The 71,545-nt window shown below is 46.2% G+C and overlaps 2 protein-coding genes across 5 annotated transcripts; both read right to left on the bottom strand.

Annotated features, from left to right (window-relative positions):
• Positions 1-186: 186 nt before the first annotated feature.
• LOC141095427 (protein QNR-71-like) lies at positions 187-12,612 on the bottom strand. Of its 2 annotated transcripts, none has more exons than XM_073581416.1 (11): positions 12,461-12,612; positions 11,279-11,431; positions 11,059-11,202; positions 10,824-10,988; positions 2,850-3,008; positions 1,780-2,145; positions 1,509-1,667; positions 1,325-1,427; positions 1,047-1,249; positions 732-819; positions 187-428 (listed from the first exon to the last, which is right to left on the bottom strand). In XM_073581416.1, exons 1-11 carry the CDS (start codon positions 12,525-12,527, stop codon positions 278-280), a joined length of 1,758 nt encoding a protein of 585 aa, XP_073437517.1. In that variant the 5' UTR covers positions 12,528-12,612; the 3' UTR covers positions 187-277. The 2 variants fall into 2 exon arrangements, with proteins under 2 accessions (XP_073437517.1, XP_073437518.1); XM_073581417.1 differs by having other exon boundaries at positions 1,801-2,145.
• Positions 12,613-35,597: 22,985 nt separating this feature from the next.
• LOC141095426 (protein QNR-71-like) lies at positions 35,598-69,743 on the bottom strand. Of its 3 annotated transcripts, none has more exons than XM_073581415.1 (11): positions 69,587-69,704; positions 39,895-40,047; positions 39,675-39,818; positions 39,434-39,598; positions 38,217-38,375; positions 37,186-37,530; positions 36,915-37,073; positions 36,731-36,833; positions 36,453-36,655; positions 36,138-36,225; positions 35,598-35,839 (listed from the first exon to the last, which is right to left on the bottom strand). In XM_073581415.1, the coding sequence occupies exons 1-11, from the start codon at positions 69,651-69,653 to the stop codon at positions 35,689-35,691; spliced, it is 1,737 nt and encodes a 578-aa protein (XP_073437516.1). In that variant the 5' UTR covers positions 69,654-69,704; the 3' UTR covers positions 35,598-35,688. The 3 variants fall into 3 exon arrangements, with proteins under 3 accessions (XP_073437516.1, XP_073437515.1, XP_073437514.1); XM_073581414.1 differs by lacking the exon at positions 69,587-69,704 and adding an exon at positions 41,119-41,265; XM_073581413.1 differs by lacking the exons at positions 35,598-35,839; positions 36,138-36,225; positions 36,453-36,655; ... (5 more) ...; positions 39,675-39,818; positions 39,895-40,047 and adding exons at positions 59,058-59,295; positions 59,601-59,688; positions 59,917-60,119; ... (5 more) ...; positions 63,066-63,209; positions 63,286-63,438 and having other exon boundaries at positions 69,587-69,743.
• Between the last annotated feature and the right edge of the window lie 1,802 nt (positions 69,744-71,545).

The raw sequence follows: 71,545 nt of genomic DNA, 5'->3' as shown, positions 1-71,545 counted from the left end.
TGTATGGATTTCTTGCCTGGACGGTGTTCGGCGTGCAATCCTATACATACTAAATATTAGCATGCCAGATCCAAGAACCTGACTGCAGCAGTTACTGGGCTGTAGCCATTCTGTGTCAATGCCTTATTGAGCGGACTGTAAATGAATGGTTGCCTTGTGGAATTAGAAAATTCGTTTTAGACCGGATACACTTTAAATAAAGAACGTTTTATTGACAGCAGCTTTATCACCTTAGAGGGATCAGAATACCAATACATAGCAGACATTTACAGCAGGGTTATATTATTGTAGCCTTGCTTTTCAGAAGAGGATCATGCTCATGGTTTCTTTTGAAGAGAAGATCTTTGACCTGAGTGAAATACACAGCAAATCCTTGACCACCTCGTCCATCGGATGCACTGGCGATGGGTTTGTATTCCTTGTATCTCCTAGAAAAGCACAATGTACCGTATGTCATTTATCACAGCATGCATTAGGCTGGTCCAATTTAGGAACTAGATGTGTGCATGTCAGGCAGCTCCTGCACATCATGCTGACATCTACAATTTCCAGTGCCTTGTTTTAGTACAGTCATCTGAACTACAGGTTAGTTAGTTTTTACAGCAAATTGGACAATTTGTTAAACTCGTTTTAACACATGTAGATAATCCTCCTCAGAGAAAACATCCCCAGAAGATTAAATTGCAAGTGATTCCCAAAAGTCACAATAAAGTGATGGACCACCAACTCACCTGTACAAGGCAACACCAATCACCAGAGCGACAAGGGCTACAAGAGCTAAAGGAATAAGTACTGCAGAAGCCGTCTGTGGTGAAGACCCTACAGAGGGGATGAGAATATGAAAGGCTGCCTTACACTTCAATTTACATAACATTTAGTTTCATGCAAGCTCAGATTTGAGGGCCAATAATATTTGCATTCATTGACTGGAGTAACTGCTAATCAAGTCTACTTTTGGCCATAACATAAGGCGAGAGGTAGGACAGCTAGGTCTATACACCAGAAGCTACTATAGGCTAGATTTTCCCTAGTACAGAGTCACTCACCACCATCTACAGACACCAGTGTACTAGCGAGGGCCAAACTTGCACCATCGCTCAGTGTAATATTGACACAGTAGGATCCTGGCTCAAATGCCCTTCGTAGGGTCAGCAAGCATTGATCAGAAGCTGGGACGTCATCACAGACCATGTCTTGAGGAATCATGCAGCTGGCATCTGAGACAATTGTGCAGGCATCTGTAGGCAGGCTGAGAGAACAGTGGTCATCTCACACAGGGAACAGCATTACAAGTTTTGCAGAAATGGGTTTTGCAGAGACATACCTTCCTTCACAAGTTACCACAAAGTCAATTAGAGAGTTTCCGGTTGTAGATGTGGCTACCTGAACACTGGTCATCTCAATAATGTTCACCTCAAGAATGCCATCTAAAAGTTAGTGAAGGGAAGAATTAAGGTTCATGGGCCTGTATATTGAAAGAATCAGTATAGACATGTCAGTGAACTCACCTACAACTGTGAGGTTGTTGTGGTAATAGCCGTATCTATATATGAAGCAGTCTGGGGCAGGAGTTAGATATGGAGTGGTGGTATGCAAGATGGTAACATTTGGCATCTCAGTGGGCAGAGGAGTTTCAGTCCCAAAGGTTGATAATTCTGTAGAGTTATCTGCAAAGTAAGGTTGCCATTATGTGGTGCAATCTTACATTGAGATATAGGTCACTACAGAGCACACTACCCCTGTTCATATTACATGAAGACTAACACCATTCCTACTTACCAGTAGAGTTGGGAGTGGTGCCAGTAGAGTTGGGAGTGGTGAAAGTACTGGTGGTAGTTGGTAGAAGTGTTCTATGGATTGGAGTGGGTGTAGCTGGTTTACATGGACCAGGAATGGCAGCTTTGATGGTCAAGTTAACACTGAAGTTGCCAAGCTGGGTGTAGTTATGACTAGAGACTAGGCTATTGGAAAGGGAATCATTCCCATCACCATAATCCCAGGCGAAGGTCAGTTCAGCTTTATCCAGATAGTGACTTGGGTCATGGATTTGGACATCAAACTTGATTGGCGAATCCTTAATAAAGATGTTGTCTGAGGAATTCTTGTCATTCTTCTGAGAAAGCTTCACATAAAGTGGAACTTGATCTTCATTGGGGAGAGAAGAAAAACAAAAAAAAAAAAAAAAAAAAAACCTCATTGGGATTTTGGCATGTGATAAGAAAGCTGCTATTTAGTGGTGCATTTACATAGGACTAGGAGGCATGAGACACCAAGTGATTATCTCCTGCTAATAAAACAATGATTTTATTGCAACATCACAGCCCAGTAAGTATCACTTATCAAGTTTCTGATTCCAGATTACCAATATCATTTGAGTGCTGACCATGCATGTATTGTAACAAAACCCTAGCACAATTAAGCAACCCCCACACCATTTAATTCACATAGGAAGTGTGGGCTCTACAGAGTATCCATGTGTGACCCTCTAACATTGAGGATCTGTAAGTGTGTGTGCACACGTTGCGGATCCACAGCAGTTTCTGCTGCGGTGTACAGTACCATTAAAATCAATGAAAGATGAAAACCGCTGTGCAGACAATGCGGATTTGCTGCAGTTTCAAAGCCGCAGCATGTCAATTCTTTGTGCAGATTCTGCTGTGGTTTGGCACCTGCTCCATGGCAGGTGTCAAACCGCAGGTCTATTGACCTGCGGTTTGACAAAGCCGCACGGATAAATTCACAGCGTGTGCACACAGCCTAACACTTCCCCTTTCAAAATCCTTGTATGCTGCCACCATGGGTGTCAGTCTGTGCTAGAATTTAAGGGCCCAGTCTATGCCACCACTTACCAGTTACTAGATATATGCCGCTCGCTTTTGCCACTGGGTAATGTTTCCGGTAACCTCTCCTGAAGACAGTGACTTCGATCATTTGTGTGCCGGCTGTGATGTTGGTAGTATTTATGGACAGAACGGCAGAAGATCTCCCCATCTGTTGGTAATACTGGCCTGATCAGAAGAAAGATAATCCTTAGTCTGAGATATGCACACCAAAGAGTCAACTACAAGTCATTGGACACTCTAGGAGCAGGATTATCCCAACACACCAGCTTGAATAAGTGGTTCCGTGAGAAATTGGTGCAACAGATGCCACCTTTGCATACAGTATATTCCACTGACCTGATACAATTCCAGCAATTAAACTTGGAGGTCAGATAATTTCTCACCTACCGCTACCACCTACAAGGGAAATGGCCCTACTGCTGCGTCTAGCAAGGATATGTTCACACCTTGCTTTTTTTGTGTGCAGATTCAGCTGGGTTTTATAGTACCACCAAAGTCTGAAGTTTCAGAACTCATGCAGGGCTTTTTTTTTTTAATAGCTTCATTTTTTCAAAATACAGCACATCACTTTCAACATTTCTCACCCATTGAAAGCATTGGTTGGGAAAAAAAAAAAAAAAAACCCACAGGTGTCATGCATTGGCAGCCCAACATCAGACCTAATGCTTCATTAAGCAAAAAGACATGCCTAGAGTTGAGCGACTTTTGGTTTTTTAGGGTCGAGTTTCGTTTCGTGAAACCCGACTTTTCCAAAAGTCGGGTTGAGCAAGATCGGCCGATTATAGGGAAAAGTCGGGGGTCGTCCCGAAACACGAAACCCAATGTAAGTCAATGGGGGAATAAAAGTCGGCAGTGAGAGGAGGACAGGAAACACCTACAGTGCCCATTTGAATGCCAAAAGCATCAATTCTTCTTACTTAAGCTTGTCAACCTTAATTAACTTCATAATACAAGTTACGCACTGAAAAATGGGGGTTATTTGGCTCCAGGTTTTCATGTGCCCTGGGAAAAAAAAAAAAAAAAAAAAAAAAAAAAAAAAAGCGCCCCTTTAACACATACCACAACTCAATGCTCTGATACGGCAGAGAAATAGCGGTATAGTACAATGAAAAATACTTCACTTTTTACATCTCATGACGAGGCCCATCTATTTCTCCATACAGAATCATTGGTCCCATATAATGTTTGAAACAGTATATGATGAGCTCCACATAATGATACAGTATATGTTGGTCCCCATGGATGAAGCTCCACTGTCTTATGGGCCCAAATAATGCTCCAAACATAATGGGCCCCATTTCTAATGCTCTAGTGTATAATGGGCCCTGTAAATGCTGCTCCAGTGTCTGATGTCCACCTTTGGAATGTTCCAGTGTATGGTGGGCCCCATCTATCATTCTCCAGAGTATAGTGCTCCCCAAAAATTGCTGTCCCAACATTTAAAACAATCAAATAAGTCTCCTCGCTAGGGAATCCCTGTACTAGTCTGGACTCCTCGTCGTCCCCATCTTCCATCTCACTGCACAGTATTTCAACCTTGCAAGTGCTGTGATCCTGAGCAAGCAGGGGGGGCCCCCCCACTCGTTGGCGACGGCACAGGGCCCCTGATAGTACGGTGGTGTGTCTGATGGCGGGTGGGCCGAACCTGCACTTTCATCTGCAGCTTCCTCTTTGTCACCGTGTAAGATGGAACTGTATATGGGAAGGGTAACCCGAGTTTAATCAGGGTCAGATTCAGGCCGTGTAGCGTGCGAGGGGAATGTAGTGGTCTGGGTCAATGTACCAGCAGATTCATAGAGCAGTGGCTGGGCATCAGTGCACGTGTCGCCCCCAGGAGTACGGTCGCCACAGTGGCATTACCTTCCTCCTAGGGAGTGTGATGTCATGCTTGGGAGCAACGAAGGATCTCTCTAGCAAGTTAACTGATTGGGCGGCGTTATTCCCACGAGTCATGACCCTCCAAACAGCGTTCATGAAGGAAAAGTGTTTGTTTTACGTGGGCAGTATGGTTGCAAAGCTGAACCTTAAAGGAATGTCCAGAAGGGCACCACCAGGAGTGGAGCCTACGGTTAAATTCGACTCCACCTGGGAAACCTCAACCATGCCAGCTACAGAACAGATGCACACATTGCAAGCTTAATTCTGTTAACGAACGAGACTCCGTCATGCCCCGCAGTCCGACTTACTAGAGGGACACGTGAGGCTCTGGCACATGAGATTGGCCAATAACTGGTGTGTCATGCCCTTACATGTCCGTGGCTACATGTGCGCTACACTGAAAAGGCCAGCGTTTGTCGCTTACAGGTGCAGATAACCCGCTGAACAACGTTAGTGATGGGGATCACCGATTACAATTATTACCCGCGAACGATGATTTCCCAGTAAGTGCAGGTCAACCGCAGTTCCGGAATTAGGCCTAACCGTCATTCCTGAAAAAAAATGAAGAACTTACGTATGAAACCACAGGTGCTGTAGCTTGCTTAACAGCTCGCCAGCCGTTCTCACGCCCAGTATGGATTACACAAAGGTGAGAAAGGGTACCGTATCCCCGGATAACATGGATAGCGTACACATTCAAAAGATGTGTCTATACATCAGGAGGCAGGCTCAGACGGTTTCAGGCACAGTATGGATTTGACGGCCCAGACTACACAGCGGAGGAGCAGGGAGAGGTAAAGATTGCAAATGCTGGGGCCCTGCCCAAGCAAGGGGGGGCCCCCACTCGTGGGCGTCGGTACTGGCACTGGGCCCCTCATAGTATGGCGGTGTGTCTGACGGCGGGTGTGCACCACCAGAGACACTTGATTGCACCATGAGGGACCCTGTGCCCGCGCCCAAGAGTCGGCCTACCCACCTGTCCAGGGCAACGGCACTCGCACGGTGTCGTGCGCTAGGTGATGACCCCGGATATGGGGGGGCAGCACAGTTAGGGAGTTTTAGAAAGTGGCATATGTTGATATGTTGGACATTCAGCTGATGCAAAAGGCGAAATAGGTCAAGTCCCAGGAAGAGGTGGACCAAAGCAAGCCATTTTTCTGTCACCCTATGTGTCATCAGGGGAAGGTGGGACAAAATCCTTGGAAACCCATGCATGGTTCATTTTAATGAAGGTTAGAGCATCCACATTTTGGGTTGACAGACGGGTCCTTTTTTCTGTCAGGATTGATCCAGCTGCACTGAAGACTCTTTCCGATAGCACACTTGCAGCTGGGCAAGTGAGCTCCTGTAAGGCATATTGTGCCAATTCAGGCCAGGTGTCCAGTTTAGCGGCCCAATAGTCAAAGGGGAATGACCTGTGTGGGAGAACATTGATATGGGAGGAAAAGTAGTTTGTAACCATAGTTGACAACTGCTGTCTCCTGTCACTTTCCATCGATGCTGTATTACCAGTTGTGTGAGCGGTACTTGAAAAAAATCAGTCCACAACATTGTCATGAAACCCCTGACTCCAACGCCACTTATGCTGTGTGCACCATGAACACCTGCCAAGCTGCCCCCGGCCCGTACGAGAACCATCACCGCTGCTGTGTGCTGGGAATGCCTCAAGCAACCGATTTACCAGAGTTGCTTGTTTATTAGCCAATATTAGGTCAAGGTTCTCCTGTGGCATGATGTTTTGTAATTTGCCTTTATAGCGTGGATCCAGGATGCTGGCCAACCAGTAGTCGTCATCGTTCATCATTTTGGCAATGCGGGGGTCCCTTTTTAGGATCTGCAAGGCATAATCTGACATGTGGGCCAATGTTCCCGGTGTCAATGATGCACTGCGAGTGCTGGGTGGAGGAGCACTTTCTGGCAAATCCACATCCCTCCAGTCACGCACAAACCCTGTACCAGACCTTGCCACGCCAACATTTTCACTTGCCCCACGAGATGCATCCTCCTCCCCTAAGTAATCATCCCCATCATCATCCTCCTCCACCAGGAGAGGTCCCTGAGCAGACAATGGCTGAATGTCATCAAGGATTCCCTCCTCTTCATCAACATTGGCTGCAGACGCCTGCTCCTTAAGGTGCGTCAAAGTTTGCATGAGCAGACGCATAAGTGGGATGCTCATGCTTAGGATGGTGTTGTCTGCGCTTACCAGCCGTGTGCATTCCTCAAAACACTGAAGGACTTTACAGAGGTCTTTCAGCTTCGACCACTGCACACCTGTCAACTCCATGTCTGCTCTCAAAGTGCCTGGCTGTGTATCCTCCCACAAATGCATTATGGCCTGCCTCTGCTCGCACAGCTGCTCCATGTGCAGGGTGGAGTTCCACCTTGTTTCAGTGTCGATAATGAGGCGGTGGAGCAATCGCTGCAGCTTCTGCATATGAACGGAGTGTACAGGCGACCGGCGGATGTGCGCGCACAGTCTTCGCACCTTCTGGAGCAGGGCTGTTAACTCCGGGTAATTTTTGAGGAAGCACTGCACCACCAGGTTCAAGGTGTGAGCCAAGCAAGGTATGTGGCTGAGTTTTGAAAGGGCTATGGCTGCCACAAAATTATGGCCGTTATCACTAACTACCTTGCCTGCCTCAAGATGTACACTGCCCAGCCATGACTCAGTTTGTCGCTTCAAGTACTCGGCCAGCACCTCGGCGGTGTGTCTGTCGCCCAAACACATCATCTGCAACACAGCCTGCTGACGCTTTCCACTAGCTGCTCGATAGGGGGGACACCTCGTGTGCAACAGTGGCAGCTGCAGATGGAGTGCTCGTACGACTGCGCTCTGTGGACGAGCTTTCGCTTCTGGAGGAGGAGGGTGGAACGCCTACAGCCAACTGTTTCCTATACCGTGGGCTAGGCAGCACTGTCCCACCACCGCTGTCCCCTGTGGACCCTGCATCCACCACATTAACCCAGTGATGGACACGTAACGGCCCTGGCCATGCCGACTGGACCATGCATCAGTTGTGAGGTGCACCTTTCCACTCACTGACTGCTTGATTGCATGGACAATGCAGTCTTTTACATGATGGTGGAGGGCTGGGAGGGCTTTGCGAGAGGAGTGGCGACTGGGTAGGTCATAGCGTGGTACTGCATAGGCCATGAGTTCGCGGAAAGCTGCGCTTTCCACCAACCGATAGGGCATCATCTCAAACGAGATTAGTTTGGCAATGTGGGCGTTCAAACCCAGTGTACGCGGATGAGAGACTGAGTACTTTCTTGACCTACTCAGTGTCTGGGAGGGTGAGCTGGACTTGAGAGCTGCATATGGTGGAAATAGCGGTGGACAGGGTGGACTGAGAGAGGCTTGATGATGGTGATGGAGTTGGTGTTCTGATGGCCTAGATTCAGTATTTCGTTGATATAACAGTGGGATTCCCTGACTGCTGTGGCCTTGCAACGACACCTCAACATTTGCTGCTGTGCTAACCGGTGGGCTTACAGTGGGGGAAACAATGTAGCGTTGTTGACTACCTTCTTTGTGATCAGTTGCACATGTGGCACTTGAGGTTTGGTGTTGTGTCCACGCTTGCAAGTGCAAGCTGGTTAAATGTCTAAGCATGCAACTGGTATTCAATTTTTTCAGATTTTTCCCTCAGCTAAAGGTCTTTGCGCACTTCTTACAGATAACCTTGGCCTGATCATGAGGATTTTGTTCAAAAAAGTGCCACACTGAACTCTTCCTACTTTGGCAGACATTTTGCGGCCTAGCACGCTGTGATCTTTTGACCCTCTGGACAAGCTGTCCAGCAACTCTTTTGATGTTTGGAACGCTCCGGGCCTGCCAGATAACAGCTGTTGCGATGTCGATGTCTGCTGTGGATGCTCCTCCTCATCTGAGCTATTGGAAGCAGCACCCTCTTCCCCCAATGGATGCCAATCTGGGTCAACAACTGGGTCATCCATCACCTCCTCTTCAATGTCATGTGCACCTTCCTGTGTCACCGTGTATGGTGGTATAGTGTGCGGGAAGGGGCACCTGAGTCTCATCAGGGTCAGAATCTGGCTCTGTACACTGCGAGGACAATGTAGTGCTCTGAGTGAATGTACTAGCAGAATCATCCATCAGCGGCTGTGCATCAGTGCACTCCATGTCAGATTCATCTTGGCCTGGGTAATTCACCTTTTCACTTGATAATCCAGGCATGGTATGTGAAAACAGCTCCATGGAGTAATCAGTAGTATGGCCTGCGTCATCCTTCAATCTTGGTTGGGGTGAAGGACACAAGGAAAGGTGTGGTTCATGAACATGAGCCTCCAATGACGACTCAGTGCTTTTATTTTTTACAACTTCAGAAGAGGAGGCGATAGAGCTGGAGGCCGAGTCAGCAATGTAAGACAAAACTTTTTCCTGAAGCTCTGGCTTTAAAAGCGGTTTGCCAACTCCTAGAAAACTAAGCCTTCGAGGCCTTGTGGAGCCAGACGATGACGCAGGCTCAACACCTCCTGCATTCGGTCCTATTTTGCTTTTGCCACTACCATCAGATCCACCACCAACACCATCATTACCAGCTGCCAACCCCCGCCCAATTCCACGGCCTCTTCCACCAGCCTTCCTCGTTTTTGGTAGAAATGTAGACAAAAATCCAACAAACTATATAGTAATGTAAAACAAGGTACAAGGTGTCTATAGGACAGGGGAGATTTTGAATTTCTGCAGACACTGGCCACTTTTGGATTGTGTGAGGCCCACTGAATATCAGAGCGCTATGTCACAGGCAGAAATTGGCTAGTGTATCACAAACTACAAGGTGTATGTAGAATCGGGCAGAATAGGAATCTCCCTAGAGTGTAGGTCTGTAAGAACGGAACAAGTCCTCCACTTATCCTTCCACAGTGACACACAGATAGCTTCACTGTGGCCGTGATAACAGCCATTACACGGTACTGTGTGAGGAGCGTACACCGCTGTATGGTGTGGAGAAAAAAAAAAAAAAAAAAAAAAATAATATATGCACGCTCAGTACCTCAGCAGGACGAAACAAAAAAATTGGGATTGCTTTTAAAAAAGCAGTTTGCAGAGCAGTGGGTAAACAGCAATGCAGCTGTCAGGAAGCCTTAGAAGGCAGCCTAACAACCAACACAATATAGCCTCCCCTTGCACTGCACACACAGTGACTGGTGTGTTGTACAGGCAAAAATCGCTAGCAGCAGAAGCAGTTTTTTTCTTCCCTGCCTAACGCTCTCCCTACAGAATCAGCAACCTCTCCCTATGCTAAGATCGGCAGAAGTAAGATGGCGGTCGGCGTGCACGCCCTTTTATAACCCCTGTGACGCCCACCAAAGCAAGCCAATCACTTGCATGCCCTTCTGAAAGATGGTGGTGACCCCTGCCTATGTCATCACGTTGCCCACAGTGTCCGTGGATCCTGATTGCTTTGCGCTCTTTTCCAGCCAAACTTTTGAAACGCGACTTTGGCGCGTAAGTCGCCGACCTCGTGGCCGACCTCATCCTAGGGTCGGGTTTCGTTTCATGAAACCCGACTTTGCCAGAAGTCGGCGACTTTTGAAATTTTTCGACCCGTTTCGCTCAACTCTAGACATGCCCCATTCTGCTGGTTAGTTGCAGCGCTGAGACACCCACTATTTAGCATGTTCTCTCCTGTAGAGAAGAAATTTTCACTGGACAACTCCTTTAAAAAAGGCACTGTTGTATAATACCACAACCCCCACAGACTACTTGACTGACTCATCAAGACTGGCATGGATGATGGGGTGTGCTGGAGTTAGACATTTCTGCCACCTCTCCATGACTCTGGAGCATGTATTGAGTGGTGTGCACCATGCCAGAGCTCTCACTACAGCCCAAGAACGTTAGAGCTGATCATGACTTAGATAAACTGTTGTCTCACCATCTTCTCAGCTCTACCAGTTTTGACTGAGCTGGGAGAACTCGTGTGAAGACTAGTCAAGATGTAGGTTCAATGCCAAGTTGCACTTAAATTGACTTTTCAGAGCCTCTACTCCAGATTCCTGGTATGAAAGCTTTGACATATAGCCACCTGTCTTCCTCAGACCCAGCTTAAAATGAAGACCCACAAGCCTTACCTTGGGTGGAGAAGATGTAAATGAAGTTGTGGCGCCTCCAGTGCAGGGGATGTGGGAATGGTTTTCCATCTGGAAAGCTACTGGAAAAGCTGCAGTTTCCTTCATCACAGAAGTCCATCCACTTGGTCCAGTTGTACACATACTGGTCAGAGAAGCTGGAGGAAGCTAGAGACAATACTTCAGTGGCCTCATACCAGGATACAGCATCCAATCTATAGCTGCTCACTATATTTACCATTTCCACATCCTCTTTCATATTCAATGTCTCCATCTTCATTCTCTTGCTGACAGCGGGGAAACTGCAGGGTCACAGCAAAAGTGATGTTTGACCCTATCAGCGCAGGGCTGTCACTGGTCAGCAATGCCACCACTTTGCCACCTAGACAGAAAGGAGAGTCAGCAGCATTGCAAGTCATGGTCAGGGACATGGAGCCATGAATACATTTGAGGAATACCTCTCCAGCAGTTCTCCCATCTAGAATCGTCAGCCTTCCAGGCAGGGTAGAGGGTCTCATCCCAGAAGTTGGTATCAGGAGCCCAGCCAGCAATATTGTTATTGTGACCTTTAGAGCCAGCTTTCCTTCCAGACTCCATTACATCATGAAACCCTGTGAAGTTACACAATGTAGAGACACTAAAAATCAAGTCTAGAAGTCATCCACACGGACTAAACTGCTCCCTACATTCCTTGCCAACATAACATTATGCTTAACCTCTTTACCCCCAAGGGTGGTTGGCATTTTAGTGGCCGGGCCAATTTTTACAATTCTGGCCACTTTCCCTTTATGAGGTAATAACCCTGGAACGCTTCCATGGATCCTGGTGATTCTGACAGTTTTCTTGTGATATGTTGTACTTCATGATAGTGGTAAAGTTTTTTATAGGACTTCAGTTTGTGGGGAAAAGAAAAAAAAGTTCACAAAAGTGGATTTTTCACCCCCCCCCACCACCACCATTTTTTTTTATTTTATGCCCCCAGTGCAACAGAAGAAATTGTACCCCAAAAGTTAGTGCAAGTTGTCCCAAGTACAGTTACCCCATATGTTGGGGTAAACCACTGTTTGGGCACATGGCAGAGCTCAGAAGGGAAGCAGCAGCAGATTTTACAGTTATGATTCACAGGTGCCAGAACCCACAAGTGACCCCATTTTACAGACTACATCTCAGGGAGTTCATAATTTTACACCATTGGGCAGTGAGGACAAGACAACATTTTTTACCACCAAAGTTGTTTGTTTCAAAGATTTTACATTTTCACACTAGTAAGCAAAAATGGCAACAAAATTTGTCCCACAATTTCTACAGAACCTGGCAATACACCATAGGTGGCTGTACAGTACTACTTAACCATGCAGAGAGAGAAACTCAGGAGGAATTGTTGTTGTTTACTCAAGTGAATGGGCCTGTTCACATGTCAGGGTGTTTCCGTATGTGTCTGTGGGCAAGACACACTGACATGTCCATTTTTTAATGGCAGCACAGGCCATAAGACATCCTGTACACATGCATACACATAACCATCACAAAACCTAAGTGTTGTTCTTCCCAACTCCAATCTAGGTCTATAACATACATTGTGGCTCTTGTAATACCAAAGTTTCTAACTACCAACCAAACTGGTTAACCCCCTCACTTACTTTTTCCTGCCTGGATGCCAGAGCCTAGGCAGAGCAGCACCAGCCCTCCCACTACTACCACCAGCATCCTGAGAAGTGAATGAGCTGCTCAGGAATCTGCACAGGAGCCTTTAAATTGTGCTCAACAAGTCACAGCTGCAAACGGTAGTAGTAAATCCCCATGATCCCTCCTCCTGTTTAGGCCTCCGTCACACATCTGTATAAGGGTGTGTGCACACGCTGTGGATTCTGCTGCGGTTCCGCAGCGGATTTGGCAGTACAGTACCATTATTCCCTATGGGAATAAAAAACTGCAGTGCAGACGGTGCAGATTTTTCCACGCGGTTTTCCTGTGGTTTTGAAACCGCAGAAAGAATTGACATGTCAATTCTTTCTGCGGATTCTGCTGCGGTTTGCCATCTCCACCATTGTAGAGATAAAAAAACGCAGGGCAAAACCGCAGAGCAATCCGCAGGTAAAACCGCAGGTCTTTTGACCTGCAGATTTACCTGTTGATTTTACAAAATCCGCGAGGCCAAATCCGCACCCCATTCCACAGTGTGTGCACGTAGCCTAAGGCTACTTTCACATTAGCGTTTTTTACCGCAGCGCTTCGTGCGCAATAGAAACGCATGCAAAAAAAAACACATCATGCCTTTTGCATGCGTTTGCGTTTTTTAGGCGCATGTATTTTAACCGGTTTCTAGCCATGTTAAATCTTAAAACGCTTGTGCTTTGTAACACAGGTGTGCGCATGTCCATGCGCACGCCTGCGTTCCCATAGACTGTAATGCATTATTTTGTTGCATTCCGTGCGCATGCGGGGTTTTTTACGCCGTTGAACGGACCCAAAAATGCAACAGGTTGCGTCTGGCGTGTCTAGGCGCACACCTTTAAAAAAACCATGCGCACGAAAACGCATATGAACGCGTGCAAACGCTAGACCATGCGCACGCCATATTAAACATAGGTGCGCATGCCGCATGTGCATGGACGCGCACGATGCGCTGCGCAAAAAAATGCTAATGTGAAACCAGCCTTAAACACGTCTGTATAAAATTGGTACCGGTGTCATCAGTGTGTCATCCCTGTGTCCGTTTTTATCATCCGTGTGGTCATCAGTGTTTTTCTAGCTTGAATAAAGAAAGAAATTAACTCCACAACTTCTCCTACACTTTGCAGTGTTATACACGGACAGGACACAGACTGCACGCTGCTGCCATCCCTGTGCTATGCGGGTTTATCATGGACCCATAGACTTGTATTGGCTTTTATCATCTGTGCTGCCCGAAAAGCACTGACATGTGCGCAGCCCCATAGGTTTTAATGGGGATGTGTAGGATCTGTGAAGAAAACGGATACCATTCGTGCTGGAAACACAGACCTGTGCAGGAGGACTAAGCTTCTTAATGTTACATTTACATGACATTTTTTGCATCTTGAATTTACCACAAATTGTCAGATTTTACCAGTGCAATTTATAGAGGTGAAACAAAGATCAAGTGAAGCGGCGGGGATTTTAGAGATGAAACAAATTTCACATAAATCTTCCTTTATGGCCGGGGTCACACTTGCGAGTGTGATGCGAGAAACTCGTGCCAGTCTCTTGCATCAATACCCGGCACTGCCGCCGGCACTCGGGACTGTAGTGTGCGGGCTACATGTATTTCTATGCAGCTGCACACACCGATCCCGAGTGCCAGTGGCAGCGCCGGATATTGATGCAAGAGACTCGCACGAGTTTCTCGCATCACACTCGTAAGTCTGACCCCAGCCTATGACACATTCCACACTCGTCTTTTTTGTGCAGCTTTTAAAGCCAATGCTAAGAGGAAATGAAAAAAGAAAAAAGACGTCTCAGAGGGGAATGTATTCTGGCATTTAGTATGGTAACTTTTATGAAAGAAGAAAAAAAACAATGCTAAAGTAAGATGTGTCTGCAGTTTATCATTTTCACAATTTTTTTCCTGAATTGTCTTTTTAACTTTTTTTTTATTTTTTTTTTACAATATTTCCTGAAGTCGTTTTTTTTAAGCTTATTTTGTTGGTGTTTTCTTTTAGTTTTGGGGGCGTTCTTTTGTACTTTTTCTGTAGTGCTTTTTGAAATCTATTAGGGTATGTGCACACGTTGCGGATTTTTCAAATGACCTGCGCTTTACCTGCGGATTTAGTGCAGATATTGTGCGGCTTTCCCCTGCGTTTTGACACCTGCGGATTCCTATAAAGGAGCAGGTCTCAAAACGCTGCAGATCTGCACAAAGAATTGACATGTTGCGGATTTAAATCCGCAGAAAATCCGCACGGAAAATTCTGCAGCATGTGCACAGCGTTTTTGGTTTTAGATAGACTTTAATGGTACTGTACAATGCAGCAGAATCCGCAAAGTGTGCACATACCCTTAAGGCTAGGTTCCCATTGCGTTAGGTGGCATCTGTTTAACGCATCCGTTGCTAAGCGGCACTAACGCTATGTAACGGATGCGTTAACGCACCCATTGCCAGCCATTATAGTAACGCATCCTAACGCATGTCAAATTCGGCATGCGTTAGCGATGATGCGTTACTTTGTGACGCACCCTCGAACGTGGTATACCGCATTTTCGTGTGTGTTGTGTCTAACGCACAGCGAACGGACGCGTTCGCTGTGCATAAACTTCCATTGCTAATGCATGCCGACGCAAAGATGCCTTGCGTTAGCGCATGCGTTAGCGTGATTGACAAAAAAAAGTCAATTTTACCCATCAGCATTAAGGCATCCATTAAACGGACGCCACTAATGCAATGGGAACCTAGCCTAAGCAATCAGTAAATCCTGAGCTTTTTTTTTTAGGTAGAAACGCTCCTAAACCTCTCCCAAAAAAAAGCAGGCGTCTTGTGGCGTTTTTTTTTCCCCATCCCATCGACTTTTGTTGTAAAGAATGGAGTGTCTTCCAAGCGAAGAACACCTGAAGAATTGTCCACACACTTATTTTAACTGCTTGAGGCTTTTGGAAAGGTATGAAAAGTTATTGTTTTTATAGAGAGATGAATATGGAGATTATTTGGAAGGTTTCTGATCGCTTTGTTGCCAAGCTTGTTTCCTGTTTTCATAAAGATTGCAGCATGTCGCCCCCATTTTCTGGAACATCACCCATCCGTTCAGCACATAACCTCCCCATTTCCGCTCTTTGCCCCTCATCTGATCCCCACTTCACCATCATCTATCAAAATTGCAGCATCTCACTAAGCAGCATTGATAGGTCTAATTTTCTGGAATAAATTAAATCAGAAATTGGATTTTATTTTGTGTTCATAGATGTCATTTAGAAAATGCCTGGGAAGAAGTGGGGTGATGACAGAGGCTTATAGTGAACAGTGGGGGGGTGGTGATAAGAGCCTTATAGTGAACAGTGGGGGGAATGGTCACAAGAGGCTTATAGTGAACAGTGGGGAGATGGTGACAAGAGGCTTATAGTGAACAGTGGGGGGAGATGGTGACAAGAGGCTTATAGTGAACAGTGGGGGGGAGATGGTGACAAGAGGCTTATAGTGAACAGTGGGGGGATGGTGACAAGAGGCTTATAGTGAAAAGTGGGGGAATGGTGACAAGAGGCTTATAGTGAAAAGTGGGGTGGAGATGGTGACAAGAGGCTTATAGTGAACAGTGGGGGGGAGATGGTGACAAGAGGCTTATAGTGAACAGTGGGGGAATGGTGACAAGAGGCTTATAGTGAAAAGTGGGGAGATGGTGACAAGAGGCTTATAGTGAAAAGTGGGGTGGAGATGGTGACAAGAGGCTTATAGTGAACAGTGAGGGAATGGTGACAAGAGGCTTATAGTGAAAAGTGGGGTGGAGATGGTGACAAGAGGCTTATAGTGAACAGTGGGGGAATGGTGACAAGAGGCGTATAGTGAAAAGTGGGGTGGAGATGGTGACAAGAGGCTTATAGTGAACAGTGGGGGGGAGATGGTGACAAGAGGCTTATAGTGAACAGTGGGGGAATGGCGACAAGAGGCTTATAGTGAACAGTGGGGGAATGGCGACAAGAGGCTTATAGTGAAAATTGGGGTGGAGATGGTGACAAGAGGCTTATAGTGAACAGTGGGGGGATGGCGACAAGAGGCTTATAGTGAACAGTGGGGTGGAGATGGTGACAAGAGGCTTATAGTGAACAGTGGGGGAATGGTGACAAGAGGCTTATAGTGAACAGTGGGGGAATGGCGACAAGAGGCTTATAGTGAAAATTGGGGTGGAGATGGTGACAAGAGGCTTATAGTGAACAGTGGGGGGATGGCGACAAGAGGCTTATAGTGAACAGTGGGGTGGAGATGGTGACAAGAGGCTTATAGTGAACAGTGGGGGGGAGATGGTGACAAGATGCTTATAGTGAACAGTGGGGTGCAGATGGTGACAAGAGGCTTATAGTGGACAATGTGGGGGGAGATGGTGACAATAGGCTTATAGTGAACAGTGGGGGGATGGCGACAAGAGGCTTATAGTGAACAGTGGGGTGGAGATGGTGACAAGAGGCTTATAGTGAACAGTGGGGGGGAGATGGTGACAAGAGGCTTATAGTGAACAGTGGGGTGCAGATGGTGACAAGAGGCTTATAGTGGACAATGTGGGGGAAGATGGTGACAATAGGCTTATAGTGAACAGTGGGGTGGAGATGGTGACAAGAGGCTTATAGTGAATAGTGGGTGGGAGATTGTGACAACACAGTGGTGGAGGTGATGCTAAGCTCCTAATAGCACGATATGTGTCCTTTGACATCTCCCTGATGAAGGCACGTTGCCGGAACGCGCGTAGGGTCTGTGGCACCATCACATGGTTCAGGTAAACACTTTGTTACTCTTCGCAGCATATTATATTCACCTTATCTCTGTAGCATTACTGAACAGGTTCTCTGTTCTCTTCCAGCACTGTGCACTTTAACATGAGTCAAGGACTCTTATTTACAACCATCCACACTTTACATGTTTGACTGCCTTTCCATGGTGCCAACTATATTTTGGCTTACTGCCATATACCTCTTTAGCCCACAATGTTTGATATTATTTTAAATATTAAATATTGTTGTTTTTTTACCTAGTTCTATGAGTGCCTTCCTTTATATGTTCTCATTCACACATTTGTGTGAAATGTCCGTGTGCTGGCAGAAATTATCGGATGACACACAGACTGAAAGTTTCATAGATCTATTCACATTGCCATGAAAATCACAGATCCGAGAATGAGATTTGCGAGGCTCAGAACACATCTATTTCTGATCCGATTTTGAGGATATAGCACCTACTCAATGGGTCTGTGTGCTGGACACTTTACACGGATACAGTGTTGCATTCATGCCACTCAGGATATGAAGGCGATACAAAGGAAGAATGAGTTCTTTTGGGATCCTGGGTAAATCTTACTCAGGGCGACCATTAATTAGAATCCTTCACAGAAAAGGGAAGGTAACGATTTAGGCTGGGTGCCCACGATCCGTAAGTAGCAGATCTTTTCAATGGAAAATTAGCTCCAATCGTTAGCGGACATCATGTCACGTATGGAGAGGTCCTGAGTGCCTAAACATTGGAACTCCTCCACAAGTGACCCCATTTTGGAAACTAGACCCTCCAAGGAACTTATCTAGATGTGTTGTGAGAACTTTGAACCCTCAAGCGTTTCACTAAAGTTTATAGCGCAGAGCCGTGAAAATAAAAAAACATTTTTTTTTTCACAAAAATGATTTTTAGCCTGCAATTTTTTATTTTCACAAGGGTAACAGATAAAGTTGGACCCCAAAAGTTGTCCAATTTGTCCTGAGTACCCTAGTACCCCAAATGTGGGGGGGAACCACTGTTTGGGCACACATCGGGGCTTGAAAGGGAAGTAGTGCCGTTTTGAAATGCAGACTTTGATGGAATGGTCTGCGGGCGTCATGTTGCGTTTGCAGAGCCCTTGATCTGCCTAAACAGTAGAAACCCCGCCACAAGTGACACCAATTTGGAAATTAGACCCCCAAGGAGCTTATCTAGATGTGTGGTGAGCATTTTGAACCCCTAACCATAACCGTAAGCCTAAACCTAATTCCAACCCTAACCCTAATGGAAAAATAATAATTATTTTTTTTTATTTTATTATTTTTCCCTATCTAAGGGGGTGATAAAGGGGGGGGGTTATTTTTTTTTTTTTTTTTTTATTTTGATCACTGTGATAGAGTCTATCACAGTGATCAATATGTACTTGGAATGAATGAATCGAATCTGCCAGGTGCCGGCCGGCAGATCTCGGCGGGCGTAATGCGCATGCGCCCGCCATTTTTTTTACCAGAAAAAGATGGTGGCACCCATGGGGAAAGGCTTGGAGATGGAGGATCACTGGGAGCGACACCAGGAGGTACCGATGGGGAGAGGGTGGAATCGGACGACGGGGGGGAGTGGAAGACAGAAGGGGGGAGCGGAAGGCAGAAGAGGGAAGCGGAGGGCAGGACAGAGGGGAGGAAATACTGACGCCGATGGCAGATCGCCGCCGTCAGTCAGTGGGTGCAGCAGATCACGATCTCCAGCCATGGCCGATGATATTGCAGCATCTGCCATGGCTGGATTGTAATATTTCACCAAGTTTCATTGGTGAAATATTACAATTGCTCTGATTGGCTGTTGAAAGTGAAAGAGCCAATCAGAGGGATCATGGCCATGGGGGGGGCAAAGCCACCACCCCTGGGGTCAAGTACAAGTCCTCCTGTACCTGCGGGTCAGGTGACATTTCAGTGACCTCGGTCACCCGACCCGCAGGAACGGGATCTCGCTATGACGCCACATAGGCGTCACAGGTCGGATTGGCACCGACTTTCATGACGCCTACGTAGCGTCACAGGTCGGGAAGGGGTTAAAAGATTAACAACAATCTTTTCTAACTTGTAGGTCTCCTGTAAGAAATAGAACAACTTAAACAATCATCATCTCTTCAGCTTGAGATTTTCGTTTGTCTTCATCCAGCGCTAACTAGTCTCAAGTACTTTTATCATGCTTTGTTATTACAAACTCTTTTAGTTTAAGTTAAGGCAAAGTATCTATTCACTCAGGTAATGTCTTTTGTAAAGTACATCACTGGGACATAACACTCAGGTTGGCTTACCTGGTCAATAGGCAGCAATATCTATTTCAACTCAACAGTCCTTAGTACTTTGCTCGGTTCACCTAGTGTATCACATGTCAGCATCACTGGTCTTCTTACTTCTTGAGTCGAAGTCCTGCTGCCGGGTTGTTCCTCTGATACTACAGTTCCTTCTGTTACAGTGGTTTCTTCCTCCACATTTATTTCCCGTACTTCCTCCAATGCGCTTGGAACTATATCCGTAACTTCTTGTCCTTCTTTCGGACCATCAGTTTCTGTATGGTCTGGTGATTTCTCTAACTCTAGGTTTTTATAGATATCTTCCGCAACTGGTGTTTGATCATCAGATCTGAAATGTTGATCCACTTCCAGGATGTCTTGTTGTGGTGGGAGGCAATCACTAGAGATGAGCGAACTTGTTTGGAAACCGTTCACTAATCTCATATTTGGCAAAAATGTGGCACATTCCTCAGCATTCCGTAGCATTTTTCCTCAAACTCAGCAAAATTCAGTCACAGTTCGGTAAATGATTGCGTTTCCAATAATGCTTTTCTTTTGACTTTGTCTAAGATAGTGGTGCAGTATGATGAGCTGGGAGAATGTGTTTTATGAAGGGAGGGGGTGTGTCTAAGTAAGAGGAGCTGCGGAGTGTAATTTTTAAAAAAAAAATTTTCTTTAATAATTTAATGTGTGTACATTCCGGCAGCTAATCAGGGTGTAGAAACCATAACTTCATGACACAAGGTCTTCTGTGATTGGCTGCCGAAGTTACATGTCCCTATCCATATAAAAAGTGGACATCTTGTCTTACTGTCGCCATTTTCTCAGTGTCACAGCGCAGAGAGGCTGCTCCGGCTACAGCTGCTGCTGCTGAAAGTGAACTTGTCAGTTAGCTAGATATGATCCTGTCCTGTATGAAATCGATCTTCTAGCATCTAACTAGATTGTGCTAAAACTGTGTTGCAGTCTCAGGAGGCACCATTTTCTAATCAAAATAGTTTGGGCAAAAACTGTGTTGCAGTGATGAATTAGGAGGACACATTTCCTCTTAAAAATCGTTTAGGCCTTATATTGGGGTTAAACGAGGAGGCCCTATTTGCTATTCCAAATCATTCATGATAAAACTGTTGCAGTGAGGAATCAGGAGGACACATTTCCTCTTAAAAATCGTTAGTCCTAATATTGGGGTACAGCCAGGAGGCCCTACTTTCTAATCCAAATCATTTGGGATAAAATTGTGTTGCAGTGAGGAATCAGGAGGCCCCATTTGCTCATCAAAATTGTTAGGTATAAGAGTGTTGTTCAGGTACACCATCTAAGAAAATAAATAGTGATTGTTCATTTAGTGTCAGGTGTAGCCTAAGCCTAAGGTTGTGAAACAGCAGGTTAAAGGAGGGGAAAAGTACAGACATGATAAAGGGCACTGGCGAGTCTTGGTTGAGCTGCCCTTTACATATACAGTGGGTACGGAAAGTATTCAGACCCCTTTAAATTTTTCACTCTGTTTCATTGCAGCCATTTAAAACTTCTTGACCCGTAGAAGCGCAAAAGCGCGAAACGGCCGTCGTCGTCCTCACATTCCCTCTTCCACTACCCCGTTGAAGATGCTTTAAGAAATTAAATAATTTTTTAAACTGGTGAGTGCCACCCTCTTTTTCTTTATATGCTTGGATTTCCTATGTCTTGCACTGAGGAGAGGCTTCCGTCGGACCACTCTGCCATAAAGGCCCGACTGGTGGAGGGCTGCAGTGATAGCTGACTTTGTGGAACTTTCTCCCATCTCCCTACTACATCTGTGGAGCTCAGTCACAGTGATCTTGGGGTTCTTCATTACCTCTCTCACCAAGGCTCTTCTCCCGCGATTGCTTAGTTTGACTGGATGAGCAGGTCTAGGAAGACTTCTGGTGGTCCCAAACTTCTTCCATTTAAGGGTTATGGAGGCCACTGTGCCCTTAGGAACGTTGAGTACTGCAGAAATTCTTTTGTAACTTTGGCCAGATGTGTGCCTTGCGACAATTCTGTCTCTGAGCTCCTTGGCCAGTTCCTTTGACCTCATGATTCTCATTTGGTCTGACATGCACTGTGAGCTGTGTGTTAGGCGTCGGGTCCCAGGCGCTGCACAGCAGGAATCCCGAGCCTTGCATTCGGCGGTCTCCCATTCCTCTCAGGCCGCACAGGAGGCTGCTCAGCAGACTCGTCGATCCAGGTGCTCTGGTCAGACCAGCTCTGTAGGTTCGGTTGCTGCTGCCACCTCTAGTCCAGCTATAGCAACGCATGCTGGTCAGCAGCGAGCTACTTCAGGGACTAAGTCCTCCTTTCGGTCCACTGAGCATGCCCGTGGGACGATCTCTCATTGGAGATCGGTCACATGCTCAGGTCCTTCTCCAGCTCGGTTGGACCATCAGGAGGGTCAGGAAGGTCCCGGAAGGACGCTGCTATAAATGAGCCGCATGGCCATGCGCTAGTATAGACTCTTATTTTGTTTTGTGTGAATGATGATGGATGCATGCTTCTGGTGACTGACTCATTATGACTCCCCTCCCTTGGATACGCATGTTATAGGGCTATTAGAGTCAGAGTCAGCGCCTTGTAGTGGCTAAGTCTAGTGCCACAGTGCTTCCAAGTCACAGCACCTTTCTAAGCGCCATATTGTGCCATTCAGCACAAGGCACCTGAGTGACTGCATCCGCGTGACGCCGTGCACAGTCTAGCGCTTTCCCTACCCTAGTCAGGATGGTTAGTGGCATCCACCTCAGCGGTGCAGTGCGCACCAGGTGCGTTATTATTTCAGTTGCTTCCTTGCTGGCACCGCACCTGCGGCGCCGAGTGCTAGTGGACTAGAGGGACTCTAACCCGTGTCCTTGGGGCAGAGTCCTGTGTCTGCATACTAACGCTCATACGGCTGAGACCTGTGAGCTTAACAGGCTCCGCTGTTTACACTGCGGCTATGCGGTTCTGTGGAGCAACAGGACTCGCTCCAGTGCACACCGGGTGACATTAAACCACGTGTGTTCATTTATTTGTTGCCGCTTATCCTCCGCCATTACTCAGCAGCAGGTTCCATCTCTGCACGGTGGACCCCCGGCTGCGCCCTAACACTGTGAGGTCTCATATAGACAGGACTCGATTTATAAAGGCACACACCTATCAGTTTAATTAAACACAGCTGGACTCCATTGAAGGGGTAGAGCCATCTGAAGGAGGATCACAAGGAAATGGACAGCATGTGACAAATATGAGTGTGTGAGCAAAGGGTCTGAATACTTATGACCATCTGATATTTCAGTTTTTCTTTTTTAATAAATTTGCAAAAATTTCTACATTTCTGGGTTTTTTTCAGTCAAGATGGGGTGCAGAGTGTACATTAATGAGAAAAAAATGAACTTTTTTGAATTTTCCAAATGGCTGCAATGAAACAAAGAGTGAAAAATGTAAAGGGGTCTGAATACTTTCGGTACCCACTGTACTTCCCCCTCCTACCATCCCAATTCCCTTAAATAACCAAACTACAGACCAGGATGGATTTTAATGGCCACAGCAGCCTTTATTATAGCAAACAACAATTATGACAGATTAAACTTGGAGGATGGTCTTTGAAGCCCCTGATTTGTGACAGGCAATATGTATATAACCAACTGCTCAGGCTGAATATTTTACCTCTAGCCGTTTAGCATCAGCTCATAGGCAGGTGTTAACCAACCTGGAATTAATAACCTATTCCACCACCAACGAGTCCTTCCACTCCCTTAACACAGGGGTTCCACTACATGCCACCACTTAATAGATTCCACTTGGGAGGTCCAGAACCTTTTTGGTCCCCCCCCCACTGATCCGCCACTAACCACATCCATCAACTTCTAGGACCCTCCCCGCCTCTTGCTACACTGCTGCGACATAATAAGATTACCAAATAAAAATTAAAAAGGAAAAAAAACACAATACAATACATTATTAATGCAATTGTAAGATTTTGCTAACCCCTTAGTCCTGACTCCTGTAATTTCATATCAAACTATAAAATTAAAGGGAGGGTGGATGGGAGATTCCTAACTTGATCAAGTATGTGCCTAAGATGGCTGCTTTCTTCCCGGTCATCCTATTATATACCCCTTTTCCCTGCTATCCCCTCCCCTACAGTCCCTCCTCCCACATTGGTGTTCACAGTAGCCTCCCCTACTAGCTTAACCTCTTCCGTACTTGTTATCCACATTCTCACTCAGATTCCCACCCCAATTCTGTCATGTCGGCCTCCCTTTTATGGCAGGGCCCCAGTACGGCCTCACTACATGAGTGGGAAAAAGCGATGTCGTGGTGGAAGGGGGAATAGGCTTGGTCTTCGACGTGTACGTGGGTTAGGTGTTAATGTTAATGAAAGCTCAACTGAACAAACACTGTGTCGTCCTATCCAATGACCTCTGACTACATCTCTTACTAAACGGGCTACTCCATTCCCTTTCTTTACCAGCCACACAGCAGTATGCCTTGTAGACGAAACTCAGAAAGAGCATGTGCTCCAGGGGATGGCAAGCGCTGCATCAAGTGGCCTCTCCTCCTCTTCCTCCACCTTAACATCACACACAGAACAATCCTCAGAGATGGCACCCCAACCACCCTTGTTTACCCCCACATCACAAATTTCCAAACGCCCAAGTACTGTAGGGAACCACAGACGGGCCATTCTGCAGAGCTGATCACACATTCTATTCCATGGACATCAGAGGTCTGCTCCAAAGATTCACAGAATCCAGAGGAGGAAAGCATCTGCACCAATGCCCAAAATTTTTTCATGTTGGATCCGGGGCTGTACGAAGTAGGGTCTTAGCAGAATCCAGACCCTCGTCACCAGACATTAACCACCGAGGGTGGAGGTGATCCTGATGAGACTGAGATACCAGAGGTGCACGCGGACTTTACTGTGGTGTCAGCGCAGGAAGAGGAGGAAGGTGATGAGTGTGAGAATAGAGAGGATTATTATTTATTATTATAGCGCCATTTATTCCATGGCGCTTTACATGTGAAGGGGGTATACATAATAAAAACAAATACAGTAATCTTAAACAATACAAGTCACGACTGGTACAGGATGACGAGGCTGTAAATCCCACTGAGTGAATGAGACTGACCCTCTGGGCAGACGTTAAGGCTGCCAGAAGGGCTGTTTCAAAGGAAAGAACTTTGACAGGTGCTAAATCAATGGGCTCAAATGGTGACTGTGTCATGGCTGCTAAGACTAGGTTTAAATCCCATGGCCCTACTCTTTCTCTTAACATGGGCCTTGATGTAGATGAAGCCCTAATAAATCTCAATAGACAATAATTCTGTGCTAGATCTCAGTTATACAGGGCTCCCAGAGCTGACACCTGGACTTTGAGTGTGCTTTTGGATAGGCCTAGTTCAAGGCCTTTCTGCAGAAACTCCAGAATATGATCTACTGGAGCCCCATCCTCAGTATTGATCCTGAGGCAGTTAGAAATTTTCTCCATGTTCTGGCATAAATTCTAGTTGTGGATACCTTTCTACTGTGAAGCAGGGTGGAGACAAGATTGGGAGAGAAACCTCTTTCCATTAACAGCACCTGCTCAAATTTTGCACCGTCAAATGAAGCTTGGCTACTTGTGGATGGTAGATTGGTCCCTGAGAGAGGAGATTCAGAACGTCTGTGAGAACTCACGGGTCAGTGACTGACATTGTCCTCAACCATGAGAACCATGGTTTTCTGGGCCAGAAGGGGGCAATAAAGATAATTCTTTGTCTTCTCTGATCTTCCTTACTACCAGCGGGTTCAGGGAAGTTGGAGGAAAAGCATATGCCAGGTTGAAATTCCATGGAACTAAGGCTGGTTTCACATTCGCGCTTTTTAAGCGCACGCACGGCCGGGGGTAGCTCCGCCCCCGAGCCGGCTCTCTGCCCGGCGTGCCCGCCCCTTCCTTGTAGCGCCGCCTCCTAGCGCACAGCGGCGCCTGCGATCGGCGCACCCTATCTTTAGCATAGGGTGCGCAGATCGTGCGCAGGCCGTGCGCTAGTTGCGCTTTGACCTGCGCTGCGCACTTTTGACGGTGCGCCGTGCGCGCCAAAATCCGAAAAGTTTGATTTTGGCGCGCACGGCGCACCGTCAAAAGTGCGCAGCGCAGGTCAAAGCGCAACTAGCGCACGGCCTGCGCACGATCTGCGCACCCTATGCTAAAGATAGGGTGCGCCGATCGCAGGCGCCGCTGTGCGCTAGGAGGCGGCGCTACAAGGAAGGGGCGGGCACGCCGGGCAGAGAGCCGGCTCGGGGGCGGAGCTACCCCCGGCCGTGCGTGCACTTAAAAAGCGCGAATGTGAAACCAGCCTAAGAAGGTATCTACCCCGTGGGGACCTTTTCTTCGATTCAGAGAACAGAAATGTTTTACCTTCCTGTTCAACCTGGTGGAAAAGAGGTCTATGTCCAGACGGATCCATATCTGCATCATGAAATGCCCACACTCCTTGCCTAATGTGTGTTAGCTGAACAAAAGGGTCCATAAAGTCAGTTACTGGTGGGCCCATTGTCACCACACACCTTTTAGAAACTGCAGGTTCTTAAAAGGAAACTTAGATGAAGTTTCATGCCAATATTAACCCCTTAATGTGCAAGCCACCCTTAGTAGTAAACTCCCGGGCCAATTTTTACAATTCTGACCACTGTCCCTTTATGAGGTAATAACTCAGGAACGCTTCAACGGATCTAGGTGATTCTGGGTTTGTTTTCTCGTGACATATTTTACTCCACTTTAGTGGTAAAACTTCTTCGCTATAACTTGCGTTTATTTATGGAAAAACCAGAAATATGGCGAAAATTTTGCAATTTTCAAACTTTGAATTTTTATGACCTTAAACCAGAGAGTTATGTGACACAAAATAGTTAAACATTTGCCACGTCTACTTTACATCAGTACAATTTTGGAAACAAATATTTTTTTTTTGTTAGGAAGTTATAAGGGTTAAAATTTGACCAGCGATTTCTCATTTTTACAACACCATTTTATTTTTAGGGACCACATCACATTTGAAGCCACTTTGAGGGGTCTATATAATAGAAAATACCCAAAAGTGACACCATTCTAAAAACTGCACCCCTCAAGGTGCTCAAAACCACATTCAAGAAGTTTATTAACCCTTCAGGTGCTTCACAGGAATTTTTTGAATGCTTAAAAAAAAAAAAAAAAAAAAAATGAACATTTAACTTTATTTCACAAAAAAAAAAATTACTTCAGGTTCAATTGTTTTATTTACCAAGGGTAAACAGGAGAAATTGGACTGGAAAAGTTATTGTGCAATCTGTCATGAGTACGCTGATACCTGATATGTGGGGGGGGGGGGAACCACTGTTTGGGCGCATGGCAGAGCTTAGAAGGGAAGGAGCGCCGTTTGACTTTTTCACTGCAAAAACTGGCTGGAATTCAGATCCGATGCCATGTCACGTTTGGAGAGCTCCTGATTTGCCTAAACAGTGGAAACCCCCCACAAGTGACCCCATTTTGGAAACTAGACCCCTCAAGGAACTTATCTAGATATGTGGTGAGCATTTTGAGCCCCCAAGGGCTTCACAGAAGTTTATAACGTACAGCCGTACAATTAAAAAATAAAAATCATATATTTTTTCCACAAAAATGATCTTTTCACCACCAATTTTTATTTTCCCAAGGGTAACAGGACCCCAAAAGTTATTGTGCAATTTGTCCTGAGTACGCTGATACCCCATATGTGGGGATAAACCACTATTTGGAAGCAGCGCCATTTGACTTTTTTGGCTGGAATTGAGATCGGACGCTCTGTCATGTTTGGAAAGCCCCTGATGTGCCAAAACAGTGGAAACCCCCAATTCTAACTCCAACCCTAACCCCAACACACCCCTAACCCTAATGAGAAAATGGAAAAGAAAAAAAAAGTATTATTTTTCCCTAACTAAGGGGGTGATAACGGGGGGTTTGATTTACTATTTATAGCGGGTTTTTATGTTTGGCAGATGTCATACGCAAAGACGCTTTTTATTGTAAAAATAGTGCATCACCACATTTTGAGAGCTATAATTTTTACATATTTTGACCCACCGAGTCATGTGAAGTCTTATTTTTTGCGGGACGAGTTGACGTTTTTATTGGTACCATTTTCGGGCATGTGACTTTTTTTAATCGCTTTTTATTCCGATTTTTGGGATGCAGAATGAACAAAAATCAGCCTTTCATGAATTTCCTTTGTTGGTGCGTTTGCACCGTTCCCCGTCTGATAAAATTGATAAAGCGGTTTTATTCTTTGGGTCAGTACGGTTGCAGCAATATCTCATTTATGGTTTTTTTTGTGTTTTGGTGCTTTTATGCAATGAAAACCATTTTATATAAAAAATTATTTTTGCATCGCTTTATTCTGCGAGCTATAACTTATTTTTTCACTGATGATGCTGTATGGCGGCTCATTTTTTGCAGGACAAGATGACGTTTTCAGCGGTACCATGGTTATATCAGTCTTTTTGATCGCGCGCTATTGCACTTTTTGTTCGGCGGTATGATAAAGCATTATTTTTTGCTTCGTTTTTTATTTAAGGGGTTCAATAAAGGAGTTAACTAGTGGCACAGTTTTATAGGGCGAGTCGTTACGGACGCGGCGATACCAAAAGTGTACCGTTTTGTTTTTATTTTCAAAAAAATGAATTAGGGAATTTTTTTTTTTAAAGTTTATTTAGCGATTTATTAATTTACACTTTTTTCCTTTTTTAACTTTATTACACTGTCCCGGGGGGACATAACTGTCATGTGACAGATCGCTGATCTGTCACATCACAGATCGCTGTGACAGAGCAGCAATCTGACACAGGAGCAGCACAGACTTCCTCATGCCTGCGCTCACCTGGCAGTGAGGAAGCCAGCTCCCTGCAGGCCCCCGTCGCCATATTGGATGCGGGGATCTGCAGGGAAGGAGGCCCCCGCAGCAACGCTGCACATTGTGCTGCTCCAGGGGTCTCAGGGAGGCATGGAGGGAGCCCCCTCCCTGCACGCTTCTCTCCTATGCCTCCGGTACACCGTGATCATGTTTGATCGCAGTGTGCCAGGGCGGTCCGTGAGTGCCCGACAGTGCCGGGTGTCAGCTGTGATAAGAAGCTGACACCCGGCCGCGATCAGCAGCGCTCCCCACGGGGGCGCCCCTGATCGCCATGACGTACTATTCCGTCCTTGGGAACTAGGTCCCAGGTCACATGGACAGAAAAGTATGTCTAATGTAGGAAAGGGGTTTAAAAGAAATAAATTCACAAGAAATTGTATGTAGCCAAAAAAAAAAATAAAATTTGAAAGTAAATCTTTATTAGTATAGTACACAAAATATAAGGATAAATAAAATATAGGTACAGTGAGCAAATAAAAAGAATGCCGGAGGAAGAGATGAGCATGTAAACAAGAAGTATCAGAATCAGCATTTGTAAAGGATACAGATCCATATTACAAAACCAGATCCACTTTACACCTGTCTTTACATATGTATACAGGGCTGCCACTAGGAATTTTGGGGCCCCCTTGAGACTCCGCCCAAGCTCTACCTCAAACCGTCCACAGTTCTCTTGGAAAGTCTCTTCTGTACCACATCCTCAATCACACATTTACAATTTATCATCACCTTATACATAACCAGCAGCTTTTGTTTTGGCCAAAATATTTTTTTTAATCCACCACCATGACAAGGTAGACTCTTTTGGCCAGGCTCTACTCTCCTGTACCTTACTAAACATTTGTTAAAATATCCAATACAATTTAGGTATATGGTTATTTATTTTTCAATTTTTAAAATGACCAATAATATCACAATCAAGAAGCAAATACTGCCACACCATGACCAGACCACATATTACCACCACAGTGACCAAATAGCACATACAAGGAACAAATACAGCCACACAATGGCCAGACAACATTACCACCACATAGTGACTGAATACTACAATACTGATAATAGAAAGAAATAATAATCACCATAAGAGCCATTATACATAGATCTGTACTTTGTAAACAATGTCTGTACAGGTAATACAGTGATCACCAGTGACATACATAGCTCTGTATACAGTGTATAGTGTCAGTGTACAGGTAACACTGACATCACTAGTTGAAGTCCTTACTTTTCATCTAGCGCACACCGCCATCACTTCTTCCAGCCAGGACTCATCTCTGCAGAAAATGACAGTTATCTAGAGCACATTTGTCAACCTCTACACTACACCAGATGGGGGGGCAGAATTCGCCGTGCACAGTAACAGGACATCTCCCCACACTGAGGACAGTATCCTGAAAATAAATATCCTTAAATTAGCCCCTACAGTAATATCCCCCATTCTGCCTCATGTTTCTATATACTTCCCCCATGTCTCTCCATGTTGCCACCTTAGTCATCCATAATAGTATAATGTACCCCATAGTCATATCACAGTATAATGCAGCCCCATAATCATATAGTATAATTCACCCTACAGTACTATAATGCACCCCCCATAGCAGTATGATGCACCTATAGTATAACACAGCAGCCCCATAGTAGTAGGTGGGTGCATTATACAGGTATAAGCCCCATACTGCAGCTTCACAAAAATAAAAAAATAAAAAGTTATCCCTTATCTGGCCAAGCTCCAGCGATGTCCTCCCTGCAATACAGCCGAGGCGCACAGCATCGTTTCGGCATATGACAGCGATATACATTGGCGACATGAGTGCTGATGTCAGCTGCTGGCCTCTGATTGGCTGGTGGCTGTTAACTGTTTCTGTGCATGAGGAATTTCCTACATGGCAACAGATTTTAACTGATCGCACGTCCTCCGATGCAGTTATTGAAGGATCCTGCTGCTAACCGGGCCCTCTGCTCGTCAGGCCCCATACTCCAGTAATGCTCTGATGGCGGTCCTGTAGGTATATATTGATCTTGCTTTGTTTCTCTGTTTTTTGTAGTCTGGATATGTATCCTTTACTACTGTATCAGACTTCTTGTTTACATGCTCATCTCCTGCATTGTCTGTTTAATCATTGTACCTATATTGATGTTTTGTGTACTATACTAACAATTTACTGTACTTGCCATTTATTGGGCCACATACAATTTCTTCAGACTTGTCATGGCCACATCTCTAATTTATGCTAGTTAGTGTGGTCTTTCCAACACTTTTTGGTTCTGGATATTATAGGTTTCTCTGCCAATAGTTAAAGCCTGCACTATGAATGTTATGTATGGATTTCTTGCCTGGACGGTGTTCGGCGTGCAATCCTATACATACTAAATATTAGCATGCCAGATCCAAGAACCTGACTGCAGCAGTTACTGGGCTGTAGCCATTCTGTGTCAATGCCTTATTGAGCGGACTGTAAATGAATGGTTGCCTTGTGGAACAATTAGAAACACCAAGGTTACTTACCGGTAGCCGGTTTTTCCGGAGCCCATGACGGCACACATGAGAGAGGGGATCCGCCCAGTCAGGACAGGAATCCTACTGAAGATTAAAGGGCGGTACCTCTCCCTCGCTTCAGTTGGTTTACAGAGCATGAGAGGCCCCCGAGTTAGTACACATGGTAAAACTATCACCACATTATACTGTATCTAATTAAGAAAACACCCAAACTATAGTGCACACCAAAGGAGTGAAAAAGGGGGGGGGGGGGAAATAAACAGGTGCCGTCATGGGCTCCGGAAAAAATGGCTACCTGTAAGTAACCTTAGTGTTTTCCCGTCTCCCATGACAGCACACATGAGAGACTTTTGTAGAATAAGACACCTTAGGGAGGGACCACCGCTTGCAGCACCCTTCTACCAAAGGTTAGGTCAGTAGAGGAAGACAGATCAAGTCGGTAGTGCTTAAAAAAGGTCGAAGGTGAGGACCAAGTAGCAGCTTTACAAATTTGTTCAATTGATACCTCAGCCTTCTCTGCCCAGGAGGTAGCCACGGCTCTGGTGGAGTGAGCCTTGATGCCTTCTGGAACCGGAGCGCCACTTGCGGAGTAGGATAACATAATGGCCTCCCTGATCCATCTGGCAATGGTACTCTTAGCTACCCCATGCCCTTTTCTACTACCCTGAAAGGCTACAAAAAGGGACTGATCTTTCCTCCACTGACTAGTTACTGACATATTGTAATATGGCTCTTCTTACATCTAATGTATGGAACTTTTGCTCCCCAGGATTGTTACAGAACGATGGCAAGGAGATCTCCCGAGTCCTGTGAAACTTTTCGACTACCTTGGGGAGATAGGCTGGGTCTGGTCTTCGAACCACTCGGTCCTCCAATATCTGTGTATATGGAGAACATATAGACAGAGCTTGAAGGTCGCTGACTCTTCGGGCTGATGTTAAGGCTACCAGTAAGACAGTTTTAAGTGTAAGTAGCTTTGGTGACAGCTCTAGTAGTGGTTCAAAGCGGTCTTTGGTTAAGGCCTCTAAGACTAGGTTGAGGTCCCAGGGTGGTATCTTTGGGATAATGACCAGCCTTGACATGCCACAGGACTTTATGAAATCGGGACACCCACCTATTGGCTGCTAAGTTGCAGTTATATAGGGCCCCCAAAGCTGAGACTTGAACTTTGAGTGAATTAGTGGCTAACCCCAGTTGTAGCCCCAACTGTAAGAACTCTAGGATAGGTCCCACTGGCACTACATCCCCCAAGGGTTCCCCCAGGAAGTCTAGGAACTTTTTCCACGTTCTACCGTAGATTTGGGATGTTATAGGTTTCCTACTTTTCAACAGGGTGGAGACTAACCCTGGGGAGAATCCCTGGCGACTCAGTAGCGCCCTCTCAAATTCCAGGCTGCTAGATGGAAGCCCTTCACCTGAGAGTGGACCACTGGTCCCTGGGAAAGCAGGTCTGGAATCTCCAGTAGTATCCATGGATCTGTCACTGACATGAGCCTCAGAAGGGAGAACCAAGGCCTTCTCGGCCAGAATGGAGCTATAAGAATTATTCTCGCTCGATCCTCCCTGATTTTCCTGACCACTACTGGGATCATTGTCATCAGGGGAAATGCATAGGCCAGGATGAACTTCCAGGGTATTTGTAGGGCATCTACTGCGAAGGGGTTTTCCCTTGGGTTTAGTCAGCAGAACTTCCGGTTCTGTGCGGTAGCGAACAGGTCTATTTCTGGTTTGCCCCAGGCCTGAACTCTTTGTTGGAAGACTTGGGGGTTTAGGGACCATTCCCCTTGTTTTAGGTGCCTGCGACTCAGGAAGTCTGCCTGTATGTTTTCTGCCCCCTTTATGTGCAGTGCTGTGATGGATAACAGATGTTCTGCTAGCTGGAAGAGTAGATCTGATATTTGCATGAGGCCCCGAGATCTCGTTCCCCCTGGTGATTGATGTAGGCTACTACTGCTTGATTGTCCGTCATGACCCAGGTGTGGCGGCCCCGAAGTAAGGGAAGGAAATGTTTCACGGCTTTTTCCACTGCCCATAGTTCTTTTACATTTGAACCGTGATCCCCTTTCTAGCGAGGGCCAGGTCCCCTGTATTGAGTGGGATCTCAGGTGTGCTCCCCATCCTGTGGCACTTGCGTCTGTTGTAATGATATCCTCGACTGGTTTTTGCCACGGGACACCGGCTGTTAGATTCTTTTCTACCGTCCACCAGAGCAGGGAATCTCTTACAGCCACTGAGAGACATAGTTTGCCTTCTAAATGCCCTTTTAATTGTTTCTGTGCTGACAAAACTTCCCACTGTAGTTGCCTTACGTGGTACTGCGCCCATGCTACTGCGGGTATGCATGATGTCAGTGAGCCTAAAAGGGACATTGCGTTCCTCAGTGTCATATTTGGTCTTTGTATTGCTGTGCGAGCTAGGCCTCTTATCTTGGTCACTTTGCTCTCTGGTAGGAGGCAGCGTTGTTGCTCAGAGTCCAATATCAACCCTAGAAAGGATTGCTCTTTTGCTGGGGTTATCCTTGATTTGGGGATGTTTACTATCCATCCTAGTCCTACTAGAATTCCTATCACTTCCTTCACTTGATGTGTGCAGTGGGAATCTGACCTCCCTATTACCAGAAAGTAGTCTAGGTATGGGACGATCACTATGTCCCTGGAACGCAGAAAAGACATTACTTCAGCCATCACTTTGGTGAATACTCTGGGGGCTGTAGACAGGCCAAACGGAAGGGCTGCGTATTGGTAGTGTTTCACCTGCCCCTGGACATGGAGCACCACTCTCAAATATTTTTGATATTCCCGATGAATTGGGATATGATAGTAGGCATCTTTTAAGTCTATCAAAGCCATGAGGCAATGCTGGAACAGAATCTTTGTGGCCGTATTGACTCCATTTTGAAGGAGCAATTGTCTACCCACTGATTGAGTCTCCTCAGGTTGACAGTGGTTCTCCAAGAGCCGTCTGGTTTTTGTATTAAGAAGAGGGGGGAGTAGAACCGCCTTCTTTGTTCTTGCACTGGGACTTCCTGTAGGACTTGTTTTTCCACTAGTCAAGACTTCCGTCTCCAGGGCCAGTTGTTGCTCTTGGGCTTTCCTTCTGGGTGTTATTATGAAGGTATGCCTGGGCGGACGGATTAATTTTATTTTTAAGCCGTCCTTGATTATATTTAGGACCCATGTACTGGGGGAGATATTTGCCCAGGCGGAAAGGAAGAGAGAAAGCCTTCCCCCTACCTCCGGCCCAATGTCATTGGGGAGATTTTTTGGAGGAAGTGGAGGGCCCTTTAAACATATAGCCCGATGCTCTTCTTTCTTTAATGTCCCAGCTTTTTCCATCTCCCAGGGGACTACCCCTGTTAAAGCTCCTGCTCCGAAAGGGCTGCTTTTTGGGTTCTCCTGGAAATCGGGGTAAGCTCTTCTTCCTATCCCCCGCATGTTCCAAAATCTCTTCTAGCTTTTTCCCGAAGAGGAATTGGCCATCGCATGGAATGGAACATAACCTATGCGTCGATGGTAAATCTCCAGGACACCCTTTAAGCCACAGGGCTCGTCTTGCCGCATTTGACAGACTTGATGCTCTAGCTGTCAACCTTGCGGAGTCTGCAGAAGAATCCGCTAGGAAAGCCGCTGCTCCGTGCACCAGTGTCAAATTAGACAGAATTTTGTCCCTAGGAACTCTATCCTTGATCTGGTCCTCTATTTGTTACAGCCATACCATGAGGGCACGAGCGGTACAGGTACCAGCTATCGCTGGCTTCAATCCACCTGCTGAAGCTTCCCAGATGTGTTTTAGGAAACCGTCTGCTTTTTTTATCAAGCGGGTCTTTCAACATGCCGGAATCCTCTAATGGTATGGATACCTTTTTGTGAGGATCTGGCTACGGCCCCCATCAGTTTTAGGGACTTTCTCCCAGGTTTCAGATGCACTTATGACGTTCCTCCTGGACGTCTCAGAGTCACGCCGGTCGCGTTTACGACCCACCACTCGAGCGACTGCTCATGGTATGCTGGCGGCTCGGCATCTGGCGAGCGCTCTTGCTGCTGCTAGTCTTGCCCCACTTCCATCCTGAAGCCTTGGGCATGAGTGCGTCTTCTGTGGTCATCCCCCTTATGTAAGGGGGATCCACTGCACTCTCCGACTCCTCCGATTACCCCACAGCCCCTCCCCCCCCGCCAGGATCTCCTTTTGCCCGCCGGCGTTGTTCTCTATGGGCGCCGCCATGTTGGATCGTCGGCGCCGCCTCCCAACGTCATGCGGGCACGCCCCTTCCCAGCGTGCCCTGCGCGTGACGTCAGAGGGGCGCAACCCGGAAGCGGCCGCCTCCTGATGCTCCTGCACCGCATCTGGGCCTTGCAGAGGGGGAGAGGGCGGCGCGGCAGCCACAGCAGAGCCCCAGGACCCCAGCCGTGCTGCTTCTGCGCCCGCTCGGACGGCGCTTCCCCCTCCCGATGCGCAGCGCTCAGGAAACCCAGCCTGATCTTCAACGCCGGCACGGGAGAGGGGCAGGTACGCGTGACTGCTGTCTTCAGCACATGGGTCCCTGTCAGGACAGGAAACCCAACTGAAGCGAGGGAGAGGTACCACCCTTTTATCTTCAGTAGGGTTCCTGTCCTGACTGGGCGGATCCCCTCTCTCATGTGTGCTGTCATGGGAGACGGGAAAAATTAGTTTTAGACCAGATACATTTTAAATAAAGAACAATTTATTGACGGCAGCTTTACCACCTTAGATGGAACAGAATACCAATACACGGCAGACACTTACAGCAGGATTATATTATTGTAGCCTTGCTTTTCAGAAGAGGATCATGCTCATGGTTTCTTTTGAAGAGAACATCTTTGACCTGAGTGAAATACACAGCAAATCCTTGACCACCTCGTCCATCGGATGCACTGGCGATGGGTTTGTATTCCTTGTATCTCCTAGAAAAGCACAATGTACCGTATGTCATTTATCACAGCATGCATTAGGCTGGTCTAATTTATGAACTAGATGTGTGCATGTCAGGCAGCGCCTGCACATCATGCTAACATCTGCAATTTCCAGTGTCTTGTGTACAGTCATCTGAACTACAGGTTAGTTGGTTTTTACAGCAAATTGGATGACAATTTGTTAACTCATTTTAACACATGTAGATAATCCTCAGAAAAAACATCCCCAGAAGATTAAACTGCAAGTGATTCCCAAAAGTCACAATAAAGTGATGGACCACCAACTCACCTGTACAAGGCAACACCAATCACCAGAGCGACAAGGGCTACAAGAGCTAAAGGAATAAGTACTGCAGAAGCCATCTGTGGTGAAGACCCTACAGAGGGGATGAGAATATGAAAGGCTGCCTTACACTTCAATTTACATAACATTTAGTTTCATGCAAGCTCAGATTTGAGGGCCAATAATATTTGCATTCATTGACTGGAGTAACTGCTAATCAAGTCTACTTTTGGCCATAACATAAGGCGAGAGGTAGGACAGCTAGGTCTATACACCAGAAGCTACTATAGGCTAGATTTTCCCTAGTACAGAGTCACTCACCACCATCTACAGACACCAGTGTACTAGCGAGGGCCAAACTTGCACCATCGCTCAGTGTAATATTGACACAGTAGGATCCTGGCTCAAATGCCCTTCGTAGGGTCAGCAAGCATTGATCAGAAGCTGGGACGTCATCACAGACCATGTCTTGAGGAATCATGCAGCTGGCATCTGAGACAATTGTGCAGGCATCTGTAGGCAGGCTGAGAGAACAGTGGTCATCTCACACAGGGAACAGCATTACAAGTTTTGCAGAAATGGGTTTTGCAGAGACATACCTTCCTTCACAAGTTACCACAAAGTCAATTAGAGAGTTTCCGGTTGTAGATGTGGCTACCTGAACACTGGTCATCTCAATAATGTTCACCTCAAGAATGCCATCTAAAAGTTAGTGAAGGGAAGAATTAAGGTTCATGGGCCTGTATATTGAAAGAATCAGTATAGACATGTCAGTGAACTCACCTACAACTGTGAGGTTGTTGTGGTAATAGCCGTATCTATATATGAAGCAGTCTGGGGCAGGAGTTAGATATGGAGTGGTGGTATGCAAGATGGTAACATTTGGCATCTCAGTGGGCAGAGGAGTTTCAGTCCCAAAGGTTGATAATTCTGTAGAGTTATCTGCAAAGTAAGGTTGCCATTATGTGGTGCATTCTTACATTGAGATATAGGTCACTACAGAGCACACTACCCCTGTTCATATTACATGAAGACTAACACCATTCCCACTTACCAGTAGAGTTGGGAGTGGTGAAAGTACTGATGGTAGTTGGTAGAAGTGTAGTATGGATTGGAGTGGGTGTAGCTGGTTTACATGGACCAGGAATGGCAGCTTTGATGGTCAAGTTAACACTGAAGTTGCCAAGCTGGGTGTAGTTATGACTAGAGACTGGGCTATTGGAAAGGGAATCATTCCCATCACCATAATCCCAGGCGAAGGTCAGTTCAGCTTTATCCAGATAGTGACTTGGGTCATGGATTTGGACGTCAAACTTGATTGGCGAATCCATAATAAAGATGTTGGCTGAGGAATTCTTGTCATTCCTCTGAGAAAGCTTCACATAGAGTGGAATTTGATCTTCATGGGGGAGAGAAAACAAAACCTCATTGGGATTTTGGCATGTGATAAGAAAGCTGCTATTTAGTGGTGCATTTACATAGGACTAGGAGGCATGAGACACCAAGTGATTATCTCCTGCTAATAAAACAATGATTTTATTGCAACATCACAGCCCAGTAAGTATCACTTATCAAGTTTCTGATCCAAGATTACCAATATCATTTGAGTGCTGACCATGCATGTATTGTAACAAAACCCTAGCACAATTAAGCAACCCCCACACCATTTAATTCACATTAGGAAGTGTGGGCTCTACAGAGTATCCATGTGTGACCCTCTAACTGCTCCTTTGACATTGAGGATCTGTAAGGGTGTGTGCACACGCTGCGGATTCTGCTGCGGTGTACAGTACCATTAAAATCAATGAAAGATGAAAACCGCTGTGCAGACAGTGCAAATTTGCTGCAGTTTCAAAGCCGCAGCATGTCAATTCTTTGTGCAGATTCCGCTGTGGTTTGGCACCTGCTCCATGGCAGGTGTCAAACCGCAGGTCTATTGACCTGTGGTTTTTGACAAAGCCGCATGGATAAATCCACAGCGTGTGCACACAGCCTAACACTTCCCCTTTCAAAATCCTTGTATGCTGCCACCACGGGTGTCAGTCTGTGCTAGAATTTAAGGGCCCAGTCTATGCCACCACTTACCAGTTACTACATATATGCCGCTCGCTTTTGCCACTGGGTAATGTTTCCGGTAACCTCTCCTGAAGACAGTGACTTTGATCATTTGTGTGCCGGCTGTGATGTTGGTAGTATTTATGGACAGAACGGCAGAAGATCTCCCCATCTGTTGGTAATACTGGCCTGATCAGAAGAAAGATAATCCTTAGTCTGAGATATGCACACCAAAGAGTCAACTACAAGTCATTGGACACTCTAGGAGCAGGATTATCCCAACACACCAGCTTGAATAAGTGGTTCCGTGAGAAATTGGTGCAACAGATGCCACCTTTGCATACAGTATATTCCACTGACCTGATACAATTCCAGCAATTAAACTTGGAGGTCAGATAATTTCTCACCTACCGCTACCACCTACAAGGGAAATAGCCCTACTGCTGCTTTGTCTAGCAAGGATATGTTCACACCTTGCTTTCTTTGTGTGCAGATTCAGCTGGGTTTTGTAGTACCACCAAAGTCTGAAATTTCAGAACTCATGCAGGGCTATTTTTTTCCCCCCCTCACACTTCCAATAACTTTGTTTTTTCAAAATACAGCACACCACTTTCAACGTTTCTCACCCATTGAAAGCAATGGGTGATGAAAAAACAACCCACAGGTGTCGTGCATTGGCAGCCCAACAGAGTTAATGGAGCAGTGGTCAAACATCAGACCTAATGCTTCATTAAGCAAAAAGACATGCCCCATTCTGCTGGTTAGTTGCAGCGCTGAGACACCCACTATTTAGCATGTTCTCTCCTGTAGAGAAGAAATTTTCACTGGACAACTCCTTTAAAAAAGGCACTGTTGTACAATACCACAACCCCCACAGACTACTTGACTGACTCATCAAGACTGGCATGGATAATGGGGTGTGCTGGAGTTAGACATTTCTGCCACCTCTCCATGACTCTGGAGCATGTAATGAGTGGTGTGCGCCATGCCAGAGATCTTACAGCCCAAGAACATCAGAGCTGATCATGACTTAGATAAACTGTTGTCTCACCATCTTCTCAGCGCTACCAGTTTTGACTGAGCTGGGAGAACTCGTGTGAAGACTAGTCAAAATGTAGGTTCAATGCCAAGTTGCACTTAAATTGACTTTTCAGAGCCTCTACTCCAGATTCCTGGTATGAAAGCTTTGACATATAGCCACCTGACTTCCTCAGACCCAGCTTAAAACGAAGACCCACAAGCCTTACCTTGGGTGGAAAAGATGTAAATGAAGTTGTGGCGCCTCCAGTGCAGGGGATGTGGGAATGGTTTTCCATCTGGAAAGTTACTGGAAAAGCTGCAGTTTCCTTCATCACAGAAGTCCATCCACTTGGTCCAGTTGTACACATACTGGTCAGAGAAGCTGGAGGAAGCTAGAGAGACAACAATACTTCAGTGGCCTCATACCAGGATACAGCATCAATCTATAGCTGCTTGCTCTGTATTTACCATTTCCACATCCCCTTTCATATTCAATGTCTCCATCTTCATTCTCTTGCTGACATCGGGGAAACTGCAGGGTCACAGCAAAAGTGATGTTTGACCCTATCAGCGCAGGGCTGTCACTGGTCAGCAATGCCACCACTTTGCCACCTAGACAGAAAGGAGAGTCAGCAGCATTGCAAGTCATGGTCAGTGACATGGAGCCATGCATACATTTGAGGAATACCTCTCCAGCAGTTCTCCCATCTAGAATCGTCAGCCTTCCAGGCAGGGTAGAGTTTCTCATCCCAGGAGTTGGTATCAGGAGACCAGCCAGCGATATTGTTATTGTGACCTTTAGAACCAGCTTTCCTTCCAGACTCCATTACATCATGAAACCCTGTGAAGTTACACAATGTAGAGACACTAAAAATCAAGTCTAGAAGTCATCCACACAGAATAAACTGCTCCCTACATTCCTTGCCAACATCATAACATTATGCTTAACCTCTTTACCCCCAAGGGTGGTTGGCATTTTAATGGCCGGGCCAATTTTTACAATTCTGTCCACTTTCCCTTTGAGGTAATAACTCTGGAACATTTCCATGGATCCCAGTGATTCTGACAGTTTTCTTGTGATATATTGTACTTCAGGATAGTGGTAAAGTTTTTTTTATATGACCAGTTTGTGGGGAAAAGAAAAAAAAGTTCACAAAAGTGGATTTTTCACCCCCCCCCCCCCCCCCAATTTTTTTGTTTGCCCCAGTGCAACAGAAGAAATTGTATCCCAAGAGTTAGTGCAAGTTATCCTGAGTACAGTTACCCCATATGTTGGGGTAAACCACTGTTTGGGCACATGGCAGAGCTCAGAAGGGAAGCAACAGCAGATTTTACAGTTATGGTTTGCAGGTGCCATGACCCACTGGGAGAGCCCTTGAGGTGCCAGAACTGCTGAACCCCCCCCCCCCACCCATAAGGGACCCCATCTCTCCGTGAGTTCATCTAGGGGTGAAATGATCATGTTGACACCATGGATGTGTCACAGAATTTTACACCATTGGGCAGTGAGGACAAGACATTTTTTTTACCACCAAAGTTGTTTGTTTCAAAGACTTTACATTTTCACACTAGTAAAAATGGCAACAAAACTTGTCCCACAATTTCTACAGAACCTGGCAATACACCAAAGGTGGCTGTACAGTACTACTTAACCACACAGACTCAGGAGGAATGGTTGTTTATTCAAGTGAATGGGCCTGTTCACATGTCAGGGTGTTTCCACAGACCATGTGTCTGTGGGAAAGACACACTGACATGTCCATTTTTTAATGGCAGCACAGGCCATAAGACATCCTGTACACATGCATACACATAACCAACACAAAACCAATCTAGGTCTATAACATACATTGTGGCGCTTGTAATACCAAAGCTTCTAACCACCAACCAAACTGGTTAACCCCTCACTTACTTTTTCCTGCCTGGATGCCAGAGCCTAGGCAGAGCAACACCAGCCACCCCACTACTACCACCAGCATCCTGAAAAGTGAATGAGCTGCTCAGGGATCTGCACAGGAGCCTTTAAATTGTGCTCAACAAGTCACAGCTGCAAACGGTAGTAGTAAATCCCCATGATCCCTCCTCCTGTTTAGACCTCCGTCACACATCTGTATAAGGCTACTTTCACACTTGCGTCGGTACGGGCCCGTTGCAATGCGTCAGGCCGACGTACCGACGCACATTGTGAAAGATTTGCACAACGGGGGCAGCGGATGCAGTTTTTCAACGCATCCGCTGCCCCATTGTAATGTCCAGGGAGGAGGGGGCGGAGTTTCGGCCGCGCATGCGCCGTCGAAAATGGCAGACACAACGCTCAAAAAAACGTTACATGGTTGCATGTAACTTTTTTGTGCGTCGCGGCCGCCAAAACACGACGCATCCGTCGCACAATGGATGCTACGTGTGGCCATACGTCGCAATGCGTCGCTAATGCAGGTCTATGGAGAAAAAACGCATCCTGCGGGCAACTTTGCAGGATGCGTTTTTTCTCCAAAACGGCGCATTGCGACGTACGTCACACGACGCTAGTGTGAAAGTAGCCTAAGGGTGTGTGCACACGCTGTGGATTCTGCTGCGGTTCTGCAGCGGATTTGGCAGTACAGCACCATTATTCCCTATGGGAATAAAAAACTGCAGTGCAGACGGTGCGGATTTTTCTGTGCGGTTTTCCTGCGGTTTTGAAACCGCAGAAAGAATTGACATGACAGAGCAATCCGCAGGTAAAACCGCAGGTCTTTTGACCAGCAGATTTACCTGCGGGTTTTACAAAATCCGCGCGGCCAAATCCGCACCCCATTCCGCAGCGTGTGCACGTAGCCTAAGGCTACTTTCACATTAGCGTTTTTTAGCACAGTGCTTCGTGCGCAATAGAAACGCATGCAAAAAAAAACCATCATGCGTTTTGCATGCGTTTGCGTTTTTTAGCCGCATGCATTTTAACCAGTTTCTAGCCATGTTAACTCTTAAAATGCATGCGTTTTGTAACGCAGGTGTGCGCATGTCCATGCGCACGCCTGCATTCCCATAGACTGTAATGCATTATTTTGTTGCATTCCTTGCGCAAGTGTACGCATGCAGGGTTTTTTACGCCGTTGGATGGACCCAAAAATGCAACAGGTTGCATCTGGCGCGCCTAGGCGCACACCTTTAAAAACAACATGCGCACGAAAATGCATATGAACGCGTGCAAACTCTAGACCATGTGCACAACATATTAAACATAGGTGCGCATGCCGCATGTGCATGGACGCGCACGATGCGCTGCGCAAAAAAATGTGAAACCAGCCTTAAACACGTCTGTATAAAATTGGTACCGGTGTCATCAGTGTGTCATCCCTGTGTCCGTTTTTATCATCCGTGTGGTCATCAGTGTTTTTCTAGTTTGAATAAAGAAAGAAATTAACTCCACAACTTCTCCTACACTTTGCAGTGTTAGGCTGTGTGCACACGCTGCTGATTTTGCTGCATTTCCGCAGAAGTGGGGGGATGGTGACAAGAGGCTTATAGTGAACAGTGGGGGGATGGCGACAAGAGGCTTATAGTGAACAGTGGGGTGGAGATGGTGACAAGAGGCTTATAGTGAACAGTGGGAGGGAGATGGTGACAAGAGGCTTATAGTGAACAGTGAGGGGATGGCAACAAGAGGCTTATAGTGAACAGTGGGGTGGAGATGGTGACAAGAGGCTTATAGTGAACAGTGGGGGGGAGATGGTGACAAGAGGCTTATAGTGAACAGTGGGGGGATAGCAACAAGAGGCTTATAGTGGACAGTGGGGGGGAGATGGTGACAAGAGGCTTATAGTGAACAGTGGGGGGATGGTGACAAGAGGCTTATAGTGAACAGTGGGGGGGAGATGGTGACAAGAGGCTTATAGTGAACAGTGGGGTGGAGATGGTGACAAGAGGCTTATAGTGAACAATGGGGGGATGGTGACAAGAGGCTTATAGTGAACAGTGGGGGGGAGATGGTGACAAGAGGCTTATAGTGAACAGTGGGGTGGAGATGGTGACAAGAGGCTTATAGTGAACACTGGGGTGGAGATGGTGACAAGAGCCTTATAGTGAACAGTGGGAGATGGCGACAAGAGGCTTATAGTGAACAGTGGAGGGGAGATGGTGACAAGAGGCTTATAGTGAACAGTGGGAGATGGCGACAAGAGGCTTATAGTGAACAGTGGGGGGGAGATGGTGACAAGAGGCTTATAGTGAACAGTGGGGGGATGGCGACAAGACGCTTATAGTGAACAGTGGAGGGGAGATGGTGACAAGAGGCTTATAGTGAACAGTGGGGGGATGGCGACAAGACGCTTATAGTGAACAGTGGGGTGGAGATGGTGACAAGAGGCTTATAGTGAACAGTGGGGGGGAGATGGTGACAAGAGGCTTATAGTGAACAGTGTGGGGGAAGATGGTGACAATAGGCTTATAGTGAATAGTGGAGGCAAGAGATGGTGAAAGGAAACATAGTGAACAGTGGGGGGGGAGATGGTGACAATAGGCTTATAGTGAACAGTGTGGGGGAGCTGGTTACAAGACAGTGGTGGAGGTGATGCTAAGTTCCTAATAGCACGGTATGTGTCCTTTGACATCTCCCTGATGAAGGCACGTTGACGGAACGTGCGTAGGGTCTGTGGCACCATCACATGGTTCAGGTAAACACTTTGCATTACTGAACAGGTTTTCTGTTCTCTTCCAGCACTGTGCACTTAAACATGAGTCAAGGACTCTTATTTACAACCATCCACACTTTACATGTTTGACTGCCTTTCCATGGTGCCAACTATATTTTGGCTTACTGCCATATACCTCTTTAGCCCACAATGTTTGATATTATTTTAAATATTAAATATTGTTGTTTTTTTACCTAGTTCTATGAGTGCCTTCCTTTATATGTTCTCATTCACACATTTGTGTGAAATGTTTGTGTGCTGGCAGAAATAATCGGATGACACACAGACTGAAAGTTTCATAAATCTATTCACATTGCCATGAAATCACAGATCCGAGAATGAGATTTGCGAGGCTCAGAACACATCTATTTCTGATCCGATTTTGAGGATATAGCACATACTCAATGGGTCTGTGTGCTGGACACTTTACACGGATACAGTGTTGCATTCATGCCACTCAGGATATGAAGGCGATACAAAGGAAGCATGAGTTCTTTTGGGATCCTGGGTAAATCTTACTCAGGGCGACCATTAATTAGAATCCTTCACAGAAGAGGGAAGGTAACGATTTAGGCTGGGTGCCCACGATCCGTAAGTAGCAGATCTTTTCAATGGAAAATTAGTGTTGCGCCCCTGAGGCTTCAGTCCCCACAGAGGTACTGCACCTTCTCCTAAGGTGTAGTGCCCCACCATCCAGGAAAGGTGGGAACTCCTGACCACGCTCCACACCTGCATTCCACACACAGGATAGTTCAGTGGGGCCACCTAACAGCTTCAGGCTGGGGGTTAGCAGAGCACCCCTCGTGGAACCCTGCTTCGCAACACGAGATGTGCTGGGAGGCGGGTGGAGTGTGATGATACAAAAGAGAGGGAAGGTGTAGGATTTCAGGTCAGTCAGACGAGGGTCTGAGAGAGAGAGAGAGCAGGCTGACAGCAGGTCAGTCTGAGAGGAGCTCAAGGCGGAGGAAGGCAGTCAGTCAGGAGAGGCTGAGGACTGGTCTTAGTGGAACGAGCTCCCTAGGGAAGGAAGAGAAGGAGAAAGAGACGTAGACTGGAGACTACAGATTCCATAAGAGAGATAGAACAGATCGGAACGAAGGAGAATAGAAGGACGGTGGGAAGCTGGTTGAAGAAAGATAGAGAACCCTTCCAGTCCAGAGAGCGCAAAATCCGGGGCCCGGTCCCCGAGGTTGATTGGATCTTTATCCGGAGGAGTAGCAAGCCGCTAACGCCTTGCTCCCATCATAGACTTGGGACACAACAGCAACTGAATAGAGAGCCGGGATGCAGTGAGGAGTCCCCGAAGCATGCTACAGCTGTCTGTCATACAAGTAAAGACTAGGAACACCTAGAGACTGGCATTCCAGGGTAACTACTGGAGTGCTTCGCACCTAAAGGCGCATTTGAGGAGTCGTTCAGTAAGGTACATATTGGCGGAGTGTGGAAGGGAGAATCCTATCCTGCCTGGAGGTTGGCTGGAGCCCTGACCTGGAGAACACGGTACGGAGGCAGGCAGTTGAGTGAACTGCAAACAGTGAGTAAAGCTTTGGAACCGCACACCCTGGTGTCCTCCAGTTATTCCCGCACCACTACACCTGGGTACCAGCCTCCATACCATTCTGCGCCTCTCCTCATCCATTGCACCTACACTGCCCTGGCACTACAGCTCCGCCTGTGGGGAGCTACACCATCTTTGCTGCACCACACCATCAGTCCCAGTGGATCTGCATGCAGCGTTGGCTCAACATCTTACTTGCCAAACACCACGGGTGGCATCACGAACTATTATAATAAACTTTAACACCATTCACATCACCGCCATTGATATTGGGCGCCCAGGGCCATGGACCGAGTCACCGCTGCTGTCACACATTCCCGCCTCAACACTGGCCCGGTACCGAGTACCCCGCTGCCCTTGGTGTGCAAGGGCGACCCATTAGCTCCAATCGTTAGCGGACACCATGTCACGTATGGAGAGGCCCTGTGTGCCTAAACATTGGAACTCCCCCACAAGTGACCCCATTTTGGAAACTAGACCCTCCAAGGAACTTATCTAGATGTGTTGTGAGAACTTTGAACCCTCAACCATTTCACTAAAGTTTATAGCGCAGAGCCATGAAAATAAAAAAACATTTTTTTTTCACAAAAATGATTTTTAGCCTACAATTTTTCATTTTCACAAGGGTAACAGATAAAGTTGGACCCCAAAAGTTGTTGTCCAATTTGTCCTGAGTACCCTAGTACCCCAAATGTGGGGGGGAACCACTGTTTGGGCACACATCGGGGCTTGAAAGGGAAGTAGTGCCGTTTTGAAATGCAGACTTTGATGGAATGGTCTGCGGGCGTCATGTTGCGTTTGCAGAGCCCTTGATCTGCCTAAACAGAAGAAACCCCGCCACAAGTGACACCATTTTGGAAATTATACCCCCAAGGAGCTTATCTAGATGTGTAGTGAGAATTTTGAACCCCTAACCATAACCGTAAGCCTAAACCTAATTCCAACCCTAACCCTAATGGAAAAATAAAAATTTTTTTGTTTTATTTTATTATTTTTCCCTATCTAAGGGGGTGATAAGGGGGGGTTATTTACTGTTTTTTTTATTTTGATCACTGTGATAGAGTCTATCACAGTGATCAAAATGTACTTGGAATGAATGAATCGAATCTGCCAGGTGCCGGCCGGCAGATCTCGGCGAGCGTAATGCGCATGCGCCCGCCATTTTTTTTTACCGGAAGAAGATGGTGGCACCCATGGGGAAGGGCTTGGAGACGGAGGATCACCGGGAGCGACACCAGGAGGTACCGAGGGGGAAGAGGTGGAATCGGATGACGGGGGGGAGTGGAACACAGAAGGGGGGAGCAGAAGGCAGAAGAGGGGAGCGGAGGGCAGGACAGAGGGGAGGAAATACTGATGCCGATGGCAGATCGCCGCCGTCAGTCGGTGGGTGCAGCAGATCACGATCTCCAGCCATGGCCGATGATATTGCAGCATCGGCCATGGCTGGATTGTAATGTTTCACCAAGTTTCATTGGTGAAATATTACAATTGCTCTGATTGGCAGTTTCACTTTCAACAGCCAATCAGAGGGATCATGGCCATGGGGGGGCAAAGCCACCACCCCTGGGGTCAAGTACAAGTCCTCCTGTACCTGTGGGTCAGGTGACATTTCAGTGACCCCGGTCACCCGACCCGCAGGAACGGGATCTCGCCATGACGCCACATAGGCGTCACTGGTCGGATTGGCACCGACTTTCATGACGCCTACGTGGCGTCACAGGTCGGGAAGGGGTTAAAAGATTAACAACAATCTTTTCTAACTTGTAGGTCTCCTGTAAGAAATAGAACAACTTAAACAATCATCATCTCTTCAGCTGGAGATTTTCGTTCGTCTTCATCCAGCGCTAACTAGTCTCAAGTACTTTTATCATGCTTTGTTATTACAAACCCTTTTAGTTTAAGTTAAGGCAAAGTATCTATTCACTCCGGTAATGTCTTTTGTAAAGTACATCACTGGGACATAACACTCAGGTTGGCTTACCTGGTCAATAGGCAGCAATACCTATTTCAACTCAACAGTCCTTAGTACTTTGCTCGGTTCACCTAGTGTATCACATGTCAGCATCACTGGTCTTCTTACTTCTTGAGTCGAAGTCCTGCTGCTGGGTTGTTCCTTTGATACTACAGTTCCTTCTGTTACAGTGGTTTCTTCCTCCGCATTTATTTCCCGTACTTCCTCCAATGCTCTTGGAACTATATCCGTAACATCTTGTCCTTCTGTCGGACCATCAGTTTCTGTATGGTCTGGTGATTTCTCTAAAGGTACTGTCATACTTAGCAATGTACCAGCGATCCCCACCAGCGATATGACGCGGTCAGGATCGCTGGTACATCGCTAAGTGGTCGCTAGTGAGCTGCCACACAGGCAGATCTCACCAGCGACATCGCTGGGGACGGGGGTCGCTACTTACCTGTCACAATAGGCGATCCTGCGTCCTCCTGCCCGGCTCCACGCTCGTCGCTCGTCTCTCCACAGGAAGCACCGCAGGAAGCTGACGACGAGAAACAGTCCTGGACGTTCTCGCACGAACAGCGATAACCAGCAGGGGAGCGGGTCGTAGGTAAGTATCAGACATAGCGATATCACAAGTTATAGCGATATTGCTAGCGATATCGCTTAGTGTGACAGGCCCTTAACTCTAGGTTTTTATAGATATCTTCAGCAACTGGTGTTTGATCATCAGATCTGAAATGTTGATCCACTTCCAGGATGTCTTGTTGTGGTGGGAGGCAATCACTAGAGATGAGCGAACTTGTTTGGAAACCGTTCACTAATCTCATATTTGGCAAAAATGTGGCACATTCCTCAGCATTCCGTAGCATTTTTCCTCAAACTCAGCAAAATTCGGTCACAGTTCGGTAAATGATTGCGTTTCCAATAATGCTTTTCTTTTGACTTTGTCTAAGATAGTGGTGCAGTATGATGAGCTGGGAGAATGTGTTTTATGAAGGGAGGGGGTGTGTCTAAGTAAGAGGAGCTGCGGAGTGTAATTTTTTTTCTTTAATAATTTAATGTGTGTACATTCCGGCAGCTAATCAGGGTGTAGAAACCATAACTTCATGACACAAGGTCTTCTATGATTGGCTGCCGAAGTCACATGTCCCTGTCCATATAAAAGTGGACATCTTGTCTTACTGTCGCCATTTTCTCAGTGTCACAGCGCAGAGAGGCTGCTCCGGCTACAGCTGCTGCTGCTGAAAGTGAACTTGTCAGTTAGCTAGATATGATCCTGTCCTGTATGAAATCGATCTTCTAGCATCTAACTAGATTGTGCTAAAACTGTGTTGCAGTCTCAGGAGGCACCATTTTCTAATCAAAATAGTTTGGGCAAAAACTGTGTTGCAGTGATGAATTAGGAGGACACATTTCCTCTTAAAAATCGTTTAGGCCTTATATTGGGGTTAAACGAGGAGGCCCTATTTGCTATTCCAAATCATTCGTGATAAAACTGTGTTGCAGTGAGGAATCAGGAGGACACATTTCCTCTTAAAAATCGTTAGTCCTAATATTGGGTTTCAGCCAGGAGGCCCTATTTTCTAATCCAAATCATTTGGGATAAAATTGTGTTGCAGTGAGGAATCAGGAGGCCCCATTTGCTCATCAAAATTGTTAGGTATGAGTGTTGTTCAGGTACACCATCTAAGAAAATAAATAGTGATTGTTCATTTAGTGTCAGGTGCAGCCTAAGCCTAAGGTTGTGAAACAGCAGGTTAAAGGAGGGGAAAATTACAGACATGATAAAGGGCACTGGCGAGTCTTGGGTGAGCTGCCCTTTACATATACAGTGGGTACGGAAAGTATTCAGGCCCCTTTAAATTTTTCACTCTGTTTCATTGCAGCCATTTAAAACTTCTTGACCCGTAGAAGCGCAAAAGCACGAAACGACGGTCATGGTCCACACATTCCCTCTTCCACTACCCCGTTGAAGATGCTTTAAGAAATTAAATAATTTTTTAAACTGGTGAGTGCCACCCTCTTTTTCTTTATATGCTTGGATTTCCTAAGTCTTGCACTGAGGAGAGGCTTCCGTCGGGCCACTCTGCCATAAAGGCCCGACTGGAGGGGGGCTGCAGTGATAGCTGACTTTGTGGAACTTTCTCCCATCTCCCTACTACATCTGTGGAGCTCAGTCACAGTGATCTTGGGGTTCTTCACTACCTCTCTCACCAAGGCTCTTCTCCCGCGATTGCTTAGTTTGACTGGATGGGCAGGTCTAGGAAGACTTCTGGTGGTCCCAAACTTCTTCCATTTAAGGGTTATGAAGGCCACTGTTCCCTTAGGAACCTTGAGTACTGCACAAATTCTTTTGTAACTTTGGCCAGATGTGTGCCTTGCGACAATTTTGTCTCTGAGCTCCTTGGCCAGTTCCTTTGACCTCATGATTCTCATTTGGTCTGACATGCACTGTGAGCTGTGTGTTAGGCGTCAGGTCCCAGGCGCTGCACAGCAGGAATCCCGAGCCTTGCATTCGGCGGTCTCCTATTCCTCTCAGGCCGCACAGGAGGCTGCTCAGCAGACTCATCGATCCAGGTGCTCTGGTCAGACCAGCTCTGTAGGTTCGGTTGCTGCTGCCACTTCTATTCCAGCTATAGCAACACATGCTGGTCAGCAGCGAGCTACTTCAGGGACTAAGTCCTCCTTTCGGTCCACTGAGCATGCCCGTGGGACGATCTCTCATTGGAGATCGGAGGTCACATGCTCAGGTCCTTCTCCAGCTCGGTTGGACCATCAGGAGGGTCAGGAAGGTCCCGGAAGGACGCTGCTATAAAAGAGCCGCATGGCCATGCGTTAGTATAGACTCTTATTATGTTTTGTGTGAGTGATGATGGATGCATGCTTCTGGTGACTGACTCATTATGACTCCCCTCCCTTGGATACGCATGTTATAGGGCTATTAGAGTCAGAGTCAGCACCTTGTAGTGGCTAAGTCTAGTGCCACAGTGCTTCCAAGTCACAGCACCTTTCTAAGCGCCATATTGTGCCATTCAGCACAAGGCACCTGAGTGACTGCATCCGCGTGACGCCGTGCACAGTCTAGCGCTTTCCTTACCCTAGTCAGGGTGGTTAGTGGCATCCACCTCAGCGGTGCAGTGCGCACCAGGTGCGTTACTATTTCAGTTGCTTCCTTGCTGGCACCGCAGCTGCGGCGCCGAGTGCTAGTGGACTAGAGGGACTCTAACCCCGTGTCCTTGGGGCAGAGTCCTGTGTCTGCATACTAACGCTCATACGGCTGAGACCTGTGAGCTTAACAGGCTCCGCTGTTTACACTGTGCGGCTATGCGGTTCTGTGGAGCAACAGGACTCGCTCCAGTGCACACCGGGTGACATTAACCCACGTGTGTTCATTTATTTGTTGCCGCTTATCCTCCACCATTACTCAGCAGCAGGTTCCATCTCTGCACGGTGGACCCCGGGCTGCGCCCTAACACTGTGAGGTCTCATATAGACAGGTGTGTGCCTTTATAAATCGAGTCCTATCAGTTTAATTAAACACAGCTGGACTCCATTGAAGGGGTAGATCCATCTCAAGGAGGTTCACAAGGAAATGGACAGCATGTGACTTAAATATGAGTGTGTGAACAAAGGGTCTGAATACTTATGACCATCTGATATTTCAGTTTTTCTTTTTTAATAAATTTGCAAAAATTTCTACATTTCTGTTTTTTTTCAGTCAAGATGGGGTGCAGAGTGTACACTAATGAGAAAAAAATGAACTTTTTTGAATTTTCCAAATGGCTGCAATGAAACAAAGAGTGAAAAATGTAAAGGGGTCTGAATACTTTCGGTACCCACTGTACTTCCCCCTCCTACCATCCCAATTCCTTTAAATAACCAAACTACAGACCAGGATGGATTTTAATGGCCACAGCAGCCTTTATTACAGCAAACAACAATTATAACAGATTAAACTTGGAGGATGGTCTTTGAAGCCCCTGATTTGTGACAGGCAATATGTATATAACCAACTGCTCAGGCTGAATATTTTACCTTTAGCATCAGCTCATTGGCAGGTGTTAACCAACCTGGAATTAATAACCTATTCCACCACCAACGAGTCCTTCCACTCCCTTAGCACAGGGGTTCCACTACCTGCTGCCACTTAATAAGATTTTGCTAACCCCTTAGTCCTGACTCCTGTAACTTCATATCAAACTATAAAATTAAAGGGAGGGTGGATGGGAGATTCCTAACTTGATCCAGTATGTGCCTAAGATGGCTGCTTTCTTCCCGGTCATCCTATTATATACCCCTTTTCCCTGCTATCCCTCCCCTACAGTCCCTCCTCCCACATTGGTGTTCACAGTAGCCTCCCCTACTAGCTTAACCCCTTCCGTACTTGTTATCCACATTCTCACTCAGATTCCTACCCCAATTCTGTCATGTCGGCCTCCCTTTTATGGCAGGGCCCCAGTACGGCCTCACTACATGAGTGGGAAAAAGCGATGTCATGGTGGAAGGCGGAATAGGCTTGGTCTTCGACGTGTACGTGGGTTAGGTGTTAATGTTAATGAAAGCTCAACTGAACAAACACTGTGTCGTCCTATCCAATGACCTCTGACTACATCTCTTACTAAACGGGCTACTCCATTCCCTTTCTTTACCAGCCACACAGCAGTATGCCTTGTAGACGAAACTCAGAAAGAGCATGTGCTCCAGGGGATGGCAAGCGCTGCATCAAGTGGCCTCTCCTCCTCTTCCTCCACCTTAACATCACACACAGAACAATTCTCAGAGATGGCACCCCAACCACCCTTGTTTACCCCCACATCACAAATTTCCAAACGCCCAAGTACTGTAGGGAACCACAGACGGGCCATTCTGCAGAACTCTATTCCATGGACATCAGAGGTCTGCTTCAAAGATTCACAGAATCCAGAGGAAGAAAGCATCTGCACCAATGCCCCAAATTTTTTCATGTTGGATCCGGGGCTGTACGAAGTAGGGTCTTAGCAGAATCCAGACCCTCGTCACCAGACATTAACCACCGAGGGTGGAGGTGATCCTGATGAGACTGAGATACCAGAGGTGCACGCGGACTTTACTGTGGTGTCAGCGCAGGAAGAGGAGGAAGGTGATGAGTGTGAGAATAGAGAGGATTATTATTATTATTTATTATTATAGCGCCATTTATTCCATGGCGCTTTACATGTGAAGGGGGGTATACATAATAAAAACAAGTACAGTAGTCTTAAACAATACAAGTCACGACTGGTACAGGATGATGAGGCTGTAGATCCCACTTGGTGTGAACCCAGTGGTACGCAGCTGAGTACCTCAGCAGAGGAGGTGGTGTAGGGGGAAGACTAGGAGATTACACTGCAGATTCCCACACAGACACGGATGCAAGCTCTGCATCATCAGCCACAACTCTGGCTGTGACCAGCAACGGTCGCGAATCTGCAGTTCACAAGGGTGAAAAGGGTTGCCTAACCTGGGAATTTTTTGTGACTGCAAAGCATGACCCAACTTACGTTATGAGCCAAATTTGCAAAAAAATAAATAAGAAATACTCGGTAGAGGCAAAATTGCAATAACTTGACAATTACATGCATGAACTGGCACATGCGCGATCAACATGCCTTAGTATGGGAATCTCACTGCGCTAAAATGCCAACTAGCGGGCCTCGCCAACCATGGGCTGCTTTTTCCTCCACCGTCACCATGCCAAGTGTTCTCTCACACAGGTGTTCGGCAGCAGAAACTACACTTGTTTACCCCCTACAGTCGAGGTGAATGAGAGCCAGTCAGCTGTTATGGAAGTGGACATGCCTGCTGTTTTTGTGTCACCTAGCACATCACAGCTTACTCAATCCACCATAACATCTCTGCCTGCACCTCACGCTCAGTCCAGCAGTTTGTCTTGTTCACACTACTCCACCCTCTCTCAGCACACCAGCCAGCCCTCGGTCCCGCAGCTTTGGTCAGGTAAAAGAATGTTTCTTCCTATCCATGCCAAAGCTAAGAGCTTGAACTTCACCATCTCCAATCTGTAGGCCACAGGAATGCTGCCTTTGCATCTGGTGGATACAGATGGTTTCCAAAAGTTGATGGCTGTCGTAGTCCCCCAGTACCAGTTGCTCAGTCGCGATTACTTCTCTAAGAAAGCTGAGCCTGCACTACACCAGCATGTCACTGACAACATCACCTATTCCCTGAAAAAATCTATGTCTGCCAGGGGGCATTTCACCACTGACACCTAGACAAGCAAACATGGGTGGGGGGTTACATGTTGCTGACTGGGCACTGGATGACTCAGGTGGCTGTGGGGGCAGGCGGTCAAGGGGCTGCTCCACAAGTCTTGGAATCCCCAAGGCTTGCAGAACAAAACTCTGTATGTAACACTTCCTCCACTGATTCTGGCTCCTCCACTTCCTCTAGGGCCTCCGCCTGAGCCTTTAACCTCTCCCTTAATGAGACATGCGTTCCTCCAACAGTGCAGAGAGAATCCCACCTGCCTCCTAACTGCACAGCCATGGCTCACCTCAATCAGGCAGTGTTAAAATTTATTTGCTTTAGAGATCGCAATCACAGAGTTCAACAGTTGTGGACAGCTATCCAGGCCGAGTTAGAGCAGTGGCTGTCTTCACTGAACCTGGGAATGCCACGTGTGATAACGATGCAAACCTGGTGGCGGCCCTACACCAGGGCAGTCTGACACACATGCCTTGCATGGTTCACGTCATCAACCTCGTGGTACATCAATTTTTCCGCCACTATCCTGAATGCACTGCTGCAGAAAGCACAGTCGCAATGTGCTCACTTCTGACAATCACACCCCACAAGTCATCGATTTGCATCGCTACTGAGGTCTTTCGGCCTACCAGTTAACCATTTGATTTGCGATGTTCCAACACAGTCAAATTCCACTCTGCACATGTTGCAGAGACTGTGGCAGCAGAGACAAGCACTGGTGCAGTATGTCCTTTTGCATAGCCTGGGCCAACGCAGTACGGATGTGGTGCAAATCACGCTTGCGGAGTGGGCACAGATGACAGACCTCTGCACAGTGTCAAAATGGCTGCTAAGATAGTTAGCCCTGACGATGCCATCATCATCATCACTATTCCGGTCATCTACATGATGGAGCACACTTTGAATAGTCTGTGTGAGGAGGTGGTGGTCCCAGAGGAAGAGGTAGAAGCACAGGAGGATGCAGAAGGGACAACAATATCTCTAAGTTCTGGACTTTCATCGCACAGGCGGATGCCATGAAAGGGTGGATTACAGTGATCGAGGGGGCTGATGGTACCAGATAAACTGTTGGTGAAGGGGCAGGAGCTGATGAACAAATTGAGGATGAGAAGAAAGAGGTGATGGATGGGCAACAGTCAGGAGATCAAGAGACTAATGATCCTCTCTCTGTTGTCCATGGTTTGCGGTGCGGTCCTATCTTCAACATGATGCCTGTATTCTTAGGGTTAGAAATAGCGCTGACTACTGGGTTGCCACTCTGTTAACTCCATGGTACAAGAGTAAATGTTGCCAGATGCTTCCTCCCCTGGAAAGAACCGTTCTCATGCTGGAGTATCAAAACACGTATGTAAACAAGTTTAAGAGTGGCTTTCACCAAGACAGCAGTGAGGCACACGGTGTGCATGGCAGTTCTAGACTTCCAACCCTGGGAACATCAAGGTGTCATAGCTAAAATATTAACAGAAGTGCAAGTGGCATAAGCAATTTCTGCGAGTCATTTCACACTTTTTTTAGACCAGCCTATGCACTAGCAGAACAGAGTATAAGTCTAACATGTTGTGAACAACTGGAGAGGATGGTGCAGGAGTATCTTTAGGTCAATATAAATGCCATCATGAAAAATTTGAAACCTTTTGCCTTTTGGTCTTCAAAAAAAAAAACTGAATTGTGACCTGAGCTCACCTGTCACGCCTTGGAGGTTTTGTCACAACGTGTCTTCAGCGCTGCTGGTGGTGTGCTGACGGATAAGTGCATCTGGCTGCCCCCTGAAAGTGTAGATTGCCTATCATTAAGAGGATCAAGGCATGGATCTCCAATGACTTTTGCACCCCAGTCGCAGACCAGGAGTTTGAGTTGTTTAGTGTTGTAGGGGATTGAAATAGAATATCCCTTTAATGCACCTCCCCTTTAAGGAGTTCTAATATTAATATATTTTTAATGTTGTGTAGATATGATTATGTTCGGTACTGCTACACTATTGTGTATTACTGCCATTTTCATTGGTACTGCCACATTATATGTGTTACCATGTTGTACATATTGTAATAGATTGTATTGTCTTATGCTTGCATACTGATGTATAAGTTTAGGGTAAGTCAATGCATCCTTGGGGTGCAATAATGGAGGGCACTATTAGTATAGAGTTTATAAATATGGGTAAGTATAGTTCTGCTGCGGGCCACTAGATGGGGGTATTCTAGTGGGCCTTATTAGATCTAGCTGATAGGAAGTTCACATAGGGGTTAACTGTAGGAGGAGCTATGGGTTAAGTGTAGACTATAGGAATAAGGCAGAAGGGCGAGCACTTCATAGAAAAAGGAAAGTCCAGCTCAAGGAGTAAAATCCAGAATTTTATTTATTTCATTAAAATACAAGCATGGCTGCTGAGTCTAAGAGCGTATACCGCTCGAAACGCGTACAGAACCTCCTGGGCACTTTCTGTGCGGCTATCCCATGTCAGGGTAAAAACCACAATGATGACTATAGCAGCCATGCTTGTATTTTAATGAAATAAAGTAAATTCTGGATTTTACTCCTTGAGCTGGTCCTTCCTTTTTCTATGAAGTATTCCAAGAGGAGACGTGTCCTTGCTGCAGCATCAATGAGGGGTGAGCTGAACTAAATCCTTTTTTCTCCAAGGGCGAGCACGCCCAACAAGCTCACAAGGGTTCTAAGCCCAGGACGCTATAGCAGCTACACAACGTTATTGTAAAGAAAAGCACGGGTAGTGTCAGACGGGTGCTGGATAAGACCGGAGCCCCCGGGAAAATTGCAGTTTATGACAGCAACAGGAACTGAAAGGAAAACGTGGTCCAGAAGTTGGGCAGGGCGCAGAGTGTTCACCATGTGGCAGATCTTTAATAGGGCTGAAGCTTGCAAATCCGATTCAGAACGGGTTCCCATATGTCTTGAGGTCCTACAGGAGTGATGTTGCGGTACCACCAAGGGCGCTACTACCCCATAATGCACGTGAGGATACAGAAAGTAAGAAAGGGAAAGTGCAGGAGGAATGCTGTGTGGACTGTATTTTAACTGATGTGTCTGGGACCGTTGAAGAGCAAAGTAAAATCGTTACATTGATTTCTGAACCAGTATCTGTGTCCATTATTTCATCCTTGAGCACTGAAACCAAGTGTGCAGGAGCTGGGTCACACCGCAGTGGAATCCCTGTCCGTGGACCAGCACCTCAAACAGATATTCTGGTAGAAGTTGATAGTTTTCCTGTGGGATGAGGCCAGAACACCAGAGCCCCGGTGTCCTTGGCTGCTACTACCATTCTGGCCACCTCTTACAGTATCATGCATTGATCTCACATTATTGCAGTCTGTGCCACCTTTGCAGTGGTTTCTGGGCCTGCTGTTGCTGAAGTTGCAATCTTTTGGACTGTAGAGACTTGAAGTTGGGTCTCCATCTAGTGGGTTGCCTGTAGTGGCAGGTGTTTTAGAGGCCCATTATGCTGCTTCTACTCTGGAAATTGATGCCATATTAGTGGTAACAGTTTTTTGAAAAGTGTAGAATCCAAGTTGGGTCTCCTTGATGTGTTGCTTGTAGAAGTAGGGCTCTTAGACAGTTAGGCCTGCACTTTCACACAACTACCTGTGTTACTATCCTTACATTTTTTTCTACTGTTAGTACTTTATGAAACTGTATGCCCATATGAATAGGCTAGACATTCTAGAAGGTGAGAGACTCCATTTAATGCAGCAGTGAAGAATTTCTGTTTTTCTTTCAGTTTAAGCAACTCTGAGCAAACCTTAAATTCCCATGGTAGCTTATATGCTTGCCTGAGCACGATCCATTTATGGTCAAATAGGTAGTGCCAGCATAAGAACATCACACCCTCCTTCACATGTTCTGCAAATCTTCTGTCAGCATCATAATGACTTTTCTGTTTACAAGTTCTCCTTGTTCCAGTGTAGTTTATTCCATAACATACACCTCCAGTGTCAGACTGGCCCATAGGCAGGTCTCCCAGTAGTTTCCATCACACCTGCATGAGCAGTAGGTAATTATGAGCAATTTTGTATCTTGCCTTGACCATTTTAACAATATATCCAGGTTAAGCAACTGTATTATCTTACTGCTTTTATGAATTAGACACCAGGTTGTTTTTTTTTTCCCCCCCCCCCTCTTTTAATGCCTTCAGTGAGTGCTATGAAGTTGGCTAGGCCTAGCTTAAGGGAGTTTTAACAGAATCCATGATTTGCAGCCTTAGTTTTTAAGTCTACCTATCCCTTTTAGGCAGGTTATGTACCAAGGCATTCCCTTTTTCATGTGGTTACAATAAAAACCCTATGTCTTACCATCTGAGAACAACCAAACCATGTACATGGTTAAACTACAAGCAATGCATGTATCTCTAACACTAGCAGATCTGGAGGCCCTCTGAATTTCACCCAAATTAGCTCTCCCTAGAATGGGGTTTCTATGACACCATCCACTTGTATGACCATGTACAGCCAAAAAGGAAGACATCCATTAAATAAATTTGAAAGGAATCCTTAACACAATAAAAGCAGAAATGCCAAATCATGTTTTAAGATTGAAAGTAAAGACTTGTTAAATGGATCTCTTCCTCATATTGGCTGTGTATCTGTGGCTGATGTTTGTTTTGTATTTGTCTTGGAAAAGTGCCATTTAAATTATGTATTGGACTTGCAATTAATTCACATCCAGACAAAGGCATCTCATACTACCCAAACACTGGGATACAGATGAGCCACCTGTAATACAGCATCTGGGCCCTTTGTAGCTCAGCATAATGCAGTTGCTTTGGAGGTGAAAGTGGGACCTCTGCATAGCTGCACGTTTGATGTATACCTTTATAGAATACACCAGATACAAAGGAAGTTTGAATGAGGCCAATGTAATATTTGTGTGTAGATGAACAGTAAGTCTCCTAACTCTGCTACTGGTGGACACCTGGTCACTCCAGGTCAACACTAAACATCTGTTACATTGTTGGCCACCACTTCGATAGGTGGAATGACATCAGTTACAGAGCTGTTCCATCTGGGATCTGCACATCTGCCCTCTATTCAAATCAATAGGGGAGCTTACAGGCAGTACCCAGCTGCAGTCACTATAAGCAGACAGAACAGCTAACAGATCTTCTGGTCACCAAGAACAGCTGGTCGGCAGGGTGCTGGATGTCACTTCCACTGCTCAGACATTGATGGCCCATCCTTTGTAGATAAGGTTGTAAAGAACTTTTTTAAAGTTTACTTTAAACATTATATATGGATTATGCATTCAAACATAATGTTTTTTAGAACTTCACCCCTCTAGCTACTAAATATTGGCATGCTGTAAGGATAGTTGACTGCAGTTATTGGGCTACAGCCATTACTTGCCACAGTGTCTTACTCATGCCTTGTGGCATAGTTAGGAGATCCTGCTACATTGCATATTAGTTTTAGACAGAAACATTTTAAATAAAGAACGTTTTAATGACAGCAGCTTTATCACCTTAGAGGGATCAGAATACCAATACATGGCAGACATTTACAGCAGGGTTATATTATTGTAGCCTTGCTTTTCAGAAGAGGATCATGCTCATGGTTTCTTTTGAAGAGAAGATCTTTGACCTGAGTGAAATACACAGCAAATCCTTGACCACCTCGTCCATCGGATGCACTGGCGATGGGTTTGTATTTCTTGTATCTCCTAGAAAAGCACAATGTACCGTATGTCATTTATCACAGCATGCATTAGGCTGGTCTAATTTAGGAACTAGATGTGTGCATGTCAGGCAGCGCCTGCACATCATGCTGACATCTGCAATTTCCAGCGCCTTGTTTTAGTACAGTCATCTGAACTACAGGTTAGTTGGTTTTTACAGCAAATTGGACAACAATTTGTTAACTCATTTTAACACATGTAGATAATCCTCCTCAGAAAAAAAATCCCCAGAAGATTAAATTGCAAGTGAATCCCAAAAGTCACAATAAAGTGATGGACCACCAACTCACCTGTACAAGGCAACACCAATCACCAGAGCGACAAGGGCTACAAGAGCTAAAGGAATAAGTACTGCAGAAGCCGTCTGTGGTGAAGACCCTACAGAGGGGATGAGAATATGAAAGGCTGCCTTACACTTCAATTTACATAACATTTAGTTTCATGCAAGCTCAGATTTGAGGGCCAATAATATTTGCATTCATTGACTGGAGTAACTGCTAATTAAGTCTACTTTTGGCCATATCATAAAGAGAGAGGTAGAACAGCTAGGGTCTATACACCAGAAGCTACTATAGGCTAGATTTTCCCTAGTACAGAGTCACTCACCACCATCTACAGACACCAGTGTACTAGCGAGGGCCAAACTTGCACCATCGCTCAGTGTAATATTGACACAGTAGGATCCTGGCTCAAATGCCCTTCGTAGGGTCAGCAAGCATTGATCAGAAGCTGGGACGTCATCACAGACCATGTCTTGAGGAATCATGCAGCTGGCATCTGAGACAATTGTGCAGGCATCTGTAGGCAGGCTGAGAGAACAGTGGTCATCTCACACAGGGAACAGCATTACAAGTTTTGCAGAAATGGGTTTTGCAGAGACATACCTTCCTTCACAAGTTACCACAAAGTCAATTAGAGAGTTTCCGGTTGTAGATGTGGCTACCTGAACACTGGTCATCTCAATAATGTTCACCTCAAGAATGCCATCTAAAAGTTAGTGAAGGGAAGAATTAAGGTTCATGGGCCTGTATATTGAAAGAATCAGTATAGACATGTCAGTGAACTCACCTACAACTGTGAGGTTGTTGTGGTAATAGCCATATCTATATATGAAGCAGTCTGGGGCAGGAGTTGGATATGGAGTGGTGGTATGCAAGATGGTAACATTTGGCATCTCAGTGGGCAGAGGAGTTTCAGTCCCAAAGGTTGATAATTCTGTAGAGTTATCTGCAAAGTAAGGTTGCCATTATGTGGTGCAATCTTACATTGAGATATAGGTCACTACAGAGCACACTACCCCTGTTCATATTACATGAAGACTAACACCATTCCTACTTACCAGTAGAGTTGGGAGTGGTGAAAGTAGTGAAAGTACTGGTGGTAGTTGGTAGAAGTGTAGTATGGATTGGAGTGGGTGTAGCTGGTTTACATGGACCAGGAATGGCAGCTTTGATGGTCAAGTTAACACTGAAGTTGCCAAGCTGGGTGTAGTTATGACTAGAGACTGGGCTATTGGAAAGGGAATCATTCCCATCACCATAATCCCAGGTGAAGGTCAGTTCAGCTTTATCCAGATAGTGACTTGGGTCATGGATTTGGACATCAAACTTGATTGGCAAATCCTTAATAAAGATGTTGTCTGAGGAATTCTTGTCATTCTTTTGAGACAGCTTCACGTAGAATGGAATTTGATCTTAATCGGGAAAAAAAAAAAAAAAAATATATATATATATATATATATATATATATATATATATATATATATCTCTCTCAACACACAAACCTTCTGTTAAAGGAAAACTGGTGACAGATTTTTATCATGTGACCTGATAGCATGGTGTAGGTGTGTAGACTGATTCAGTGTCTAGTTTACTGGTAGCAGCAGCTGATTTTCCAAAAAAAAAAAAAAAAAATTTGAATAGGAATATAGCAGGGCATTTTAGGTAGATCTCTTTAAGGTCATTATACCTAATGGAAGTCATAAACAAGCAGAGAAAATACTGCATGCATGTAGTTATGAAGCCCTAGCACAAGTAGATCTCCCTACAGTACTTAATTTACAAAGGAAACCTTACTGCATAATATGCAGCGGGCTGTACATAGCTTTCATGAATGACCCTCTAACTGCTTGATAAAGAGGGTCCAACACATGTCCTTTTAAATTCCTTGCAGACAGCTACCACGTGTCAGTCCGTGCTAGAATTTAAGGGCCCAGTCTATGCCACCACTTACCAGTTACTAGATATATGCCGCTTGCTTTTGCCACTGGGTAATGTTTCCGGTAACCTCTCCTGAAGACAGTGACTTCGATCATTTGTGTGCCAGCTGTGATGTTGGTAGTATTTATGGACAGAACGGCAGAAGATCTCCCCATCTGTTGGTAATACTGGCCTGATGAGGGGGAAAAAAAAAAAAAAAAAAAAAAGTCTTTAGGCTGGGATATGTCATTAACTTTCTAGGGGAGCATGATCATCAACATATACAATAGTCTGAACTACTAGACAGGTTAAGTGGTTCATGCCTTCTTTCATTCTTAAAGTAAATCTGTAATAATGTGGGTGGTGAAATATTTAGGGCATTTTAACTTTAATGGGTGCAGCAGATGTAAATTACATATATGTAGAGTAACCTGACGTGATAAATCATGAGATTTAACTCAGGAGCTTGTTAGACAGTTTCAGCTAGGTCAGAGCTTGTGGATCAGTGGTGACTGCAGTCACCCGTACAGGGAATCTTTATCCTTACTACATAATGCAGCAGGTCAGACACCTGACCATCACTCCACTCACCAGGAGGCTGCCAGAGAATTCTGAGATCAGTGCTTGACAGCCCCATAGAGAAGGTGTAGCAAAATGGTTAGGAGTCTTACCTGCTTCATTATGCAAGATTAAGAAAGATGCCTCAATCTGCTGGTCAGTGACAGCGCTCAGACACCAGCAATTCAACACGTTAGGACCCATCATGTAGATAGGTAAGGACTTTGTTCACTGGACAACTCCTTTCAGGTTCTGTCATCTAAGATCACAACCCTGATTCATCAACACTGGTCGCATTCATGCTGGTCTTGATGAGAGGGTGTGCTGGAGTCAGATGCTCCCAGTTCACAAAGAGGTACACTCCTTGTCATGACACTGGTGCAGCAAACTACTTTATACTGTACATGCTCCAGAAGTTTTACTTCAGTCAGGGACTTGAGTGAGATATCTGGCTTAGGGAATGCCACAGCTAGTCATGAGTTAGATAAGCAGTGGCTACTTGCCCCTGTCTCCGCTCTGCCCAGTTTGACAGAGCAGGGAGAATTGTTGTTAAGACACCCAAAAAAAAAAAAAAAAAAAAAAAAAAAAAGAAATTTTCACATGCAACTCTGCAATGCACTTACATTTTGCAGCTTATCAAAGCTTTTAAGCCAGAACTTTGGTGTGAAAGCTTTGATGAATTAGGTCCCAAGTTCATCAGAATATAGCCACCCAACATACTCAGTAGATCCAGCTTAAAAAGAGGACCCATAAGCCTTACCTTGGGTGGAGAAGATGTAAATGAAGTTATGGCGTCGCCAGTGCGGGTGATGTGGGAATGGTTTTCCATCTGGAAAGTTACTGGAAAAGCTGCAGTTTCCTTCGTCACAGAAGTCCATCCACTTGGTCCAGTTGTACACATACTGGTCAGAGAAGCTGGAGGAAGCTAGAGAGACAATACTTCAGTGGCCTCATACCAGGATACAGCATCCAATCTATAGCTGCTGACTCTATATTTACCATTTGCACATCCCCTTTCATATTCAATGTCTCCATCTTCATTTTCTTTCTGACAGCGGGGAAACTGCAGGGTCACAGCAAAAGTGATATTTGACCCTATCAGTGCAGGGCTGTCACTGGTCAGCAATACCACCACTTTGCCACCTAGACAGAAAGGAGAGTCAGCAGGATTGCAAGTCATGGTCAGTGAAGTGGAGCCATGAATACATTTAAGGAATACCTCTCCAGCAGTTCTCCCATCTAGAATCGTCAGCCTTCCAGGCAGGGTAGAGTTTCTCATCCCAGGAATTGGTTTCAGGAGACCAGCCAGCAATATGGTTACTGTGACCTTTAGCACCAGGTTTCCTTCCAAACTCCATTACATCATGAAACCCTGTGAAGTTGCACAATGTAGGACAGTAAAAAAAATAAAGTCTAAAAGCCATCCACACTGACCAACTGCTCCCTACATTACTTGCCACCAACAGATTGTTAGCCTTAAGGTGCCCCTGCATCCCTCTAACAGAGCTGCAGTTCGGTAGCCACCATCTAATACTGGCATTGTGCCTTTGCGACGCCCTCTCCCAGGGCTGTGGGGTACTCGGGCCCGTTGGCTTCAATGGGGGATGTCACGGCAGCTGCGACCCAGGGTGTCCATTGTAAAAAAAAAAAAAAAAAAAAAAAAGAAGGGGGGGGGAAATAGTTAAATGTGTGGATGATGAAAGTTTATGAGTGAATGATTCGTGATGCCACCTGTGGTGTTCGGCAATGAAGATGTTAAGCCGACAGATCCTCTGGGACATATGGTGTGGTGCAGCAGTGATGTTGTGGCCCTCCACAGGTAGGGTAGTAGTCCCAGGGCAGTGTAGAAAGATAGGGGAGAGATGTAGATGGTGCAATGTCAGGCACTGAGATGTAGCAGTGCTGAGGGTGTTGGGCAGGAATAAGCGGAGGACACCAGGGCATGTAGTTCCAAAGCTTTACACAGTGTTGTGCATACAGGTGCCTGCATCCGTGCAGTATCCTCTGGGTCAGGGGTGGGTTGCCCCTCACACCCAGGGCAGCAGGGTACTCTGTACTGGGCCGGTGTCAGGGGGAATGTGTCCGTGGCTCTGGGCACCCAATATCAATGGCGGTGATGTCAACGGTGTTAAAGTTTATTTGAACAGTTTGTGATGCCACCCGTTGTTTGGCAAGGGAGATGGTAAGCCAATGCTGCATGCAGATCTGCTGGGACTGATGGTGTGGTGCAGCAAAGATGGTATAGCTCCCCACAGGTAGAGCTGTAGTCCCAGGGCAGTGTAGGTGCAATGGATGAGGAGAGGCAAAGAATGGTATAGATGCTGGTACCCAGATGTAGCGGTGCTGAAGGTGTTAGTGGCAAATGAATGGAGGACACCAGGGCTTGCAGTTTCAAAGCTTTACTCACAGTTTGTGGTACCCACTGGTGCCTGCCTCTGTGCAGTGTCCTCCAGGGTAGAGACTCAACCTCCCGGGCAAGTCAGGGTTCTCCTCTCCAACACTCCGCCATTGTGTGCCTCTCCTGAATGACTATTGCACCTTTTAGTGTGAAGAACTTCAGTACTGTAGTTCTCTGGAATTCCTCCAGTCAGATGTTCCTAGAACCTTACTTGTATGACAGACAGCTGTAGCCTCTATCGGGGACACCTCTCAGAGTCCTGGCTCGCTAATCAGTTGCTGTTGTGTCCCAAGTCTTGGATGGGAGTAGTGCATTTACAGCCTACTACTCCACTGGTGTCTGCTGCAGAACCATAAGTGTCCATACAACCTCGGGGACCAGGCCCCGGCCTTGCACTGAGAACCTATAGGCAGGGTTCCTCTTCCAACCCACAACTCCTCTGTTCCTTCTCTTATGGAAGCTCAGGTTGCAGGTCTACGTCTTTTGCCTTTTTTCCCCCCTGCCAGCTGGCTCAGATCACTGAGGCAGCTGCAGCACTCTTTCTAAACTAAACTCAAACTTAACTCAAACTAACTTCAGAACTGAACTTCTCTGGGACTCACCCCAGACTGACCTTCTGTCAGACTGACTTCCAATTCTAATCTTTCCCCCCCCTCTTTTATACCAACTCCACCCACCTCGTGTTACGAAGCAGGGTTCCACAAAGGGTACTCTGCTACCCCCAGTCTCAAGCTGCTAGGTGGACCTACTGAACTATCCTGTGTGTGGGATGCAGGTGTTGGAGTGTGGAAAGGAGTTCCCAACTTACCTAGTTGGTGGGGCACCACACCTTAGGAGAAGGTGCAGTACCTCTGTGGCAACTGAGCCTCAGGGCTCAGTCAGCCTCCAAGCTAAATGAAGCACTCCATTCCAACACTCCGCCAACATGTGCCTTTTCTGAACGTCTCCCTTCTCACGCCTATGGTGAAGTACTCACAGTACTGAGTTACACTGGAGTTCCTATGAACTCTACTTGTACAGCAGACAGCTGTAGCCTGCTTCAGGGACTCCTTGCTACCTAGTCCTGGCTCACTCACGTTGCTGTTGTGCCCCCAAGTCTTGTGTGGGAATAAAGTGGTGGCAACTTCTATTCCTCCAGTGTCTGCTGCAGGACCATTAGAAACCATACAGCCTCAGGGACCAGACCCTGGCCTTGCGCTGTGAACTTGGGAAGGGTTCTGCTCTAACCCTAATCCTTAGTCCCCTTTTGTTCTGTACAAATCCTTCTTTCTTATGGAGAATTAGGCTTTCTGAATCCCTTCTTGTGCCAGACCCAGGTCACTGAGGTCTGCTGCAGCATTCCCTTCATCCATCCCTCTCTGGGGATCTCCTCACAGCCTCCTGTGACAGACTGACTAAATCCTAATAATCTCCCCACTCTTTTGGTGCAGACCAAGCTCCACCCACCTCCCAGCACTCTTAGTGTTCCAAGCAGGGAGCCACCAAAGGGTGCTTTGCTACACTACTATGTAGTGTGGGATGCAGGTGTTGGAGTGTGGTCAGGTGTCTCCACCTTACCTGGATGGTGGGGTACCACACCTCAGGAGGAGCTGCAGTACCTTTGTAGCGACTGAACCCTCAGGGGCACCACACCTTCAGCAGGGGCTCCAGGCCCAAACATGTGACCAATTTAGCTTATGCTTCCCAAGTGGTTAAATGTTTTGGTCCAAGATACAATGGCAGACTTAATATGCAGAATCTGTAAGCTGTGCTAAAAGCCATATATAGCCTTCAGGACTTAGTATTTGTGTGTTGTGGCCAAGTTATGCACAAGGCTGACCATAGATGCAGATTTTCACTTTCCCCATCTCAAGATTTACATCTGGAGTCCTGCAGTAGAGCAGACTTGAAATACTCACACTAGTAAGGAGTTACACATTTAGTCTTACAGGGAATCTGTCAGTTTGATGCCTTATCTGAGATCAGGAAAATGTAGGATAACAAGTCCCGATTCCAGCAATGTGTTATTTAGTTTAACAGGGGCAGCAGTTGTGGAAGAACTCAGCTAACCCCACCCACCCCAGGTTCTTCATGTACATGGTCTATTGACAGCGAGCTGCTTATCAGAGGGAGGGGTGTGGTCAGACCACTAAGCAAGGAGTTAGTCTGGACTTTTGTAAGTCACCAGCACAGATTTCATGGATGTATTGTGTCTCAGCTCATACATCATGCTGCCCTCAGATTACATAGAAAACCTGTTGACAGGGTCCCTTTAAAAATGGGAACTTGTCATCTTGGAAGACACCATTTACCTGCAGATATAGGGTTATCTGTTGGTATACAGCAGAATGAGCTGGCCAAGTGCTGGAGAGTTACAGCATAGTGAGCAGTGCCTATAGCTGCTGATGCACACCATATGCCTGAGAGCTGGTGACAAAATATTACATCTCCCAGGAGCTGCACTTTCAGTAAGGCGGCCAGGCAACATTGTAGTGTTATTTCACTGCAGATTAGTGTTGGAGGCAAAATATTCCGCTCATATTAAAGATGCATTATATTAAGAGGGAACAGACAGCCCTTAGGCACCACAATAAGGCAGATTTGTTAGGCTGAAGAGGTAAAATAACCGAGTGATAAAGTTAAGTCAATTTTGCACAAATTTATGCCATGTGAACAGACACCCATTTGAGGCTACAAATCAATTGTTGCCTTACAGCTTTTGCTTGTTTACAGTTTCTCCATGGTCTGTAGTGATAATTAAAGATTTTATATATAAATGTTATAAGCTCTATTGACTAGCAGAACAAGGTCACTGAGGAAGTCTCAGTTAATCCATTTTGCAGCCAACAGAATATAAAAGCCTTGAAGCATTTAGTGTTCATACATCTGTGTGCTGCCTGCCTTTTAGTTAGAAGCTGGGGTCATAGAGCACGGCCTCAAGTTATTTTAGCTCATTAATAGCCAATTCTGCACACATGGGCTAATAAGGGTGGCTTCATACTGCAGCTATAGAGGTCTATAGCCAACAGTGAGATCCCACTAGTCTAGGAGTTATGTCCTATGGATAAGTGTCAAAGATTCTCTGAACAGAAGCCATGCAGTAAGGGTTCTGGTTTTAGACTCTAGAACACATTTGCTTGTGAAAGTCGTGTTTTACATACAACAGGACATTTGACTTTTTTGAAGACAAGGGCTTCCATTAAGGGGTAGTTAGTTCTATTGTATACAAGACAAGGAATACAGATACTGATACAGTAAACTGGACGAGGCAGCAGCTCAAACAATGCCAAAGCAGATTCAATGAAAACAGGAGGACTAGCGATTCCCCTGCAGACATATGCTACTTAGTTATGGTTATTATGCAGCTTTATACACAGGCATTTGACCCCACTCTTATCTGCTGGTAAGGCCAGGTCACAGTACAGATACACATTATGTACAAATTGAATTTGGGTCAGGGGGACCCATGACCAGCAGCATCATATATGCCCAAGGGTAAGCTCACGAGACCCCTGGCCAGTTCACATGCAGACCATGAAGCCAACCTTCCAGTATGAGTCAGGATTGAGTCATCCCCTGCCCCAATTGAGGAACACACCAATAAAGCAGATTATATACCCCTATAATGAAGTTGTACACTACAGACATCTCCAATAACCCATTTAGAGAGTTTGATAACAGGTCAGAACAGGTTCCATTAACCTTACTAATATTTCACATTTAACAGAGCTCTTTTGGTTGCATAGTGGACATGGGATGTCTCCAGATCCCATCCAACCCACAGCATTTACTGTGCATGTGCACATACCCTCAGATGTTTGCATTATCATTACATTAAATGGTTAAAAAGCAAGTCTGTACTTCTTGAACACTCAAATTGCAGAGATTTGACATTTCATGCCTTTAACATGTTATGGAGAGGGGGAGCTAGAGAAGTTCAGCTGCATGTGCTCCTGAAACCAGTTAGGCCTCCATAGAACTTTAGGAGCACCAACTTTAAGGCTGTGTGCACACGCTGCGGAAAAGGTGCAGATTCATCCGCGCGGATTTTGTACAATCCGCAGGTGAAACCGCAGGTCAAAAGACCTGCGGTTTTACCTGCAGATTGCTCTGCGGTTTTGCATCTCCTCAATGGAGGAGATGGCAAACCGCAGGAGAATCCGCAGAAAGAATTGACATGTCAATTCTTTCTGCGGATTGAAAACCACAGATAATCCGCGCGGAAAATTCCGCCCCGTCTGCACTGCGGTTTTTTATTCCCATAGGGAATCATTGTACTGTACACCGCAGCAGAAACTGCTGCGGGTCCGCAGCGGCCGGAACCGCAGCAAAATCCGCGGCGTGTGCACACAGCCTAACACATCAGGAATGGGAAGAGGCCATTCACAGAAAGGTTACCCATGAATTGGAGATAAGACCAGCTCCAGAAAGATCCTGCTTTACAGTCTGTGACAAAGTTTCCTCGTTTTCATGTGTATTACTGATCACACACACTTTTATAAGTATATATTAGAGTCAGACAAGTACCAGTTCCTTATACTTCCAGAACTACACAGTCACAACAACCACCACTTATAGACAGTGAGAACTTCTGTACTACAGCCATTTGTGGGCAAGACCCCCTACTTGTAAAGATCACTGTTATTTAACTAACTTACAGTACAAAATTTGGTGTCATTCTTAAGGTACTGTCACACTTAGCAATCCCAACCAGCGATATGACGCGGTCAGGATCGCTGGTACATCGCTAAGTGGTCGCTAGTGAGCTGCCACACAGGCAGATCTCACCAGCGACATTGCAGGGGTCGGGGTCGCTACTTACCTGTCAGACAAGGCGATCCTGACATCCTCCCGTCCACGCATCACTCATCAGCGCCACAGAAAGATGACGACGAGAAACGGTCCAGGACGTTCTCACGTGATCAGCAGGGAGCGGTCAGATGTAAGTATCAGACAGAGCGATATCACTAGCAATATAACTGCTACATCACAAAAACCAGTGACATTACAGCAATATTGCTAGCGATATCACTTAGTGTGACAGGCCCTTTACTGACTCCCATCTAGGTCAGTAACATACAATCTGGATCTTATAACAATAATGTTTCTAACCACCAACCAAACTGGTTAACCCCTCACTTACTTTTTCCTGCCTGGATGCCAGAGCCTAGGCAGAGAAGCACCAGCCATCCCACTACTACCACCAGCATCCTGAGAAGTGAATGAGCTGCTCAGGGATCTGCACAGGAGCCTTTAAATTGTGCTCAACAAGTCACAGCTGCAAAAAGTAGCAGTAGATCCCCATGATCCCTCCTCCAATTTATGAAAAGCCTGCAGGCCCATCATGTGATGGAATTAGGGAAAGATGTTTGGTTTCCAGCACAGAAGGCAGCCTCCTGCTCATGTGCTTATGAGTCACTCCCAAGAATCTCAAACTTTTTTCTAAATTTCTTAAGGCTACATTTACATGAGACTTTTTGCATCTTGAATTCAGATTTTACCAGTGCAGTTTATAGAGGTGAAACAAAAATCCTGGTAAAGTGGCACAGAGTTTTTATAGATGAAACAAATCTCACATAAAGCTTCCTTAATGGCACGTTCCACACTCGCTTTTTTGTGCGGCTTTTAAAGCCAATGCTAAGGCTATGTGCACACGTAGATTTTGGTTCTGCAGATTTTTCCGCACGGATTTGGAAAAATCCGCAGGTAAATTGTCAGGTCAAAAGACCGGCTGTTTAGCTCTGCAGTTTCACACCTCTACAATGGAGAAGGTGTGAAACCGCAGCAGAATCCGCACAAAGAATTGACATGCTGCGGATTTGAACCCGCGGAAATATCCGCAGCATGTGCGCTGCGTTTTCCAGTTTAGGCTAGTTTCACACTAGCGTTCTTGGGCGCAGCGCAGGGCTGCCGCTAAGCCCCGCCCCCGGCTGCGCCCCCTCCGGTCAGTTCCTCCTCTGATCGCATGAGGCTGCACGCGATCAGCGTATCCTGTATTTAGTGTTGGATACTCTGACCGTGCGCTGGTCTTATTTTGCTGGCGCTGTGCCCAGCGCACAAAACATGCTATGTTGCATTTTTGTGCTCTGGGCGCAGCGCCAGCAAAATCAGATCAGCGCACGATCAGCGTATCCAACGCTAAATATAGGATACGCTGATCGCATGTAGCCTCATGCGATCAGAGGAGGAACTGACCGCAGGGGGCGCAGCCAGGGGCGGGGCTTAGTGGCGGCCCTGCGCTGTGCCCAAGAACGCTAGTGTGAAACTAGCCTTACGATTGAAAACAATGGTACTGTACAACGCACCTAAATCTGCTGCGGACCTGCAGAGCCTGAAACGCTGCTGATCCGCTGCAGAATCCGCACCGTGTGCACATAGCCTAAGAGGAAATGAAAAAGAAAAAACGTCTCAGAGTGGAATAAATTCTGGCATTTAGTATGGTGACATTAATAAAACAAAAAAAAAAAACACTGCCAGCGTAAGATGTACCTGCAGTTTGGCATTTTCGCTGTTTTTTTTTTTCCTGAAGTGATGTTTTACGCTTTATTTGGGATGTTTCCTAAAGTGTTTTATAAGCTTATTTTGCTGGAGTTTTTGTTCATTTTTGGGGGCATTATTTGTGGGGGGTTTTTAGTGATTTTTGAAATCTTTTAAAGGAACTTTCTGGCGTAAATTGATAAGTCTGCAGTCACTCTGTGTGACTGCAGACTTATTAGGCTACATTTAGACTTGCGTTAGGAGGCGCAGCGCACGGCTCCTGCCACGCCCCCTTCGGTCAGCTCCTGCTATGGGCGCATGACGCTGCATGCGACCTGCATACCCTATAGTTAACATTGGGTACTCAGGCCGTGCGCTGGTATGCTTTTGCCGGCGCATGCGCCCTAGTGACTGTGCACCGACGTGCGCCAAACGCACCGCGTTGCATTTTGGTGCGCTCGGCGCACCGTCAAAAGGGCGCATGCGCTGGCAAAAGCATACCAGCGCACGGCCTGTGTACCCAATGCCAACGATAGGGTACGCAGGTCGCATGCAGCGTCATGCGCCCTTAGGAGGAGCTGACCGGAGGGTGCGTGGTAGGGGGACGGAGCTGCACCTTCTAACG

This window comes from Dendrobates tinctorius, unplaced genomic scaffold (assembly GCF_039654945.1).
Source record: "Dendrobates tinctorius isolate UK_male_01 unplaced genomic scaffold, ASM3965494v1 ptg000070l, whole genome shotgun sequence".
Taxonomy (NCBI): Eukaryota; Metazoa; Chordata; class Amphibia; order Anura; family Dendrobatidae; genus Dendrobates; species Dendrobates tinctorius.
This window is presented reverse-complemented; position numbering and strand designations above follow the sequence as displayed.

Coding starts and splice junctions, on each gene's coding strand:
- LOC141095427 (XM_073581416.1), bottom strand. CDS start 12,527: ATGCTGGTGGTAGTAGTGGGAGGGCTGGTGCTGCTCTGCCTAGGCTCT. Junction 10,989..11,058: donor TGAAAGAGGATGTGGAAATG/GTAAATATAGTG, acceptor TATTGTCTCTAG/CTTCCTCCAGCTTCTCTGAC. Junction 1,668..1,779: donor CACCACTCCCAACTCTACTG/GTAAGTAGGAAT, acceptor CTTACTTTGCAG/ATAACTCTACAGAATTATCA.
- LOC141095426 (XM_073581413.1), bottom strand. CDS start 69,653: ATGCTGGTGGTAGTAGTGGGATGGCTGGTGCTTCTCTGCCTAGGCTCT. Junction 60,298..60,378: donor CAACAACCTCACAGTTGTAG/GTGAGTTCACTG, acceptor ACTAACTTTTAG/ATGGCATTCTTGAGGTGAAC. Junction 59,296..59,600: donor ATTGGTGTTGCCTTGTACAG/GTGAGTTGGTGG, acceptor GTGCTTTTCTAG/GAGATACAAGAAATACAAAC.